Below are 71,794 nucleotides of genomic sequence, written 5' to 3'. Positions count from 1 at the left end.
CTCCAATGTTCTGCTATGCTATGCATAAATAACGATCTTCGTGCATATTGAAAAATTACTATATTACACAGAAGTACTGCAAATCCATCATAAATTTTTGATTTCATGAATATAAGCAGAGTTACTATTTACTTTCTCTTTGATAACAATCATATGATGTTATTATTCGAAAAGGAATTGATGAAACCAACAATTTACCAGAAACAACTGAAATTACAACTTTCATACATTAATATTGGATAATGTCTCCTATTCACACAAAAATTTGTACCAATCCATATCACTAACGATTGATACATAACAAACTATTAGGCAAGCAGATATACAGCAGAAAAATTGTCTCCAACGTTATCCGTCCATCTGTCTGATATCTACCACACGCATTGCATCTTTGACAACATGTCACTGATCAGAAATTCAGATATATGGAGATAAGCTTTCCGTGTTATATGAATTGAGGGTAGGTCTCGGGGAGCGAGATTTGGCAGTTTCAGTTTATGCGCATAGATTCTAGCACAGGGGTTTCCCATTTTTTTTTTTTAATTTCCTTTTTTAACTAGTTCCGTAGTCTAGTAGTTACCAGTATGTTTCGTGATTGACTTTCATGTGCTACTTCACTGTGTATCCTAGGGGCAAGACCCTATGTAGCTTTAAGAGATTAGTCTAGTCGAAAGGAGGATACCCTAAGTGAAAAAAAAAATCTTCTTTTTCTCGTTACTTTGCAACCTACTCCTGATATCATTTCCAAAAAATAAAACATTAGCCTAATTGCACTTAAATATATATGATTTTATCAAGAACTATAAGTATGCCATCACAGCAACACCAGAAAATCAGAAACATACTATCTAATTAGAAGCTAAACTAAACTAATGGCAGTAGCTGAAGTTTGATCTTTACTAGTGCTTCAAGAACATCTTGAATATTGCTTCTCTCTCCTGGAGACTCCCTCGTGCAATTTAGAGCCACTTTCATGATGGATGAAATGCAGTCCAGCTTCTCAAGAAAGTGATCGTCGGTTGCGCTTAGCAAATTGGCATCTATAATTTGAGCTAATGCATTTGCCATAGAATCAAGAACCCAACTCCTTAGGCTCAAATTCTCACCGAACATTTCATTGCTGGGGTTCATTCTTGTAAAAACTTCCATCATCATAATTCCAAGACTATAAACATCGCATTTGACTGATACTAATCCTTAGAATCCATACTCTACAACAAAGGCAAGTACGCTTCACCATATATTATATATTAAAAGTAAACGAGAATTTGAAATTTGAGAGATTCAAAAAATTCTGTGGGGAAAGGAAGAACAGAAATCATATGAATAAGAAACAAAGTTTCAGCATACCTGGTGCAAGATAACAAAGTGTGGCTAGTGTTTTGGTGTATGCAATGCCCTCCTCTGGAGCCAGCAGCTTTGTAAGACCAAAATCACTTACATGGGCAACCATATCTTCATCTAGCAGGACATTACTAGGTTTCAAATCACAATGCACCACTGGTGTTGAATACTCATAGTGGAGATACTGCAGTGCAGAAGCGACATCCACCAAGATGTCCAATCTCTGAATAATATCTAGAAAACAGTCATTGGAATAAAACCACTTCTCAAGACTTCCATTAGGCAAAAATTCCAGAACCAATGCTTTGAAGTCAGGGTTAGAGCAGCAGCTAATGACTTTAGTGAGGTTTCTGTGGCGAAGATTTCGCAATACTTCACATTCTGCATCAAAACTCTTCAATGCTCCTTCTAATTGTAAGTCAAACACTTTAACAGCCACAACCCTCCCATCATCGAGAGTGCCTTTATAAACAGATCCAAAGCCTCCTTTTCCCAGCAAATTTCTTTCATGATATCCATCAGTTGCTTGTAAAAGTTTGTGATGTGAAATTCTTTCTTGTGTTGCAACCACCGACAAATATGCTTCAATGGGACTTCCATCTTTCCTTTGATATCTTAGGTAAATGAATCCCAAGGACATGGCACCTAAAACTAGTATCACCCCTGCCAGAACAAGAATCATTAGATACTTCTTTTTGTTTCTCAAACTTTGAGGTGAAAATCTTACGCATGGTGGGACAAGGAACCCTTGAGCTCCACAAAGTGCTGCATTCGAAGTGAAGGATTCACTAGTGAAGTTTCTAAAAGGGCCATTTGATGGAATTTCACCACTTAAATTGTTAAAGGAAACATTAAAGTACGTGAGATACTTAAGGGTCTCAAGTGACTTTGGAATGGAGCCAGAGAGAGTTACGTGATAGATCCAACTTTGCCAAACTTAACATACTACCAATTGACTCTGGAATGGAACCTTGCAGTTGGTTGTGGGCTAAGGAAAGTTGATTCAGGTTCTGCATATCTCCAATTGTGGTAGGAATGCCACCAGAGAAGTGATTTTTTGACATGTCTATGGCAGTTGCAATTTTCAAGTTTGCAACGTCAAGAGGTAGAGGGCCAGTTAATGAATTGGAGGAGAGGTCGAGCACTAAAAGATCTTTAAGGTTCCACAAGCTTTTAGGTGCAAAGTTGAATTTATTGGAAGCTAGGTAAAGATATCTCAGAGAAGTAACATTTCCTATGCACTCTGGTATTGATCCCACAATTTGATTGAAGCTGAGAGATATAACACCCAAATTGTTGAAGGAGCAGAAGTATTCTAGGCTGACTTGGCTTAGTTTGTTGATGTGAAGCATTATTGCTTGAAGCTTTAGCAAACCCGTTACCGTAATGGGCAATGATCCAGTCAACTGATTATTGTATAGACTTAAGATAATCAAATTGCTCAAATTCCCAATTCTATCAGGAATGCGATCCCTGAGTCCACAACCGTAGGCATACATTGTTTGTAGTGAGGCAGAAAGGTTCCCAACAGAATCTGGAAGAATACCATTTAGTGGATTGTTACTCACACTTAATTTTCTCAAGTTCTTGGAGTTTGCTAAGGAAGAGACGAAGCTCAACTCTGGATAGGAAGAGTCACAGACTAAATTGTTGTTTGTTAAGTCCAGCACTTGAAGGAGCCTTAGATTACCAATGGAAATGGGAATCGGCCCTGTGAATTTATTGTCAGACAATATTATGAAATAAAGTCTAGAAGAATTTGAGATGGACTCGGGAATATCTCCAACAAAGTTATTATTGTTCAAATAAAGTTCTTCTAAATTGGGAAGCCCATAAAACACTGTTGAAGGAAGAATGCCTGAAAGTTTATTTCCTGCAAGCGACATCAATTTTAGCCTGGAGAGGTTGAAGATCTCCACTGGTATGGAACCACTCACGTTATTCCACCCCAAGTTGAGTTTTTCCAGATTGTGTAAGTTGCTGATCTCTCTTGGTATTTCGCCTGGCAGAAATGTATGAGCTTATATGTAAATGAACTATCATCCTCATAGTAGACCTAAGGTTCATCAAAATAAGTAATTGGTGTGACTATGAATTGTCTCATGTACCTGTTATGTTGTTATCAGATAAGTCTAAGAACTTGAGCATGGTCAAATTTGCAAGCTCTTTTGGAATTTCACCTACAAAATGCAAAACTTATGGAACATGAAGTCCACATCTTTTGACAAAACTTGGGAAAGGAACATAACAGTTACTAAAAGACAGAAAATAAAAATAAACAAGAGTGTGCAATGGGTATACTGCTAAAATTTAGTAATCAGAGCAATGTGTGAAAGCTATAATTACTATATAGAAAAAACATGTTAGCAATCTAACTCCTACAAACTCAGGAGTAATAAACACTACTCCTTTGACTCAAGAATCAAGATCTTACCTGTTAAACTGTTCATGGCGAAATATATCACCTCAAGCTTCTTCAGGTTCCCTATTTCTTTTGGTGTGTTTCCAGTGAATTTGTTGAAGGAAAAAGACAGAGCCTGAAGTTCTGAACATTGAGCTAAATTTGATGGTATTTGACCACTGAATTTATTCATTGATAGGCCAATGAATCTCAGTCTCGGAAGATGGAAACACATGTAATCCGGAAGACTTCCAGACAAGCTGTTAACTCCCAAGGAAATCATTTCCAGTGAGGAAATGTTGAAGATCTCTTCCGGGATTTTGCCTTCAAGAGAGTTGTTAACAAGGATTAAAGTTGCTAGCTTTGACATGTTGGAGATGGAAGGCGGGATAAGACCGGTGAAGCTGTTGTTTCTGAGAGAGAGAAATTCGAGTCCTTGAAATGATCCAAACCAGTTAGGAAGCAATCCATTGAGGTTGTTGACGGCCAAATTCAGTACTTTTAATCGATTCAATCGAGCAAGTTCTGGTTGCAGTTCTCCACGGAAATTGTTCCTACTCATGTTAAGAGAAACGAGAAATGACAGGTTTCCCAACTGGGGAGGTAAGGTTCCACTAAGACCCATGTTTGAAATGTTCAAAGCAGTCACTCTACGATGGCCAGAGCTGCAGGTAACCCCAATCCAGTCACAAACAGGCGAGGCAACAGACCAGTTTTTTGCCAAGATTTCTTGAGGGTCAAATGAAATTTGAGCTCTCAACGCAAGAAGAGATGATTGATCAGTGGCGATGTTGGTTGAGGTCAAGGCTAAGCAACCTGGAAGAAAACACAAGAAGAGAAGTAGAATTGTTCCCATGGTTGTGTGCAAGTTGCGAGCGGGGAAGGACGGTATAATTCAATGGCCAAAGTAAAAGGGATTTCTACCAATTTTTTTTTATTTCATTGAAGTTCCCTTGGAGCATATTACTCGATAGAGATGACGAGTGATGCAATTAGCTATGTTGTATAAATATTGATTGTCGCATGTTGAGTAATACAATGAAGTAAGGTAAGGATGAGTGTGAGCATTTGCTATCTGATACTTGTTCAAATAATTAACTCAGCAAGAAATGATATTTGACTTTATCATATCTCTTGGTTCTTTATTTGTGCACTGGGGCCATATTCTACAACAATTGAAACTTGTAAGTTCTGAGTTGAGCATTCTTGGACATTACCTGTTTTTTGTTTTTTTGTTTTTTGTTTTTAATCATAAGGGAAATATCAGTAGTCAGTAGTCACTTTCTCATTGTTGCCCTGCCCTGAACAGGCTCTACTTAGGCAAGCAGATACATTGTCGTCCGGATAATTACACTTTACTCCCTTATGATTTAGTATTTTTTACATAACTCCCATATAGTTTCAAAAGCTATACATAACCTTCTTATGATTTGGATTAAAGTGTTAAAATGACGAAAATGATCATTCGTAATGGAATCACCTATAATGTCAAAAATAACTTTATGTAAAGTTGAAAATTATTTATTAACCAAGAGGAGTTATGTGTATCTTTTGAAAACCATAAAAGGATTATATGGTAAAACATTAAATCATGAGGGGTTACATGGTAAAACATAAAATCATACAGGGTTAGTGGGTCATGTATTTATAAGGGTAATATTGATATTTTTAAAGGTTCCATTATGAATGATCATTTCCGTCACTATGACACTTTAATCCAAACCATGAAGGGGTTATGTATAGCTTTTGAAACGATAGAGAGGTTATATAAAAAAACTAAACCATAGGGGGTAAAGTGTAATTTGCCCTAAAAACAATAATGTTAGTAATTATATACTACTTACAGTGATTGACAAAATCAAGAAAAGAATCCATGAATACATGATTTTGCATTTATTGACAGCTACATGTGGTAATCATGCAACTTCTGGTCATTTTTCAGACGTGAAAAAATTATTGTCTTTTTTAGATAGTTCTCATTTTGAAGCTGTTCTTAAGAAACAGAAGAAGATGCATTTACGAGAGACAACATATTACAGGAGTATTAGTATCTTTTCTGCAGCTGCAAACTCACAAGCAAGACATTAATTAGCTTTACAAGTAATTGTGGAGGGATTTCTCCTTAGAAATTTTAGTTCTTGCATTATTTAGATTCTGTAATTCTCTGCTCCAAAAGAAAAGAAAAGAAAAAAATTATTCTGTTGTTCTTTGCCCAGCAGAAAAAATATGAGCATGACTTAAGCTTTTTTTTTTTTTCTCATATTTTAAACCATTTTAGTAAAAGCATGGGAAAGTATGCCTAAATAATCATTTCTTACTTAACAAGATTGAACTTTCATAGTTTATAATAGCTACTAATAAACAAATTAAAAGCGTATAATATATGGGAAGTATTTATTTAAACTGCTTCAGAGCACTGAACTTTCCCATCCTATTTATGTGTAAGGGTCACAAGCTCCAAAGCAACACAAAGTAGATGTCATTAAGTTTTTATGTGATTTTTTTTTCTACATACAATCCAAATTACAAGAGGGAACAGGAAGGCCTAAATTAGTCAATAGGAATCTTGCAAGAAAAAGAATTTTAACTTGTAAAAATGATAAAAAAATATAACTAATAAAGTCATTAATTCTCAAGTTTGGGAGAAGGTAAGGACCGAATATCAAATTTGGTGGGGTAAAAACTTATTAAAAAAGTTCTTAGAGTAAAAATTCATAATATATAAAACTTTGGAAAGTCTTAGGAGGGCACAAAAAAAAAAAAAATGGTGTGACAGTGCTTTGGCATATGAGTGTAACACTTCTCAACTAAGCAGAAAAAAATGATAATACTAATGCTTTTTTGTTTTACATGAGATCTTTACATTTGTTTTCTTCTTCTATTTATGTATTTATTTCTATATTTTTCCAAAGCTGGAGAACATCTTTAATTGGTGGTGATAAATTACGATGATTATTGCATTAAATCTATTTCCTTTCAATGAGTTATGATCCTTAACATTAGATATTAGAATGACTAACCAAATAACACTTTTCAAGATTTTGGTTGAATATCTAATGAGCTATTTTTTTTGCTCCTAAATTGCAACTTCGCCTTTGCGTATCAAAACTTTTTTTGCATACAATATCCCATTACACTAATGTCTGTCTGTTAATGAGTTGGCACGTATAGAGTGAATTGCAAGTATCATCAACTACTTGGTCGCAATTGGCCAGATAAAAAACATATCTCAGCTCTTATTGAACTGGAGATTCAATACCAATATCGCACTTTTTTTAAAAAAAAAAATTTTCTAAGTAAAACAATACCTCAATTAGGGAATTTTAAAAGCAAAAATTGTTTTTCAATAGTATTATAAATCTACTAATATTTTCTTAACAACATCCATATCGATCTTCTTTTCATATTTAATTCTCTTTTCCATTTTTTAGTGTGTTAGAAGTATTAAAGTTTGAGTAAATCTTATATACACTGACTTTATATACACTATCATCGTTGGATCTATGACATATCTACAAAATTTGAATTTTAAATTCAAATTTTACATATTTGTCATTCATCCAACGCTTGTAAGAAAGATTAATCCTTAAAGTTTGACAAGTCATCTATTTCACTTGCATACAGTGGATTAAACTTAAGTGTGAATGTCATGCGGACAAACTTTTGACTTCGAGCATCGGTGGTGTTGTAATTTCACACGTCATACAAACTTAATTGCATAAGATGTTAGAATTATGAAAAACTATATTTTTCACTATGATTTTCATCTAATTGAAGAAAATATTTTTGATGCGTTCGAAGTATTAAAGTTTCACAAGTCATCTGTTTCACTTGCACACAATGGATTAAACAAAATTGCGAACGTCATGTACACAAACTTTTGACTTCGAGTGTCGGTGGTGTTGTAATTTCACACGTCATACAAATTTAATTGCATAAGACGTTATTTTTCACTATGATTTTCGTCTAATTGAAGAAAATAAACAATTAAAATTTTCTATTACTTATCTTACAACAGTACTCACACTAATCTCAAAGTAATCACTTTGCTCAGAGGAAAAAAAAAAAAAAAGGAATACAACAGGAAATAGCTCTACCTTATCTTACAATTTTCTTTCAAAATTATCTTACCATAAAAATTTTGCCTCAAATCATTCCTGAGGCAAATAATGCCTTATTTAACTTCAAGTAAAGTATTAGTGGTATGGTAACTTCTAATGAAATTATTATGCGTCATTGATTTAATTTAAGAAACTTGAATGTGATAGATCACACCAAATTACTATCCGAATCAAAAAAGAAAAACAAAAAAAGGAAAGGACCACTACTATTAGTTAGTTGAAAAGTGATCAATAGCGTCACTGTAGCCGTCAAATACTTGCCGTCTAGCACATTCGCTCCCCAACTGCGAGTTTGCATTCACTCGTAAATCTTCTACAATTTCTGCTCTCCTTTCTCTTCTGCTCTTATTCTACCTACTCAATCATCTATTGTACGGACTCAAAAATCACTCCCCTCAAAATTTTTCTAGTACTAAGCCACTTGTGTCCCCATAAATTGTTATCTCATTTCATTCCTTTTTTTTTTCCCTGCAGCTATTCTTTCTGTAATGGCAATGAAGCGCAACCGAGTTGACACCACAGAAGAGTTGACAGCATCGTTTGCAACCAAGCAACAGCAACAGAAACAGCCAACAGAGGATCAAGCTAGGGTAATGAGATTTTTTATCTCTTCGGCCTATTTGGCAAATAAGTTTTGCCCAAATTTGTCTCATATCAATTTTTTAATAACTTTAACTACAGTAATTTCAAAAATTTTAACCTACACACTTTAAAAGACCCGAAACACACAAAAAAATTTCTCTTCCTCTTTTTTTTTTCCACCTCAACCCACCACCACCTACGATGCCAGTCAAGACCGGCCACCGTCGGTTCCGGCACCGGCAACCTCTTCCGGCACCGGCCATCTCTTTTTTTTTCTTTTCTTTTTCTTCTCTCTCTCCCCCTCTCCCCTCTTCCCACTCTCCTCCGCCGCCACCCTCCCCCTCCCTCTCTGCTAATTTGGTCTTGCAGGCGCGAGACAGGGGAGGGGAAAGGGAGAGGGAGAAGAGGGGGAGAGAAAAAGCAAAAAAGAAAAAAATTTCCATGTTTGCTACTAGTTCTTCTGGCGTCAGAGGGAGGGGTGGCAGGAGAGGACGAGGGGGAGGGGGAAGGGAGAAGAAGAAGACAGGAAAGAAAAGAAAAAAAGAAAGAAATAAAAAGAAAAAGAAAGAGGAAGGGAAAAAGAAAAGAAAAAAAGTTTTCCATTTAAAAATTTTTTTCTACAATTTCTACGGTAAATTACAGTAAAGTTTTAGACAAACACTTAAAAACCTCATTTGCCAAACATTGTAGAATCAATCATTTAGCTTTCTATTGTTTCTTTTCTTTTTTGTTAAATTATTATGTTTAGGTGAAAGCCAAGGAGAGTGATCCACCAAAACTTGGTCATTTTTTGGACAACTGCCACTATTGCAAGAAGCATATGCCAGTGGGTGTTAAAGTCCACATGTATAGGTAATCTTGACTACCATTACCAGTACTTTCTTGTTAATCATCTTAAACATCTAATAACTTTCATGTTAATTGGCATAACATTTGTTATTGAATTTCAGAATGCATGTTTTACTCATGACTGGTTATAGTAATAATGTGTCAAGTCTGCTGTTTGATGTTCAACATATAATTTCTTTTTTCTGCAGTAATATGTGATTTCACTTTTATAGAGCAGTTTCATTGGCTGATAACCTTAATTTCATATTTTCTTAATTGCATTAATAGATTTGTTATTCTTGTTTCAGAGTTGATTTCTAGTAAAATATGATTTCTTCTCTCTTAGTTGTATGTCTCTCTCTCTCTCTCTCCATCCAATTAAAATTATTTCAACCCTTCACTCCTGATCTATTATTTTCAGGGCTTTTGTTTGATTGATGTTTGCTACGATATTGACCAATGTTTTCTAATATATTCTCGGGATGTTTAAAAACTAATGAGTGAAGCATTTATAGGAAAAGGTTCAAAAACTTGAAATTGTTTCTTTCTTTTCCTATTGTCTTCTTCGGGAAGAGGTATGGGATAGGAGAGGCGGAAGTTTTTATTTTTGCCAACCTATAATACATTCACAATTTAGACTATTAATAATGTAATAATAAATTTGAGGTTGTTTATATAAGGATAATTTGTATTTTTGTTATCTTGAATATAATGTTGATAATGTGGTGTAGAGACTTCTGCGGGTTCTGCTCTGTTGGATGCCGTGAGATACAAATGGCACTTGATAACCTGGCAGAAAAACAAGCAAAGCTGGCGCAAAAACAATTACCAAGCTGCAGCGATTAAGTGGATCAGTGAAACTAAAAGTTGATATGAAAAGTCAGTACAGAACAAATGATGTTGAATCTACTTTGAGATCTTAAGGATATCAGTTTCCTTGCTGAGTGTAGAAGTGCAAAATTGTTAAGTTTTTCTAATGATCTTGGGCTAATGTACGATGTGTATCATTTAATATAACTTTCTATGACCAGATTGATGTGAGTGTTGGCAGTTTGTATATAATTGCTTTACTTTTGAATGTGCAAAGTAACTTGCCTTGAAAAGATTTAACTAGTATAATCAGTCTTTTGGCGGGGAAAATAGGGGGTTCTCAATGGGAATGCTCATTAATGATAGTTATTATCAGTGTTTGATACACTACTATGACAACCAATCTATGATAATGGAAGACTTAATAGTGTGTATTCCCCATTCCTGATCAAATTGGACACTTTTGCTTCACTATCACCAAAAAAAAAAAAAAAAAAAAAACCAAAATAATATCTTTTCTTTTTCTTTTCTCTCTTGTCTCTCCATTCTCCCACCTCTCTTCTCTCTCACCTCTCATCAGTTGTCTCTCTCTTGTTCCTCCATCTTTCTTGCAAAACTTTCAAACCCAATCTCATAGTCCAAAGCTCCTCTTGTCAAATTCTCCAGAAGACTAGTTTACTCCTTATATTAAAAATTCAATAGCCAGGAACATGTTGAGCAAAAAATTGCTTTGAAAACTGAAACTTTCAATTTCTCTTCGTTTTTCTTTAACTGTTTATGGACTTCCAAGCACACGACTGCAGTGGTAAGCCTATAGTTCTCAGAATTATCTAAGCTTGTCAATAATTTGTTTCTTTTGGGTTTAGGGTTATGTGTTTTTCTTTGCCTTTTGTTGTTTTGATATAATTCTATTGTCCTTTATTTTGGCTTGGATTTTTTTATTGGAGGTTGGGTTTTCTAATATGTGTTGAAATTTAAATTGGGATTTTGGGTGTGTTGGGTTCTTCATAGATTATTTGCAGATGGGATGCTGAGACATTGAGAAAGAAGAAAATGTGGTGAAAGGAAAAAGAAAAGAAAAGAAATATTAGTGGGAAAAAAGAAGAAAAACCAAAATAAATTCTCATTGAAGAGACAAATCAAACAAGTGAAAAGGAATACCAAAAACCCATTGTCATTGAGGAGGCTTTTGATAGTGATTATCATTATCATTCCCGAGTAAGAACCAAATAGGTGGTAAAAATATTAGAGCATCGACCCGTAATCTGGAACTCAAGTTTTTTGCTAAGTTTGTCTGCTACAAGTTTTTTAAAAATTTTAACTACAGTAACCTCAAAAAATTTCTTAAAGTTTTTAAATTATACACTCCAAAATATTCAAAAATCTATATATTTAAAAAAAATTTTAAAAAACTTCTACAATAAGCTACAGTAAATTTTTAAACAAACTCCCAAAAAACTCACCTTCCAAACAGGGCCATAAATTTGCTAGAAACTTTTTTTTTTCTACGAAGCCTATATTCAAATGCCATCCATGCTTTATTTTGGTAATTTGGAATTATTTATTTTATTTCAATAAGATATTTGGCAATATCCAGAGTTTTAGATAGGGTTTTCGAGTGTAGATTAGTGAAGTATGGTGTGATGTATAATCATAGAAGTGGTTGATATCCTAATAATGTGTTTCCAAGGTTATATATTCTTAATCTTTAATTAATAAGATTACGAACCATTTGCCATACAAGAAATTATCTAATATTCTAATACTATTTTTTATGATACATGAATGGGATACCATTCTACATAAAATCCATCTTTGATGGATTTAAATTTATAGCAGGATAAGTTATAAGTTATTAATTTTCTTTTTCTAAGTTAAAAGTTATTACACTATTTGTAAGTAGTTTAGTATAGAGTGCATTAATTAGTTGGTATATAACAAATATAGTATATTATTAACAGATAAATATCATTTCTTAACTAGGATATTCAATTTGGTGTGATTGGCGTGGGCAGGTGGGAGGAGAGAGAGCGAGGGTAAAAATGAAATACCAAAACAAATTTTTTGGTAAAAATTTTATATTTGTAAATAAAATTTTTGTAATTTTCAGGAGAAAAATGTAAAATGTATGAAAATAATGGCTCCTGAATTTCATATTCTAAAATTTGGGGAGTCAGGTACATAATAGGAAAATAATTTCTTAAAGTTAAATTAGTACTGAGATGATGATAAATTTCCACAATAAAGATAACCCAAATAACAAATAAATAGGCACTTCCATACTCTGGTTTGTGTTTTTTTCTTCTTTGTTTATTTTTTTTAGTTATGTAAATTCTGCATGAGGTAATCTTTTGCAATTAATTCGTCACTAGAATTAAATATATTGACTAAGCCAAAATAAAATGAAAATATTCATAACAATATATTACAACACAATATGCTTAAAAAGAATTTTCTAAAAGAGATATTTTATCATTTTTTTGTTAATAAACTAGTAAGCAATTGTATCCACACCACTAAATTGGAGAAATTTGACTACTTTATAAATTGGATCAAACTAAATGTATTTGGGAAAAATGAAATTGGCCAAAGATCAATTAAAACCAAATTCAGAAATTTATCTTAACAGACAATTCTAAAGGTTAATTAAGAGACCAAATTGGATCATCGATAATTCTAAGGGTACTGGAGTCATTTACCCTTCTTTTGAAGTAATAGATAAATTCCTTTCTGGTGCATTATTCTCTTTCATACTTTGGTTAATGCTGAGTGATTTTCAGGACTAGCAAACGGCACCCATAAATAAGGATATACCATGACATTTCCTAAAAGCTATTTATTTGCAAAACTGAAAATTACAATTACAAAAAGGAAAAAGAACTTTAAAATGTTCAGAGTTTCTGATGACTTTTAAGCTTATTTCTTTATTTTTTTGTCGCTCCAAGGAAATCCCTTAAATTTTCTCTATCTAGAAAGTGAAATAATTGATGTCAATTTTCAGTTTCTATTTTTGGCAGGACATTCATTTCAGCCATAAAATTAGCTGCATCAATTATCGAGTTATAGCCTCGTAAGCGATAATTTCATTCATTTCTTTGCATTATTTTTTGTGTTCTTCTTTAACGAATAATAATGCACCCTGCGAACTCCAAAACTCCAATTGGAAGTTGATAAGTAACACGAATGACGAAAATGTGGGAAAACAAGTAGCTAAAGTCTAATGATATAATTTTCACATTCCAAGCATTTTCCATTTCTAAAGTCAGACGTAGCATCTTTCACAATTGTTAAGGCGCTTTTCTCCCATGTTTTTGCTACTTCTTTCCTAATATTAATGGACATTTTCCAAAACTCTTGCTTGCTGTAAGAGTCATATGTACATGGATCTAGGTTATACCAGGACACACAAGTCCAATCCAATATAAGGGTACAAATTCAAGGATTTCTGCTCAAAGTACAGGGCACATTTGTGAATTACTTCTCCTTTCCTCAATTATAGCTTCAAATTTTTGAAGAGAATCATAAATTGCCTTCCATTTTCCAGAATGTTTTGTTCATTGAATCATAGTGTTCAGTTACAAAGATATGATGTTTTGACAAAACCTTAAAACTGATGCTGCTGTTTTCCTTTTTCTTGTGTTATTAGGCACGCGCGTTTAAGATTTACTACTGATTTTTTTGTTTGGCTTTATTGGACCTCATTAAACTAGTAATTTAGTCCACGCATAAAACTATGATAAGTAAGCATGTTTTAATAGGGTAAATTTTATATATACTAATGATGTATATATTATCACTGTTAGATTCATGACACATATATAAAAATTAGATTTCAAATTCAAATTTTATATAGTTGTCATTCATTCAAAACTGACAGTATATACACTATCAGTGTAGGAAGGATTAATCCGTTTTAATATATTTATGAGATAATGGAGTTGACATGGATGTTAGCTCACATCCTTCGAGGTAAGTTGCTTAATGTGCCCTCTATGTTTAAAAAATGCATTTTATTAGATTTGTTGCTTCAAAAGCTTTTTGAAAATCCATCATTAATAGGTGTACTTTGTGTTTCTTAGCTATATGAAGATAATGTTGGTCGTATATGAAAGTTTCTGAAATGCAATTGCAATTGTACACTTATGTAAGCTCTTGATTCCCAACTTATTATGATATGATCTCTATGCCTAGCGGGGGATTAGTTAGGAACGTTTGGCCTACTTTACTTGATGAACAGTCACAATTAGATATTCAGGTTGTGAATAAAAAGTTAAGAAAGACTAAAACTTATGAATGATATGAACGTTTGATAAATCTAAATATGGCTTCTTTTTTTTTTTTTTTTTATCAATCTAAATGAGACTTTGATGCATGATTTGATTTGTTGACCACATATTTTGAATTCTGACTATGGCTTGATACAAGTCTAATATTTCATGAAATGCATTATCTATACTAACATGTCCAAACTGATAGAGGACTAGATGAACTACTTATTGAACAAAATGTTGTTTATACCTCGTTGTCAGTAATTTAATAAGTCTGAAAATTTTCTTGAAAGACTCTGGTGTCAAGATAGGAAGAACATGCTGCATTTATGATGGCCAGCCCTTAAAGTTGGTACGATTTGATCCTAGTTGCAGCAAACCATATATGATTTTACTCCCAAAGCCATAAATATCACCAAAAAAATCAGTAGCGTACAACCTAAACTGAAGCTTAAATATTACACATATTGCACAAGCTGAATTTTGATCTTTTTCAGTGCCACAAGAGCATCTCGAATATTGCTTCTCTCAGCCGGAGACTTCTTCGTGCAATTTAGAGCCAATTTCATGATGGAAGAAATGCACTCCAGCCTCTCAAGATAGTGATGATCAGTTGTGCTTACCAAATTGGCATCTACAATACGAGCTAATGTATTAGCCATAGAATCCACAACCCAACTCCTGAGGCTCAAAGTCTCACCAAACATCTCATTGTTGGGGTTCATTCTTGTAAACACTTCCATCACCATGATTCCAAAACTATAAACATCGCATTTGGGGGATACTATTCCTTCGGATCCATACTCTACAAGAATGGCAAGTACTTTTCACCATATGTTATTTAAAGTAAATGAGCTTTTGAAATTCTGGAATTTCAAAAAATTGTGTTGTGGGGGGGGGGGGGGGGGGGGGGAAACCAGAACAGAAATCATACCTGGTGCAAGATAGCAAAATGTGGCTAGTGTTTTGGTGTATACAATGCTTTCCTCTGGAGCCAACAGCTTTGTAAGGCCGAAATCACTTACATGGGCAACCATATCTTCATCTAGCAGGACATTACTAGGCTTCAAATCACAGTGCACTACTGGTGTTGCACACTCGTAGTGGAGATACTGCAGTGCAGAAGCAACATCCACCAAGATGTCCAATCTCTTGATAATATCTAGAGATGAGTCACTGGAATACAACCACTTCTCAAGATTTCCATTAGGCATGAATTCAAGAACCAATGCTTTGAAGTCAGGATTAGAGCAGCTGCTAATGACTTTTGTGAGGTTTCGATGGCGAAGATTGCGCAATGCTTCACTTTCTGCTCCAAAACTCATCAATGCTCCTTCTGATTGTAAATCAAACACCTTAACAGCCACAACCCTCCCATCATCAAGGGTACCTTTGTAAACAGATCCAAAACTTCCTTTTCCCAAAAAGTTCCTTTCATCGTAATTATCGGTTGCCTGTGAAAGTTTGTAGAAGGAAATTCTTTCTTGTGTAAACATATCTGCTTCTATGGGACTTTTACCTTTCCTTCGATATCTTAGGTAAACAAATCCCAGGGACATGGCACCTAAAACTGTTATCACCCCTGCTGTACTAAAAATGATTACAAACTTCTTTTTGTTTCCCGATGTTTTAGCTGAAAAACTTACACATGGTGGGACGTGTAACCTTGGAGCTCCACAAAGTGCTTTATTTGAAATAAAGGATTCACTAGTGAAGTTTGCAAAAGGGCCATTCGGAGGAATTTCGCCACTTAAATTGTTAAAAGAGACATTGAAGCTTGTAAGATACTTAAGATTCTCAAGTGATTTTGGAATGGAACCAGAGAAAAAGTTATGTGATAGATCCACAGTTTCCAAACTTAAGATACTACCAATTGACTTCGGTATTGAACCTTCCAGTTGGTTGTGTGCCAAAGAAAGATGATCCAGGCTCTGCATATCTCCTATTGTGCTTGGTATGCCACCTGATAAGTTATTCAGTGATAAAATCAAGCCTGTTGCAGCCTTCAAGTTCTGCATTTCTAGAGGTAGAGAGCCAGTTAGTGAATTTGAGGAAAGATCGAGCAACAAGAGGTCTGTAAGGTTCCACAAAGTTCTAGGAATACTAGACTTCAATCTGTTGGAATTTAGGTAAAGATATCTCAGAGAAGTAACATTTTCTAAGCAACCTGGGACTGCTCCTGAAATTTGATTTTGGCCCAGAATTATTGCACCCAACTTTGTGAAAGTACAGAAGTAATCCAGGCTGACTTGGTTTAGTTTGTTCATGTAAAGAACTATCGCTTGAAGATTTTGCAGACGTTGTATTGTAATGGGCAACGGTCCAGTCAACTGATTACCGTACAGGCTTAAGATAAACAAACTGCTCAAATTTCCAATTCCATCAGGAACTTTTCCCTGGAGATTGCACCTGTATGCATAAAGTCTTTCAAGGGAGCTAGAAAGGTTCCCAACTGACTCCGGAAGAATGCCATTCAGTGGATTGTCATTCACAGCTAATGTTCTCAGATTCTTGGAATTTGCCAAGGAAGAGATGAAGCTAGTCTCTGGATGCGAAAAGTCAGTGACTAACTTATTGCTTCCTAGATCCAGCACTTGGAGGAGTCTTAGGTTACCGAGGGAAATGGGAATATGGCCTGTGAAGAAGTTGTCAGACACGGTTACAACAAGAAGTTTAGAAGAATTTGTAATTGACTCGGGTAGGTCTCCAACAATGTGGTTAGAGTTGAGATAAAGTTGTTCTAAATTTGGAAGCCCATAAAACACTGTTGATGGAAGATTTCCTGAAAGCTGATTTCCTGCGAGTGACATCAATGTTACCCTGGAGAGGTTGAAGATCTCTACTGGTATGGAACCAGTCAAGTTATTCCACCCTAAGCTGAGTGTTTCCAGATTGTATAAATTGCCGATCTCTCGCGGTATTACGCCTGCCAATAATGTAATAAGCATATGCATGAATGACCCTTGTTCTTCGAATTAGACGGCAAGATCGTCTTAGTCAGTAATCTATGTGTAATTAGCTATTGTTGTACCTGTTAGGTGGTTATCAGCTAAGTCCAAGAATTTGAGCATGGTTGAATTTCCAAGCTCTTTTGGAATTTCACCTGCAAAATGTAAAAATTATAAACTTGAAGATCCACGTTACATCTTTGATGGTAGTTGGAAAGGGATATATCTTTATTGAGAGACCAAAAAAAAAATAAAATGGTGTCAATGGTCTGGTCAGGAGTTCAAAATTTTAGTTTTATATTAGGGCAAATTACACTTTACCCCTATGGTTTAGTGTTGTTTTGCATAACCCCTATAGTTTCAAAAGCTATAGATAACCTCCTCTTGGTTTAAATTAAAGTATCATAGTAACGGAATTTGCATTCCATAACGGAATCAACTAAAATATCAAAAATACCCCTATATAAAGTTGAAAATTATTGATTAATCATAGAGGGGTTATACATATATTTTGAAAATATAAGGGGGTTATATGGTTATAAAGCACTAAACCATAAAGGCTTATATGATAAAACATAAAACCATATGGGGTTAGAGTATCATACATATTATGTTTATATATTTTAGTCACTTCACCCATTTTAGTTTTTAAACAAAAGATAATTTCGACATTTTCCTAGATTTCATTAGGAAAATTAAATTATTTTTGTTATTTTGATACTTTACTCCAAACTATGAGGGCTATAGAGAAATTATGTGAAAATAAGCTACACCACAAGGGTAAAGTGTATTTTGTCCTTCTTATTATGGTAATAGATGCAACCAGTGAAAGCTATAACGACTATGCATGAACAAGACATGGAATCAACCATCTAACTCTCCTAGCAACTGAGGTGCAATTAACCATCTAAATTTTGAAGAAGTAGAAGGATGACAAGTCATCTAACTCTACTTGCTCCATAGACCCATAAATTAATATCTTACCTACTAATTTGTTCATGGAGAAGTATATCACCTCAAGTTTCTTCAGCTTCCCAATTTCTTTTGGTATGGTTCCACTAAACTTGTTGAACGAAAAGGATACAGCCTGAAGTTCTGAACACTGGACTAAGCTTGATGGTATTGGACCACTCAATTCATTCTTTGATAGGCGAATGACTCTTAGTCTCGGAAGATTGCCACACATATAAATTGGAAGACTTCCAGATAAGCGATTACCTCCCAACGAAATCATTTCCAGTGAAGAAATGTTGAAGATCTCTTCCGGAATGTTACCTTCAAGAGAGTTGTTTGAAAGGTATAAACTTCTCAGATCTGACATGTTAGAAATGGAAGGCGGGATTAGGCCAGTGAAACTGTTGTTTCTGAGGGACAAGTATTGAAGTTTGGGAAATGAACTACTCCACTCAGGAATTTCTCCGGTAAGATCGTTCAAACCCAAATCAAGTACTTTTAATCGGTGCAACCAAGCAAGTTCATTCGGCAATTCTCCATGGAAATTGTTCATGCTCATGTTAAGAGAAATGAGAAATGACAGGTTTCCCAACTGTGACGGTAAGATGCCGGTAAGCCCCATGTTCGAAATGTCTAAGGCAGTGACTCTACGATGATGAAAGCCACAGGTAACTCCAATCCAGTCACAAACTGTTGGTGTATTTTAATAAAATCTTAAGTTTTTCCTTGACCAAATCATTACAAGGAGTTATAATAATTTATTTGGAAGTTATTTGAATTATAATTGTGGGAGTTTCATTACAAGGAGTTATAATAATTTATTTGGGAGTTATGGGAATTATAATTGTGGGAGTTACAATGCATTTTGAATGGAGTTATTATACAATTATTTGAATTAGAGTTACAAATGAATTATTTGTTTCAAATGAGGAATTAATTGAGTCTTTATAACCCATTCAAATGTGATTAATTTTTTAGGTTACAAATTCTACCAATTAACTACAATTTAATATGGAAAAACCGTTACACATTTTCAACCCCTTTTTCTTAAGGTTTTGTAGCCTATAAATAGTGAAATTCTTTGGAGAATTTGTGACACGCACTTCTCTTAACAAAAGATCATTCTAAATACTATTTTCCTCACACTCATTTCTTTCTCCCTCATTCTATTTTCTTTGGGCAAAGTAAGATATTGGGAAGCTTATGCTTCTTTTGGTTGTGCAGATCAAAGGGAAGCAACAACTATAGAGTTGGGCTGTTGTATCCTGGAGGCGGCGCGCTAGACCTTCTGCATCAGTTTAAAAAATACCGTAGGGGCGCGTATCGTCTTAAAGAGAGCGTTCTACGCGCCTCAACCCTACTGAACTTTTTAGTAGCTGTCAATTCCAAGGTGGTCGGATTGAAGATCAGAAGTTGTTCATCCAATAATTTTAAGATCTAGTTCGCACATCAACCCATACCAAAATAACTTTTGATGGTACAAATTATTTGCATTTATTAATGCAATATTGAGGTATGAGATTTTGTTAATTTCTTTGTTAAATTCTACTAGAGAAATTACTGTTACTTATATGATTAATTTGGTCTAGGACCAACAATTTTAAGACGATAAGCCTCTTCACATAAGATAAGGTTATCATTGCATGTTTTGCTTCTAAATAATCAAATCATAAAACTAACATAATCCCGACGATGAGAATCTTACATGGTGTATAACATAATCGGGACAAACTTTAATAAACAAGATATTTCATGTGAATGGTCATAATTATAGACTGAAACTAGAAAGGATAATATCCATTGGTTTTATGTGCTTTAGAGTTTGGTATCAATATTGTCTAAGCGCCTATAAATAATTCGCAATATATACCTTTGAATCCAAGTTGCCTATTATTAACAGATTATCATGTATTTGTTTGTTCAAGGGAAACATGATACTTGCATGATGTCTTTGAATATCAGTAGACCAAATACAATAATCTTTTGCCATTTTTTGAGTTTTTAATATATGTTGTATGAAGCAACTATTTTCGCATGAGCTTGTCATGTTACATAGTGAACTTTCAATGTCTCTTATATTAACGAATTTATTCCGATTGAAAATTTTGGCATTGACATATAAATGATTAATTTGGTGATAAAGATATATACTCCATGAAATGCATGTATAACATGGCCAGTTATTGTTTTAAGAATAGTGGTATCAAGATGTGTCAAAAAAAAAAAACCTGCAATTATGAGGGTTTAAGTTATATTTAAATAGTGGGGGTTTAAAATTCTCTAGTTTTGTCTTGAATTCATATGGTTTTAGTCTAGCTTGAGGTTTGCATTTTCACAAGCAATAAATGGTATTGATAATACATGAAGAAAAGATTACACTGTCACCAAGGAAAAATTATATACATGGATGATAGATTTAGTGGCTTGAAGTTGTGAAATATAAAGTTATTAGCCATATAATTCTCAACAATTCTATTCTCTTGACTTGTATTTTGTTAAAATTGTGAATATGAACTTTTGAGTTGAAAATGTGATATTGTACATTGAAAAATATGTATTCGAGTCAAAGGCCATCAATTTGCAGGCAACCAACAACTTTTGGATTTGTATTAAATTATTTCATGTTGTTTGCTATGTGGTTATCTTTGTATTTAATGCAAACTGGAATACTTAATTTTCATGCCAAGCACAACTATAGTGAGACTATGCTTGGATGGAAACGCGGACAGTGGATGTTGACTGAGCTGGTAGCTATGAATTTTGAAACCCTTGAGATTTTTCATTATAAGGCTTGCATTACTTGCAAATTGAATTTTGAAATTAAAGCATAATAGTGCATTGACTATTATATTTTTTGAATTTTATTAATCTCTAATTTGAGTTGTGTAGATTAAAAAGTGAGGCATGATTTGGATAGAGTTGAATTACTTATGAAGTTTTCTTGCAAAAGAAAATTCATTGAGGATTATGAGAGTGGCGGGTTCTAGATTACCAGCCACTGAGAAGATTACAGAAATGATGGAAATCAATGTGGCTTTGCTTGATGTGAGCAAATATATGCCCACTCTACTTGCTCCTATTTAAAAAAAAATTTATATTCAAAGATTTTGAACTGGTTGTGAAATTACTAAGTAATTTTAGATGTGTCTTGTTTATCTATGCACATGAAATCTAGTGATGAGGTTTTAAGAATAAGTAATTGACTAAAGAATGCAATGCATTTTGTAATTGCCTAATCGCATTCAAATTTAAAAGTTCATTACTTTAATGTGTACGATCTCATAGTTTTTGAAGTATGCCTAAAAGACTTGTATATAAGTATTTTCTTGGTTTCGGTTTTCAACGTGATTGCCAAAAAAAAAAAAAAAAAAATTGCTGTGCAAAAGTATAAGTCTTATGACATTATAGTTCAAACAATTGTAAACCAGTAGGCCATCAACTTGAATTCAACTGCAGTCGAGATACACTAAACACAATGCATGTATGACTTGGAGTCAAGTTCAATTTCCAAGTCTATAGACAGCCTCATTTTAAACAATGATGATCTCAAAATATATGAATGACTTTGCAACTATTTAGTTGTTGAATGTGTGTGATTTTGAAAAAAAAAAAGTCAAGTTTCTTGTTGATGTTAATGTGTGATTTGTACCCAATAAGATGGCTCTTATGCTTATGTACTACTTTGAGTGTATATCATTTTGAGTACCTAGAACACTATATCTGCACTGTCTTAACATATGAACTCCATAAGTAGTCTTGCATGAATAATTGTTAGAAATAGTGGGGGTATGTAATTACATGATAATATTGCATTCTTCAATTGAGTGCATGACTATGACACGTTGAAGAATAGTTCGTGTAATTTGAAATACTATGCAGATAAATATCTAAATAGTATCTGCAGAATTGAATGAATCATTTGTTAATGCTTTACCACTATGTGTTTATAAAAAAAAAATGTCAATGTATTCTTTATGCTAATATTCGGTACTTTATTGGTTATCAATATAAATTTCATCTTTTATTAGATTGTTTTGTGGCATATACTCCCAATGATTTTGCACAAGGTAATGTTGCCTAAAATTGTAATTGTTACCTCTGTTTTCAGTCTTAAATTAGTGAGTACCATTTTACAATTCCTTCTAGTTTGTTGAAAAAGTTTAAACTTGGGAGGATGTTAATTTTTGTGATAGTTAAAAGCTACTGAACAGTACTCCAGGCACTTGATATGGATTGGTTATGATAAATAGTGGGGGTGTCTAAATCCAATGGCTAATATAGAACGTGACTTTTAAATGCTATATGCATTTACTTTACCATCTTGGTACAGACTTTGAAATTTGATTGTGAGATTATCTTGAGAATTATATTATGAGTTTCTTATTCCTTGGTTTGAGTGTGCAGATTAGTGGTGACCAATAAATGATGCGTAATGCCAAGGTTTTAAAAACACGATGGTAATAGAAGTGGTGAAAAAAAAAATAAAGGTGATATCATTTTATTACTCAATTTATGAGTATAACTTTTGATTTATTTTGACTCTTATTTTGAGCTGTGCAGACTAGCACTCACTAAAAAGTATGATCTGATGTGAAGGTATTCGAAATATTTTCTTGGTATTTTTGCAAAAGCAAAATTAACCATGAAGATTTTGAGAATGGCTTCTAGTGCACTACTAGATTACTGCCCATTGAGAAATTGAATATGAGTAAATATATGCCTATATTATTTGGCAAATATAAATGGATGAGAAATTTTCTCACCAAAGATTGGTTCAATATAGTTGAACCACTAAGAGAGATTATTTTAAAATAAATTCGGGGATATCATATCTTTGCTATTTTATTGTGTAAAATCTCAAGCTTGAGTCAAAGATATGATACACATCAAGGGGAATGGGACTTGAGGCCAAAATTTTAAATTGGAACCATCTATGAGGATACAACTACCTAGGGACTGGAGATCCCAAGAACTAGGTCAGAGACAAACGAATCATAGAATGGTTTGGGTGAAAAGCATGCATATATTATAAAATTGTTAAATCCCTTCCCATGGTGTAGAGCATGCTCGTGATTCTATGACGAAGGAAAGGTTAAGATTTGATATAAATCTTTTAATGAGTTCTATAGTCCTTTATGGGTGGAATGCCTTAGTCATAGGGGTATTCTTGATAGACTCACCTATACGAGTGTGGAAGTAAAGACCGCTTCCTATGAGAATTTGGCTAATTCTCTAAAGCACTCGTGAATCTGGGATAAAGCACAAGGCCATAATGTGCTGGCTTAAGAAGCTTGTTAATTAATATCTTGAATATCATGTGTGTGACATAATCTTACATATCTTAAAGTAGTCTTAGTTTCAAGGCTATAGTCCACTTTGACTCTAATATGGGGATTATGGAAACACTAAGGGGGCGTTTGGTTCGCAGCTTGGAATCGGATTCGGATTTGGAATCGGATATTCTGGGTTTGGAATGAGACCTTTCATTCCAATACATCTGTTTGGTTCAAGTATCTGAAATGGGTATCATTACTATACTTGATGTTTGGTTCGTTGGTTCTTTCGGAATGGAATCTAATAAATTTCCAATTTTAACCTTACCTGTAAAATTGACAATAAACCTTGTCTTAGAGTTTCAAAAGAAAAATTACATAAATCTTATTAATAATCTTGTCTTATGCAGGTTCTTGTCAAAACAGACGGAGCTGAGTGAATAGACGAAAATAAGGGGGAAACCCGCAAGCGGGTTTCAGGCAGGCTATTTAACAAATTACTTAAAAAAAAAAAAATTTTACATGCAAGCTGCGTTGAGTTGCACATGCCCATCGGAGGGCCCTAGGATGCCCAGCAAACCTCCCCTCTCATCCTCACCCTTCAGGTGAGGGTTTGAGAGTATGTGTTTGATATAAATAGAACAGAAACGCAGCTTTTAGTCATTTTACATAAGGGGGAAACCCGCAAGCGGGTTTCAGGCTATTTAACAAATTTTCGCTTATATCAAAAGGGTATTTTCGTCTATTCACTCAGCTCCGTCTGTTTTGCCGATTTCCGTCCACTTTTCAGGTTAATTCAAACCACGGGGTATCGACTGGTATGATATGAAACCACAGGGGGCTTTTATGTATGATTGCTTAACCACAGGGGGTTTTTTTGTTGTTTACCCTATTTTTAATCCTACTGTGGTGTTCATTTTGTCAAAAGTTCGCATATGCTCATATTCTCCTTGACATGTTATAACAGGCAAATACGTAGCTTGTCGAACTTATCCATGACGAGAATAAAAATTCTTCACTTTTCATTGATCTTTGTGGCATACTGGTATAGTCTGTCTCAATCATGGACGGAACTTAGGCCTCTTGTTACAGCAAATCTAATGCACTGAGTGACAATCCTATGTATTTCTTTACATGTTATTACCTAGTTATCTTGCAAGAGCTAAAGGAGTCAAAAAAAAAAAGTCCACTTTCAGTGAGAGGGTAACTGTGAGCATTATAATGTAACATAACAATAATTATTTAGAAATAATCAAATGACATAAATAATATATTGTCATTTCATTTTATCAAAAGTAGAAGATATTACATAGAATCCAAACAAAAAATCAACATGTTTATGGCATAACCCAAAAAATCATGAACAGAGTCACTTCCAAGATAGACAAAAAGTTCCCATCGAGTTTATCACCATGTTTGCAATTGCCATACTTTTCCAAACATTCATAATAAGGAGCCACACTTCAGAAATTAGACGAAGGATAGAGCAGATTAATGACATATTGCCTTCTCATGTCAGCAGGAAGATTAAAGAACATATTTAGCTTTGCTATATCTGCTCCTATAATGTTGCCTGCTTTATAAACGTCTCCACTCGGTAATCCAAGATTGACCAACTCAGTAGGCAAATTATTGCTTCTATCTACAGCCAACTGTTCACGTTTATCTTCATTTGCCATGACAGCTGCCATAGTGGTGAAGTTAGTGGCAATACCTTCCATGAAGGATCCAAACTGTCCTGTTAATTGTCGAAATTGAACATCAATGGTTGGCTGTGTTGAAGTTGATTTCATCTTCTTTGATGGATTTCCTATTGTAGGTGATGCTTTCTTTTGCTTCTTTGATGAGTTTCTTGTACTTGTTGAAGCTGTTTGTGTTATTGAATTTGCTTCATCATCATCATCACCGTTATTATCATTCGTTAAGTCTATTTGAGCAGCAACCTCTTCCACTTCTTGTTCCATATTGTGGACAGCATCTGCAAAACTTTCAGCAACATCTCCAGTAGCTCTATCTCGCCCATATACTATGTCAAGATCATCCAAGTATGAAAACTTAACATCCCAAAGGCCTTTTGCTTCTCTATGCATCTAAAAAATAGTAATCAAATAAATAAGCAGAAGTTTTAAATCTTCATACCATTGAAAATATAAATAATAGACTATTACTAAAAATTTATGGTTAGAAGTTTTTTTACCTTACACCAATCTTCATACCATTGCCTTTCACATTGAATTTTTTTTTCAACATCATTCCATTGACAGCCACTTTCTTTACACATGTCAGTGATTGCATGATATCTAGATTTCAACCATTTTACCTTTGACTCCAAGTGTGGAGAAACTTGTTTTTCAAAAGTAGGCAGCTTGCGTAGTATTATCTTGTGTAACTCATTCATGTAGTTGTTTCTGAATCCACCATCCGTCTTCCATAAGGGATCACAAGCTAACTCTTGTAATGCTTCAATCAATACCTTTACTTCATTATCATTCCAGAAGCACTTGTTTCTTCCTCGTCCCCGAACACTTTCATCTTTCTCCATCCTATCATAAAATATCACTCTAAATAATTATAAGAATAAACCGTAATGTCAACAAATAAACTTTAGTTTAAAAGTAAATATCAATTCGATATATTTACATATTTATTACAACAAACTTTCAAGAAAGAAATTGTCAAATTATGAAGCAAAAGTTCATTCAAACTACAGATAAATAAAAATTTGAAATTGTAACAAATAATACACCAAAGATTGCATTCGGGGCTAAATTGGCTAAAGGGTGATACACTTTAAAAATCAACCATCAAATGTAGCTCGCCAGGTGGTGAACATTTCTTCAGCTAAATTGTTTCTAAAATTGGTCCAGTCATCACTTGGTGTAATAGTTGTTATATACTCCATTTCTCCATCGTCGACATCACTTTCATCCTCTTCACTGTCTGACACTTCACATGGCATTTGTTCTTGTGGATCATAGGACATGAACTTTCGAATCAAGTTATGCAATAAACAACAAGCCATTATAATTCGTACTTGTGTTCGAATTGTAAAAAATGAAGGTGATGCTAGAATTTTCCATCTTCCTTTTAGTAGTCCAAAACATCTCTCTATCACATTTCTCGCTTTGGAATGCTTCATATTATAAAATTCTTCAGGTGTCTCTGGTCGACGACCATGAAATTCATTAAGGTGATATCTTTGCCCTCGAAATGGGGCAAGAAATCCCTTTGCATTGCAATATCCAGCATCCACCAAGTAATAACAACCTTCAAGACGGCAGTTCATATAGAAATTAATAAAATTTTTCTTGAAGATAATCATATTAGGATACTGGATATTCCAATGATACATTTACCTTGTGGTACTCTAAGACCATTAGGTCTAGAGATAGCATTTCGAAGCACACGACCATCATGTGCAGAACCTTCCCAACCAGGCAAAACATATATAAATCTCATGTTTGGGGAACAAACTCCTAATACATTTGTTGCAATACTTGCTTTTCTTGTTCGATATCTTGGCTTCTGATCACTAGGTGGTGTCACTTTAATTAAAGTCCCATCTAAAGCTCCAAGACAGTTCTATTATAGAACCAAACATATCAAATTAGTAACAAAATATGTCGTAAATCAAAGAAAATTTCATTAAAATTCAAAATATTTATGTCAATTTACAATATACAGTACCTTAAAATATTTCCATCTGTCGTCTGTGCACTCATCAGTAATAGGCTCAGGATTCTCGAGTAGCAAGTCATGTAATTTTAATACTGCTAGAAGACAAAGATTAAATTGGCGACTCACTGTTTCTCCACTTCGGAAAAATGTAAGGCCAATCGTTCTATTTTTTTCATGGTGAGCCAAAGTGTACACAAACATGGCAACAATTTCTTCTAAACTCATGTTTCTTGTGGGTCTCAAACCCCCAAAATCTCTAACCATGTCACATAATATGCCGAATGTGCGTCTATCCATGCGAAGTATACTCACACAATGAATATCACTTTCTCTAGTGATTCTAAATAACCACTGCATTCTCTCATTTTTTTTTTCTTCTTTAGATTTTATTGTACGTCTCACATTGTACAAATACACCAAAGTCACATGGTACCACATCATGAAAACCACAATGAAAGTCATAAGCATTGCAGACATAATTCGAAAATTGCGCATTCGTTTCCGTCTTCTATTTGTATTAGGAAGACGTGCCATTTATCTACAATAGAAAGTTACAAGAATAAGTAAAATTCTATTTCAAAAAATATATAATTCTATGATCTAAATGATTGTATTGAAGAAAATTACATGTCCAATGAGGATTAATGTCCAAAGAGAATGATACATACATGGAGAGTAAATAAAAACTTATAGAAAAATGAATTCCAACTTCGTTTGACCAATTATCTTTTTTAGAATATTGTGCTATATGACCTCAATATTACCTAGAAAAAGCAGGAAAATTCTGTACTTATTAGATCTAGGTGGTCAAACATCATAACTAGTTACGAACTAGGCACACTTGAGAACAAGCACAATAAGGTTTTCATTCGTAGTTATAATTATGTAGTTATAATTCGGCTGTACTCATATTCATAGTTGTTTCCATTAATTAAGGTTTTCAAGAATTTCTCCCTACAAGTACCAATACAAGTGAGGCATAATGTACCCTTCAGGAATTTAGAAGAGCAAAGCAGAGAAACATAGGAAATTTAAGCCACAAGTGCCAGCCGAAAATTCTGCACTTGTTGCATTTTACTTATTGCCGGGCTGTTCGGAAACTATATTAAAATAATCCCTGAAGCTAAAACACAGATAATGGCAGATGACATTTTAGGAGTCAATTCTCAAGTTCAATGAACTTAACCATAGATGCATCACCCAATAACAACTTCCAATTAGTGGGGTCTGCCGAGCAAGTCCCTGCCCAATTCACCTCGGCCAAAGACTTATCTCCGGTCAGTTAATGGTTGGCTACGTATGTTGCTTTGAGTACGAAAATGTAATTTATAATATTCCACGGTCTGCACTTCTAATCTTGCACCAATATGAAGTAGGTGGGTTTCAAGTGATAACTCAACTCACAAAATCAATGGTTTGAGTAACGCCTAAATTCCAATTCGATTTGCGAGTGGGGAACCTTTGGTGATATGATGCAGATCCGTACTTCATCCTATTGATACAAATCTGATGCTTATTGGTTTTGGATTCTTTTGCATTTTTTGGGTTGCATTTGAGATCAGCATTCAAGAAGATGATGGAATAAACTATGATTTTCATTTTGACCCCACAAAGTCAATAGCGGAAGACAAAACAAAAAAGAGCCAGAACCCACAAAAAAGAAGCACTAAAGCTCAAGAATCATGAAGATCTGCTAACTGCTAATATCAGAAGAGAAAACAAAATAAGAAAAGTGTGCAGATTTGCCGGACCGTACAGAAAGCATAGTACGTACTGCTCCCAAGAGCAAAAAATCTAAAGAAACTAGAGATACAAACCTTTTAAGGAGCAATCTACAAGGGAAATGGAAGATTGAGAATCAGCAGAAGAAGATCCACTATTGCACAAATTATTCTTGTTTATGGACTTGGAGAATAGAGAACTTGGAACAAGAAAACAAACAGAAGAAAACTTGCGTACCTCTCTAGTAGCACAGATGTGGTTTTCATTCGTTTTTTTTCTTCTTCCCACGGCAAAAGCTCCAGCTTGTCGTGTTTTTAAGGGGTAATTAGGGCAGAGAATTGGGGGGAGAAAGGCGACGGAAATAATGAAAAAGAGAGGAAGAAGAGGGACCGGGAATAAGATTTGGGTTTTGGACAAAACCCACGAACTTAGTCAGGAATGGAGAAATGACATATTTTTAGATATCATTCCAATATTTCAATTCCAATACCAGTAAACCAAACATGAGTTATGGGGTTTATTCCATAACCCCATTCCGATACCCTCTTACCAAACGCCCCCTAAATGAAGGTTTCAAGGCAATGCCACTTTCATTATGCATGATGTTCTCACTTTGTCCAAATCTTTATTCTTCTCAAATTTTATTAAAATAAGTGGGGGAATGTTGGTGTATTTTAATAAAATCTTAAGTTTTTCCTTGACCAAATCATTACAAGGAGTTATAATAATTTATTTGGAAGTTATTTGAATTATAATTGTGGGAGTTTCATTACAAGGAGTTATAATAATTTATTTGGGAGTTATGGGAATTATAATTGTGGGAGTTACAATGCATTTTGAATGGAGTTATTATACAATTATTTGAATTAGAGTTACAAATGAATTATTTGTTTCAAATGAGGAATTAATTGAGTCTTTATAACCCATTCAAATGTGATTAATTTTTTAGGTTACAAATTCTACCAATTAACTACAATTTAATATGGAAAAACCGTTACACATTTTCAACCCCTTTTTCTTAAGGTTTTGTAGCCTATAAATAGTGAAATTCTTTGGAGAATTTGTGACACGCACTTCTCTTAACAAAAGATCATTCTAAATACTATTTTCCTCACACTCATTTCTTTCTCCCTTATTCTATTTTCTTTGGGCAAAGTAAGATATTGGGAAGCTTATGCTTCTTTTGGTTGTGCAGATCAAAGGGAAGCAACAACTATAGAGTTGGGCTATTGTATCCTGGAGGCGGCGCCCTAGACCTTCTGCATCGGTTTAAAAAATACCGTAGGGGCGCGTATCGTCTTAAAGAGAGCGTTCTACGCGCCTCAACCCTACTGAACTTTTTAGTAGCTGTCAATTCCAAGGTGGTCGGATTGAAGATCAGAAGTTGTTCATCCAATAATTTTAAGATCTAGTTCGCACATCAACCCATGCCAAAATAACTTTTGATGGTACAAATTATTTGCATTTATTAATGCAATATTGAGGTATGAGATTTTGTTAATTTCTTTGTTAAATTCTACTAGAGAAATTACTGTTACTTATATGATTAATTTGGTCTAGGACCAACACAAACAGAAGATGAAACAGACCAGTTTTTGGCCAAGATTTGTAGAGGGTCAACTGAAATGTGAGCTCTCAAGGCAAGAAGAGACGATTGATCAGTTGTGATGTTGTTTGATGCCATGGCTAAGCTATCTGATAGAAAGCATGACAAGAGAAGTCCAAGAAGGAAATTGCAGTGAATTCTCCCCATGACTCTGTGCAATCTAAGAGCAGGGACAGTGAAGGATACTGTCATAGTAGTAACTAGTAATAATGCCATGGCTTCAGCCCATTATTTTATTGAGATTCATTGAACTGTATTATTTGATTGAGATGACAGTTGGCAAATCATGTAATTAAATGCGTTGTAACGTAGAATTCAAATAATTCAGCAAGAGGGAGTCTGATATTTTTAGGTTTGCGTTATTAGCAATTTTACTCAAAAGGTCAATAATACGACTAATCAAAAATTAACTATTCCATCAACTCTTGTGAGTCGCACTAAATATTTCTCCATCAACTCTGATATATTTTCCCATTTGAGTTTTTCTAATAAGCGTTGACTCAATGAACATTCTTTAACACACATTAATTACACCCACGCTATCATGCGAATATACATACTAATAATTATTGTTTTCCTTAAAATTTATTTACTTTTCCTAATTAAGTGTACATTTTAAAAAATTTAGCACCTGAACTATATTTTAATGAGTGTTAATTAGACAAATCCCTCTTCATTTTCCCCTCTTTTTGCACACTCCTACTTTCCTGCTAAGGGGTTCTTATCTTGATTTTTTCATCCCCGTAGGTTTTGACAACATTTTCTCCCAAGATTTCTCATAGTATCACTCAACTCACCTGAGATTTATAAAATCTCGTTTACCTCCCTTGGATCAATATTTCTTGTAACATTTTAACCCCTTTGGATGAAATACAAGAAAGATAAAATTTTTGTTCTGTTATCCTGCTTATGAAATTTATAACAACAATGAAAATTAAAATAAGGTTAAATTTTTATAAGGCGTAAATTTCTTGACGGAAACTATGTATTTTAGTTGTATTGAAACAAAAATAAAATTTACACCTTAAAAAATTAGCACATATGAAGAGAATATTTTAGTTTTCAATACAACTTAAACTACACCAAGAATTAAAACATATTTTCCCAAAATATATCTTGACTTCCTTAATTGTAACTTAACTATGCACGAAATTTTTTAAGGTATTAATTACTCACCAAAATCTTCCTAAGTGGTTGACCTTGATTAAATTTAATTTATCAGCGTCCTTTGCTATTCCACCACAATCCCAATATAAAGAAATATGGACCATTATTAGTTAGCAATTTACTTTTTTAATCTACATTTTTTGGTTTTAAAATTTTATTTTGTTTTGGCTTTGTGGTTAAATAGTTATTAAGAGCAAGGGCAATGTTGTCAATTTGTGACATTTGATAAGAATATTTAGTCTTGTTAAGTTGACAAAAGAGTTAAGTGAGATTTTAAAAACTTCAATAGAGTTGAGTGATATTATGACAAATCTCAGGAGAGGTTTCTGAAATTATCCCTTTATATATATTAGATGGCGGCTTATCTGTTGGAATAGTCATTTCCAAGCTTCAAAGATTTGTTTTCATTTTTGTGCTTTTGCTGTAAATATTGTCTTACAGTTCCCAGGACCACCTGAAAGTAACACATTTGAAAAAACAAAAATGCACGAGTCAATGTGCTGTGTCCACGATTCATTGTTAATGTGCTGTTTATCAAACTAGCTAAGTGCCGAGAGCAGTAGAATCTAACTAATGTAGAATTGAAGTTATTAGGAAAACTCCCTCAACAATAACGTGGAGTAATACTTTAGTAGCCGATGAGAAGGATATTACAACTATTATATGCTAAACCATCATTTAAACTTGGGCCCTATTTGGCAAAGTGAGTTTTTGCCAAGTTTGTCTCCTACCAATTTTTTTAACAACTTTAACTACAATAATCTTAAAAAACTTTTCAAAATTTTTAAATTACACACTTCAAAATACCCAAATACACAAAAAATTCCCTTCCTCCTTTCTTCTTCTAACTCAAACCACCACCACCTCTGTGGCTGGCCAAGACTATTTGACGTCGACAACCTCTTCTAGTGCCGGCCACCACTTTTTTTTTTTTTTCTCTTCTCCTGCTCCCTCCCTTCCCCTTCTTTCTCCTCATCTTCTCCCCTCTCCCCCGCCACCTCTCTCCCCCCTTTCCCTCTCCCACCACCTTTCCCCTTCCCTTTTGCCTGATCTGGTCACGAGACTAGATTGCAGCCAGGGAGAGGGGGAGGGCGGCGGGGGAGGCGGAGAGAAAAAGCAAAAAAAAAAATTTGCATATGCTACTACTTGTTCGGTGGGTGGGACAGAGAGGTGGCAGGGGAGGGAGAGGGGGAAGGGGAAGCAGAGGAGAGGAGGAGAAGGAGAGGGAAAAACAGAAGAGGGGGAGAAAAAAAGCAAAATTTGCTTGTTTCGGCGGCTGGGAGGGAAAGGGGGAGGGGGAAGAGAAAAGAAGAAGAGAGGAAAGAAAAGAAAAAAGAAAGAGAAAGAGAAAGATAAAAAGAAAGAAAGAAAAAGAAAAGAACTTTTACAGTAAAATACAGTAAAATTTTATACAAATACCCAAAAAACTCATTTACCAAACGGGACCTTAATTTGAAGGTATCAAAAAGCGATCCTGTTGATTTGGGATGCCTAAACAAAAGTCTTTCCTCATTTGCACCTGGTTAGGTACTGCGGGTGCACATGGATCGGATATCCTATCCGCGAGATGTTGATCCGATCCGCAAATTACGGATGAGGAATTTTCTTATCCGAATTCATAGCTGCACCTTTAGATATCCAGAATTTTTGGATCAGATATGTGGATCAATTCGTATGCGAAATCTTTTCTTTATATTCTTTTAACAATATCAAAAAAATTCATACAAAGCATCAAAGTGATTGACAAATGAAATTTTCTATTTAAGAAATTAATGATTTCACAAGAAATAGAATCTAAGTCAAAATTATAGGCTGTGAGCTGCAAATCAATTGTGTGTGCAAGAAAGCATAAAAACAAAGAATTTTGTGCAACATCCGAAGCCATCTCACATATTTTAATTAATAAATACTACAATCCAACTAATGTTTTAAAAGGCAAAGATGTAGGATGGGGCGTTTAGTCTCCGAGTTATGCCCCACGAATTTTTATCTTTTAAATATATAAAAATGTGATAGATGTCATAAAAAAAATTCTTTGGATTAGAACCACTCTAGTTACTGCTATCTTAAGAAACAAAAGAGTGTTCTTTCTGAAGTCACTTGTCATAGAAGCTCTAAACCAGACAGCAATTATTAAACGAAGACGCCCTGTACCAACTGCTCTGCCCATACACCATCGGGATCATACATGTGACTAATTAAAGCATGTCGCTGGTATCAACTACCTTAACAGAACTGTTCTATTTAGTCTCCATATTTGAAAGTTCTTCCTATAAGTCTTCATCTTTCATTGTCAACCCAACTTAGTCAAAGACGTTTTTAAGTAGATCGAAGGTACCTGAAAAGATAATCGTAGTTTGCGCAAGGAAAATAGGGAAGTTATTCCGGATTATTTTTTGGTCAGACGTCAATAATACACACATAGATCTATTCCTACTCCTACATTATGGAGAAGGGGACAAATCCAACTAGATTATAGATAGCGTCATTCGGGAGTTCACATCCACTTTTTTAATCCATTAATTTTAGTTTGGATTTTTTTTAGCGGGTGTCTAATGACACACGTTAACTCATTTAAATTTCATCCAACCTAATTTATATATACACATACTAACAATTATTATTTTTTCTTGTATTTATATAATTTTTTTAAGGAAAAAATCATCCAAAACATCCTTTACATTTTGTAAAATGAATTTTTTTGTCCTTCACTTTTAAAATAGTAACTTTACATCCCTCACAAAATTAACTCGATAAACTTTGGTCCCAATCTAAGTTTTCGACCACTTTTTATTATGAATCCATTACGTGACCCATACATGTTATTTTTTTAGAGACAAAAGATTAGATCTCATTTGTAATTAAATAAATGATCCGATTTATATTTATTTTTGCCCCTCAAAAAGTAGAATATGACTCGAATCATATTCATTTTTCTTAAAAAAGTAGGATTTAACCTAATTCATATTCATTTTTTCTATTAAAAGAGTGAGATTTGACTTTTTTGTACATAAAAATTATTGCACGTGAATCATATGGTGAATTCATGCTAAAAAGTCATCGAAAACTTAGGTTGAAACCAAATTTTGCGAGTGTAATCCGAAAATCAATGTAATCTGAAATTATAGGCTGCAAATCAATGTAATCTGCCGTCATAAGGTCAGGGGTGCATGTATACAAGAATAGTTGAAGTCAGTATCTTATCCAAGAAGTGCAAATTCCTCAATCAAGTTTTCTATTTGACAATTTGAATCATCCTACGGCCGAAAGAAACAACTAAATGCTCTGTAAGACAGAAAACAGTATGAAAAATAACTTTCCTTGATATGCAAAAAGCTTACCACCAAGAAATTCCATTTACTGTCACATATTCTATGTCATGTGAAATAGACACACTTAAGCATGATGGATCATTCGGACAATGATTATTAGCCTGTTTTAAGAACAAATAACTACTCAATCAGACAAATTTCAGAGTTGTAGTTTTCCAATTCAAATAGCTTTGGATACACTTGTTTCTGTCGCAAAAATTCTTTGGTTCATGTACTGCATCCTACTATTGTTCATGGAACTAGCACTTATTCGCTGTCAGAACTGTACGTTGGCCATTCTTGGGTATTGTCGCCAAGTTCTTTCCACTATGTTGTGCTATGCATAAATATTTTCTTGCATATGGAAAAATCCACACTCCATAAAAGTACTGCATATCTAGCATAAATTTATGATTACATGAATATATAAACCAAGTTGCTATTTTCTTTGTATTAGATAACAATCATATGTGATATTATTTGAAAAGCAATTGATGAAACAAACAAATTTACAGGAAACAATTGAAATTAGAGCTTTCTATGCATTAATCTTCTTAGATAATGTCTCTTATTTACACAAGAATTTGTACCAGTCCATGTCATCAACAATTGATACCTAATAAATTATTAGGCCTAGAATTCACCTCTATTAAGACTAAGCAAGCACACGTACAATAGAAAATTGTCTCCAACTTTATCCATATATCTATCAAGTATCTACCACACGTACTGCATCTTTGACAACATGTCGCTGATCAGAAACTCAGACATATGGCGATAAGCTTTCTGTGTCATATGAATTCCATCCCAATGTATGTACTTTTCAGGCTCCCGACAAACTGGAACTCCAGGTGTTCCGCACATCCTCTGACCATCATAGTTGTAAATCCCTCCAATCCCACAACATGATTTTAATAAAGATCCTCGGTCGAATCCAAGAAACGGAGCACGAGCAAGAACTGATTCCAGAGCCCCGTAGTAATTAGCGTAGACAACAACCACGTTTGGATTATCCCTTTTCAACTTTTGCCCCAAAGAATGAAGAGCCCTTCGAAGATAGTAGTCGTGGTACCTTGAAAACTCATTTACCTCTCTCAGGCGTCCCATCTGATCGTATGCTTCTGGATCAGGATTCGCAAAACTAGTCAAATAAATTGGGATGCAACCAATAGGAAAATTTCCTGGAACCACAACACGAGCAGCCTCGAGTCTAACAACTTCTTTTACCCCTTTGATTATCGCACTTACGACGTGAGGAACATAAGTCCTGACCTCTTGTATTGATTTTCCATTGAAGAAAGCATGGTTATAATCATTACTCCCGATTTCTCCCATCATTATTAAGGATCTTTGAAGTCTAGGTGCACAATCTGATGGGGAACGGCAGATGGATTTGAGATGATCTTTAAACCATTGCATCTGAGCACTGAGAGGAGTATTGGAGATAGGAACTAGAATATTTCGAGCCTGGAAAAACGAGGTGTCGAGAGCTGTGCTCCCCGCTACAGCGAAGTCTACTCCTTGATTGAATACTCCAGTTCTTTTCAAGTAGGGATCCATGAGAGGAAGATTAAGAGCTCTGGAGATGAAGTCGATCATGAGAAAGCCGTTTGAGCATCGACCAGTGGGTCTATGGAAGGAAGTCATTCCATATGGCAAGCGAGATGAGGGAGATACTGAAGCTAAGCCACCCTTGAGGATGATGTTTCCCGTATCTGAGATTGAATCGCCGAACTGGTAGATATGTTAGAAGGGACAAACGGTTTCTTGAGCCATGAAAGTTGTATGACTGACTATGAGGAAGCAGACTAGAATGAAGAGGCAAGGCTTCAAAGTAGAATACATAGTTGCTTGTCTAGCTATTGAAGATATCGAAAAGTTTTGAGCAAACAAAGTATGAAGAAATCAGCGAGGATAATAAACTTATATAGAATGAGTTGAGAGGAGTTACATAGAGGAATAGGATTTCTCCCGACCCTAAAGTGAAGAGGAGTTGTAGTTTTGAGGATACTACACATATAAGGAATCAATATAAGCAACAAAATCCTAGTGGGGATAGGACTGTGGGAACGAGATTTGGCAGTTTCAGTTTGTGTGCACAAATTTTACGAAAGGGATTTCTTTTTTTTTTCCACTTTCCTTTTTTTTTAAATCTTTCTTATCTCTCCTTACTTTTCAACCTATATCTGATATTGTTTCCAACCAATTAAAGATTAGCCTAATTGCAGTTAGAAATGTATGATTTTATTAAGAACTATAAGTATGACATCACAGCTACACCAAAAAATCTGAAGCATACTATCTCATTATAAGCTAAACTATACTAGTGGCAATAGCAGAAGTTTGATCTTTTATAGTGCTACAAGAACATCTCGATTATTGCATCAATTCTCTAATCCTGCTCGTCATAATAATAAAACTCATACATTAGTTTTCTACAATAATTTTTATACCTTGTTTGGAGAAGTTGGGAGTGATGAATATGTTGGGGAAAAAATGAATGTATAAATGTGGTAAAGGAAGAAGAAAATTTTGATTTAGTAAGAGAAGAAAAAGAGTAAATTTTTCTTGAAGATTTTATTTTCTCTGGCTCTTTGCATGGTGATGGAAAAATTGATTTAATTGATGTGGATTTTAATGGAATTGAAATATTTCTTGAAGAAAGAAACTCAAACAATGCTACAACTTGGATTCTTGAGCTGGATAATATTTTTGATAGTTGTGATAGTGGATTTTTGCAATCAGTTGATGCTATAATTTTAACAGGCCAAAAAAAAAAGTGACCTTTTGGGTTATTTGAAATAAATGGAAGATTTTGGTGGTGAAAATTTTGGCAATAATGAAAATTATGATTTTGCATTTTCGGGCACTTAGTGATTCTCATAAGAGTAATTGTGTTGACTTATAATAGTGGATGAGTTAATATAAATAAGTTCAATGATCGAGAAGAGTTAGGAACCAAATTCTATGCAAAGTATCAAGCGAAGGCTAATTTTAAGTTTGGAGTTAGATATGATCTATACTACAACAAAATTTTCAATGGCAACCATTGCTTGAGAAGGTGTTAGACTTCGATAGAAAGTTTGGTTCAAGAGAATCACTATTGACAAAATAAACCAAGTTATGAAGATTCCTAATTAATTTTTAGTTGTTTTATCATATTCAAGTTTTTAGTAGTTTTCTTGCTTAGCAACTAATATTTTATTAGGTAATTACTTGTGTGATTGTCTCTTATTTAACAAGTCTTGTAGATTATGAATAAGAGTTATAGATAGAGGACTATTTTACATAAAAGAGAATCTGTAGAACTTATTAGATGTCATTGTGGTAAGAATTTCTTCTTGGTTCGAGGTATTAACAATAATTTGAGTTGTTCATTCTTTTCTTCTCTTTTACATATTTTGTGTGATGATTTAGTTCCAATCAATTCTATAACCTTACATGTTATATTAATTGAACTAATTAATTTGAGTTCTACTTCTACATGACAGTTTGTCTGGTGTGAACTATGCAAAAACCTTTTCTCTGTTTACCCACTGATCGAACCAGGATTTCGATTTCGAGAGGCAACGAATAAAATAGCCAATTCTCACCACCTATAGTTTAGTTTGTTTTTGAAATAAAATTATTATTACATTAATAATTTTGAATTTATCTTTTTGTGTTTTTCATGGAATATATAAATCATTTGTACTTGTTGGTGAAATTTTTTTTTTGCTTAAAAAACTAGAAAAAGAGTAGGTAAAAAATTTTAGTGTTGTTTTTGTCCCCACTAAGAATTTTTTCTGACTCCGCCCCTGCCAATTAGGCCAATGTCTGTTAATGAGTTGGCATGTACAAAGTGAGTTGCAAGTATCATCAACTACCTAGCACTAATTGGCTAGACAAAAAATATATCTCAGCTCTTACTGAGCTAGAATTCAATATTACACCTTTTTTTTTTTAAGTAAAACCATACCTCAAGTTCAGAACTTTGAAATCACCAATTGTGTTTCAATAGTATTATAAATCTAGTAATCATTCTCAACAATATCGATATCGATCTTCCTTTTGTATTTAATTCTTTGTATTAGATAACAATCATATGTGACATTATTTGAAAATCAATTGATAAACAAACAAATTTACAGGAAGCAATTGAAATTAGAGCATTCTAAGCATTAATCTTCTTGGATAATGTCTCTAATTTGCACAAGAATTTGTACCAGTCCATGTCATCAACAATTGATACCTAACAAATTATTAGGCCTAGAATTCACCTCTATTAAGACTAAACAAGCACACGTGCAATAGAAAATTGTCTCCAACTTTACCCATATATCTATCTAGTATCTACCACACGCACTGCATATTTGACAAACTGGAACTCCAGGTGTTCCGCACATCCTCCGACCATCGTAGTTGTAAATCCCTCCAATCCCACAACATGATTTTAAGAAAGATCCTCGGTCGAATCCAAGAAACGGAGCACGAGCAAGAACTGATTCCAGAGCCCCGTAGTAATCAGCATAGACAACAACCACGTTTGGATTATCCCTTTTCAACTTTTGCCTCAAAGAATGAAGAGCCCTTTGAAGATAGTAGTTGTGGTACCTTGCAAACTCATTTACCTCTCTCACGCATCCCATCTGATCGTATGATTCTGGATCAGGATTCGCAAAACTAGTCAAATAAATTGGGATGCAACCAATAGGGAAATTCCTGGAACCACAACACGAGCAGCCCCGAGTCTAACAACTTCTCTTACCCCATTAATTATCGCACTTACAACGTGAGGAACATAAGTCCTGACCTCTTGTATTGATTTTCTATTGAAGAAAGCATGGTTATAATCATTACCCCCGATTTCTCCCATCATTATTAAGGATCTTTGAAGTCTAGGTACACAATCTGATGGGGAACGGCAGACGGATTTGAGATGATCTTTAAACCATTGCATCTGAGCACTGAGAGGAGTATTGGAGATAGGAACTGGAATATTTCGAGCCTGGAAAAACGAGGTGTCGAGAGCTGTGCTCCCCGCTACAGCGAAGTCTACTCCTTGATTGAATACTCCAGTTCTTTTCAAGTAGGGATCCAGGAGAGGAAGATTAAGAGCTCTGGAGATGAAGTCGATCATGAGAAGGCCGTTTGAGCATCGACCAGTGGGTCTATGGAAGGAAGTCATTCCATATGGCAAGCGAGATGAGGGAGATACTGAAGCTAAGCCACCCATGAGGATGATGTTTCCCGTATCTGAGATTGAATCGCCGAACTGGTAGATATGTTGGAAGGGACAAACGGTTTCTTGAGCCATGAAAGCTGTAGGACTGACTATGAGGATGCAGACTAGAATGAAGAGGCAAGGCTTCAAAGTAGAACACATAGTTGCTTGTCTAGCCATTGAAGATATCGAAAAGTTTTGAGCAAACAAAGTATAAAGAAATCAGCGAGGATAATAAACTTATATAGAATGGGTTGAGATGAGTTAAATAGAGGAATAGGATTTCTCCCGATCCTAAAGTGAAGAGGAGTTGTAGTTTTGAAGATACTACACATGTAAGGAATTAATATATGCAACAAAATCCTAGTTGGGAAAGGACTGTGGGAACGATATTTGGCAGTTTCAGTTTATGTGCACAAATTCTTCGAAAGGGATTTCTTTTTTTTTTTTAGCGTACTTTTCTCTCCTTACTTTTTAACCTATATCTGATGTTGTTTCCAAACAACAAAATATTCAATAGCAACTATTGTTTGAGAAGGTGTTAAACCTTATAGGAAGTTTGGATCAAGAGAATAGCTATTGACAAAATAAACCAAATTATGAAGATTCCTAATTAATTTTTAGTTGTTTTATCAGATTCAAGTTTTTAGTAGTTTTCTTATTTAGCAACTAATATTTTATTAGGTAATTACTTGTGTGATTGTCTCTTATTTAACAAGTCTAGTAGATTATGAATAAGAGTTTTAGATTGAGGACTATTTTTCACAAAAGAAAATCTGTAGAACTTATTAGACGTCATTGTGGTAAGAATTTCTTCTTGGTTCGAGGTATTAACAATAATTTGATTTTTTTAATTATTTTCTTCTCTTCTACATATTTTGTGTGATTATTTAGTTCCAATCAATTCTATAACCTTACATGTTATATTAATTGAACTAGTTAATTTGAGTTCTACTTCTACATGACAGTTTGTCTGGTGTGAACTATGCAAAAACCTTTTCTCGATTTACCCACTGATCGAACCAGGATTTCGATTTCGAGAGACAATGAATAAAATAGCCAATTCTCACCACCTATAGTTTAGTTTATTTTTGAAATAAAATTATTATTACATTAATAATTTTGAATTTATCTTTTTATGTTTTTCATGGAATATATAAATCATTTGTACTTGTTGGTGAATTTTTTTTTTGCTTAAAAAACTAGAAAAAGAGTAGCTAAAAAATTTTAGTGTTGTTTTTGCCTCCACTATGAATTTTTTCTGGTTCCGCCCCTGCCCATTATGCAAATGTCTGTCAATGAGTTGGCATGTACAAAGTGAGTTGCAATTATCATCAACTATCTAGCACTAATTGGCTAGACAAAAAATATATCTCAACTCTTATTGAGTTAGAAATTCAATATTAAACCTTTTTTTTTAAGTAAAACCATACCTCAAGTACGGAACTTTGAAATCACCAATTATGTTTCAATAGTATTATAAATCTACTAATCATTTTTAACAATATCTATATCGATCTTCCTTTTGTATTTAATTCTTCGTATTACATAACAATCATATGTGATATTATTTGAAAATCAATTGATAAACAAACAAATTTACAGGAAGCAATTGAAATTAGAGCATTCTAATCATTAATCTTCTTGAATAATGTCTCTTATTTGCACAAGAATTTGTACCAGTCCATGTCATCAACAATTGATACCTAACAAATTATTAGGCCTAAAATTCACCTCTATTAAGACTAAACAAGCACACGTGCAATAGAAAATTGTCTCCAACTTTATCCATATATCTATCTAGTCTCTACCACACGTACTACATCTTTGACAACATGTCACTGATCAGAAACTCAGACATATGGCGATAAGTTTTCTTTTTTTGTGTCATATGAATTCCATCCCAATATATGTACTTATCAGGCTCCCGACAAACTGGAACTCCAGGTGTTCCGCACATCCTCCGACCATCGTAGTTGTAAATCCCTCCAATCCCACAACATGATTTTAATAAAGATCCTCAGTCGAATCCAAGAAACGGAGCACGAGCAAGAACTGATTCCAGAGCCCCGTAGTAATCAGCATAGACAACAACCACGTTTGGATTATCCCTTTTCAACTTTTGCCTCAAAGAATGAAGAGCCCTTTGAAGATAGTAGTTGTGGTACCTTGGAAACTCATTTACCTCTCTCACGCATCCCATCTGATCGTATGATTCTGGATCAGGATTCGCAAAACTAGTCAAATAAATTGGGATGCAACCAATAGAGAAATTTCCTGGAACCACAACACGAGCAGCCCCGAGTCTAACAACTTCTCTTACCCCATTAATTATCGCACTTACAACGTGAGGAACATAAGTCCTGACCTCTTGTATTGATTTTCTATTGAAGAAAGCATGGTTATAATCATTACCCCCGATTTCTCCCATCATTATTAAGGATCTTTGAAGTCTAGGTGCACAATCTGATGGGGAACGGCAGACGAATTTGAGATGATCTTTAAACCATTGCATCTGAGCACTGAGAGGAGTATTGGAGATAGGAACTGGAATATTTCGAGCCTGGAAAAACGAGGTGTCGAGAGCTGTGCTCCCCGCTACAGCGAAGTCTACTCCTTGATTGAATACTCCAGTTCTTTTCAAGTAGGGATCCAGGAGAGGAAGATTAAGAGCTCTGGAGATGAAGTCGATCATGAGAAGGCCGTTTGAGCATCGACCAGTAGGTCTATGGAAGGAAGTCATTCCATATGGCAAGCGAGATGAGGGAGATACTGAAGCTAAGCCACCCATGAGGATGATGTTTCCCGTATCTGAGATTGAATCGCCGAACTGGTAGATATGTTGGAAGGGACAAACGGTTTCTTGAGCCATGAAAGCTGTAGGACTGACTATGAGGAAGCAGACTAGAATAAAGAGGCAAGGCCGGCAGCCGGCAGCATCTCTTATCCAAATTCAGCCAGCGACACTGTACAAGGGCGAGGCTGCAGTCGTCTTCTCTAGAGCGAATGCGGACAAGCTTGCGGCATCGTTTCGCTGGGCATTGGTTGGGAAATTCTCACATGGGCGACCTGCTTTGGAGGAGATTCAAAAATTTTTTGCTGCATTAAATCTGAGAGACCATGTCTCTATCGGTTTGATGGATTACAGGCATGTGTTGCTTAAGTGTTCAGCAGAGGCAGACTTCAACAGGATTTGGACGAAGGGGGTTTGGCACCTGGGAAAATTTCCGATGCGTGTTTTTCGTTGGACCAGGGAGTTCCATGTGCATAAGGAATCGTCGCTGGCTCCGGTGTGGGTGTCTCTACCGGCTCTACCAATCCATTATTTTGACAAACATTCCCTGTTCTCTATATTGTCTCCTGTTGGCAGACCATTATTTCTGGACTCGGCAACGGCCGCTGGCACACGTCCTAGTGTGGCCAGGGTGTGCGTCGAAGTTGATGTGGCAAGGCCAGTCGTTTCGCGAGTGTGGGTCGCGGTGGAAGGGGAGACCGGTTTCTGGCAACGGGTTGTGACGGAAGACTTGCCGTCGTATCTTGTTGGCGGTTGGGTCATTCAGATGGGGAGTGCAAGAAGGCTTCACCTGAGATTTTGTTTCGGAACCAAGTGTATCAGTACAAAAGGTCGCAACGTGAATCACGCGTCGAGGGGCGCATTGGTCAGATGGTTGTTCCTGTGCGCAACCCAGCTGCTACGGGGGACAAGAACAAGGAGCCATTGGAGGATGCCTCAGATACCGGGGACAAGGCACAGGAGGTTGCAGGGGAGGGTTCTAAGCCGTTAACGGGTTTGGAGGAATCAGTTGATCCTGAAGCTGTGGGTAAGCTCCTTGTTGGGTCGGATGTGCGCTCAATGACAGTAGGCCCAAGTAATGCTGCTGGGGATGTGCTTGAGGCTGATCCCAGTCGGCTCATTGGGGCTACATTTGCGGCTGTGCGCGAAGGCGTCACGACAGAGCCTGACCTCAGTCATTCCGCTGGTGTTGCGCGACCCTTGGGTGGGGAGACCGGAACTTTGGGGCCTGCTGAACCTGGGAATCAGATTGCAGATGAAGTAGTAGAGCAAAGGGTAGGCGATGGACAGCAGAATATTCACAGTACTGCGTTGGAGAGTTTGTTTGTTGACTTGCTGGGGAGGAGGATGGTGATCGACGAGTCCACGGGGAGTCTGACGCTGAGATATCAAGTATTGCATGTAACTTATCTCCAAGGAGGCTTGACCAACGTGCAAGAACAGGGCTACAGCCGTCGGTGGCTGCTTTGAACATTGATCAACCTGTGGTGGAGGAGCCCGAATTCAAACAAGCGAGAGGGAAAAACGTGCGTGCTCGCGTTCCATCTGATCGACAGTTACGGTCGGCGACATCTTCCCACAACTCTTTCCAGATTTTTTCTCATGATTAATGGTATCTTTTGGAATATTAGAGGGGTGACTAAAGCTCCTAATTTAAGAAGATTGATAAAATTAGTTAAGGTGCATCATGCTAAGTTTGTCGTGATTTGTGAGCCAAAGTTATCTGTGTCAAAAATAGACTCCATTCGGTTACGTTTATCGTTTGATGTGGTGTGTGCCAATCTATCAGGTGATATTTGGGTGTTCTATAGTAGTCCTTTTGTGTGTTCAATTGTTGGTAATTCGGACCAGCATATCTCTCTTTCTGTTCACTATCCGTTGTTGCCTGGGTCACTCATCATGTCGTTTGTCCATGCAAAGTGCTCAATAGAGGAACGTAGGGAATTATGGTGCAATTTATTGGCTGATAGGCCGAGCTCTTTGCCGTGGTGTATTGGGGGTGACTTGAACGTTATTATGGCGCCTCATGAAAAAGGAGGTGGCCGTCCGTTTGCGGTGGATGAGGGAGTGGAACTGTTGTCCTTCATGGAGGCGGCTGGGGTTTTTGATATTGGTTTTTCGGGATCTAATTTCACATGGTGTAATAACCGAAGAGATAGAGCTAGAGTTGCGAAGCGGTTGGACAGGTTCTTAGTCAATGGGGCATGCTCAGAACTCTCCGCAGCTATATCTGTAACCCACCTGGCACGTCATCCCTCGGACCATGCACCATTGAAGATTTCGTTTGTTACACGGTTAGACAACAAGCCACGGCCTTTCCGTTTCTTGAACGTCTGGACCACTAAATCAGAGCTCTTAGAGGTGATTCGGCAAGCCTGGGGCCAAGAGGTTAGCGGGCCTCCCTTACGAGTTCTGTGCTCCAAACTACTGGTGACAAGAAAGGCTATTCAAGTCTGGAATAAGCAAAGCTTCAGGGATATTTTCGATGCTGTTCGCAAGGCGGAGGTCGCGGTACAGCAGGCAGAGGAGGCTACGGATCAAGTTGATTCGGAGGAGGGGCAACTTGCGCTTAGGAAGGCTCAGGCGGAGCTGCGCTCTGCTCTATCTACTGAAGAGCAATTCAGGAGTCAAAAGGCTCGGGTAAGATGGCTTCACCACGGTGATCGCAACTCAAGGTATTTTCATGCTGTAGTGAGGCAGCGACGGGTTCAAGGAATGTTCCATCGTATTAAGACGTCCGCCGGTACTTGGGTGGATACGGATGCTGATATAGCACGGGAGGCAATAACTTATTTTTCTACCCTCTTCTCCGGCCCCTCGATGGCTGGTTCTGATATGCTACACCTCATTCCCCCCACACTGTCCGGGGAGGATAATAGGATGCTGGAGGCGGTTCCCTCCATAGAGGAGGTCCATCGGGTGGTGGTGTCAATGGATGGGGATAGTGCAGCTGGCCCGGATGGGTTCACTGGTAAGTTTTTCACCTTTGCATGGGAGGTGATCGGCCAGGATGTCTATAACGCGGTAGTCAGTTTTTTCTGTGGGGCAGAGTTGCCTCGGTTCGTCACCTCTACCTCAATTGTGCTGATTCCTAAGACTTCAAATCCTCGGGACTTCTCTCAGTTCAGGCCAATCAGCTTGTGCAACTTTTTTAACAAGCTTCTATCCAAAATTTTGGCTGATAGAGTGGCAGGTGTCTTGCCACGGATTATATCCCCCCAGCAGACAGGTTTTGTGAAAGGTCGGAATATAACAGAGAATTATTTGCTGGCTCAGGAAATCGTGTCGGGTATTGGCAAGAAATCTAGAGGCGGTAACGTTCTCTTGAAATTAGACATGTCAAAGGCTTATGATCGAGTGTCATGGGGCCATATTATAGGCGTGCTGCGGAAGTTTGGCTTCGGGGAGCAATTTATCGATCTGGTATTGCGGCTCTTGTCTAACGTCTGGTTCTCTGTCATTATCAACGGGTCCTCGCATGGCTTCTTTAAATCTACGAGAGGGCTCCGACAGGGGGATCCTCTGTCGCTGACATTATTTATTATAGGGGCCGAGGTTATGTCGAGAGGCTTGAATAGTCTCACGGCAAAACTAGGATTCATGGGGTTCACAGTCCCATCAGGGTGCCCCCCAATTTCTCATTTGGCATTCGCAGATGACGTGCTTATATTTGCGAATAGGTCCTCCTCCTCTCTGAAGGACATTATGCATGTGCTGGAGAGGTACCAACGATGCTCTGGCCAATTGATAAATGCTCAAAAGAGTTGCTACTTGGTTCATCCAGCGCTATTACCAGCTCGAAGAAGAGTGATTGAACGGGTCACTGCATTTACTTGGCAGTCATTCCCTATACGCTATTTAGGGTTTCCGCTCTACTTTGGGAGATGCAAATCAGCTTATTTTGGGGATGTGTGCCAGACCATTTTAGGGAGAATCTTGTCATGGAAGTGAAAATTGCTCTCGTCTGCAGGGAGGATAACTTTAATTAAGCATGTGCTATCCTCGATGCCCGTGCATCTGCTGTCGGCTGCGGTGATCCCGGGGGCAGTTTTTACGACTATAGAGAAGGCCTGCACGGCCTTCCTTTGGAGGTCCTCATCTGAAGACTCGAAGTTTCATTGGATACGGTGGTCGCAACTGTGTTTCCCGGTTGAGGAAGGGGGCGTGGGCTTTCGGAGGCTTAGGGACGTCTATACAGCTTTCTCCTGCAAGCTTTGGTGGGTGTTCAGAGCAGGCTCGTCGCTGTGGGCGGCTTTCATGCACGCAAAGTATTGCAGAGGGATCCATCCCTGTCAAGCAGAAGCAAGGGTAACAGATTCGGCAATCTGGAGACGGATGTTGAACGTGAGTCGCCAAGTGGAACTCTCTATGGTCTGGATAGTCCATGACGGGTCGTGCCATTTCTGGTATGACAATTGGTTGGGTAGTGGTGCACTTTTCTTAAGAGTTCCGATTGTTCCAAGCTTGTCATTTCGTACTCTCATTATCAATGGGCACTGGGATATGAGCCTTTTATCTCACACCTTTCCAAGAGAGATTGTCTCCTCAATATTACGCCACCCGGTTCCTGATGGGGTATGTGCAGATGAAGTTGTTTGGTCCCCCTCGCCCTCTGGATCCTTCACTTTGGCATCAGCTTTTCGGGATGTTCGGCAGGCTCGTAACTCGTCAATGGTGTTGGCTAAGGTTTGGCACCCTCGAATCCCTGTGAAAGTGTCTTTTTTTATGTTGCGTTTGTTATTGGGAAGACTACCGTTCCCTGATACGCTGCGTTCTTTTGGCTTCCACTTGCCTTCAAAGTGTTTGTGTTGCCAAGAGGCGTCTGAGGAATCAATTGAACATGTATTTTCCAGTGGTCAAATAGCGTTGCAGGTTTGGAATTATTTTGGGGGCCTATGTGGATTGAGCTGCCAAGTGTTTCCTTTGCATAGTTGGGTGGTGGTTGCGGGTCCAAGATTCTGCGATACGACGGTTCATCTGTCTTGTGCTTCCGAGTATTATCTGTTGGCACATTTGGAAGGCGAGGAATAAAGCAATATTTGAGGGAATCCAGATGAGATCAGATGCCATCTGTCAGGCCGTCTTCTTAGAAATTAAATCCATTGTGGAGATCCAATTCACACAATCAGCTGGAGTGCGAACTTTTTGTCAGCTATATGATTGGTCGGGTTTGTCTGTGGATGTGTACGGCTTCAAACTTGTTCATTGGGAGGCAAAGGAGGTCGGGAGGTTTGTACTCAATACGGATGGCTGCTCTAAGGGTAACCCAGGAGTGGGTGGAGGTGGTGGGGTCCTTCGGGATTCAACTGGGTTACCCCTGTTTGCTTTCTCTGCCTTTTTTGGGGACACTACATGTTTGCATGCGGAGGCTGGAACCCTTCTAATGGGTCTTCAAATGTGTGCTCAAAGGGGCTTTGATAATATATGTGTGCAATCGGATTCATTGGTCTTGGTTGGAATTCTTCACCGGCGCATTCAGTGTCCATGGCATATCCGACGAGAAGTGAAGCAGATCAGGCACTTAGTTGAGGATCCTGTTCGATTTTCGCATTGCTACAGGGAAGCTAACAAAGTCGCTGATGTGTTGGCCAATGTGGGGATAACTCATCCTGAGCAGCAGGTCAAGGTCTATGACTGCTTTCGTATGCTTCCGCGGCGGGCTAAAGGGGAAGTCCGGCTGGATAGGATAGGAATGCCTTCGGTTAGGAAAGTTAGGCGTATGTAAAAGGGACTTTTAGATTATGTCGTTGCAATAAAATAAAAAAGTAAGATTAAAAAAAGTATGAAGAAATCAGCGAGGATAAGGAACTTATATAGAATGAGTTCAGAGGAGTTACATAGAGGAATAGGATTTCTCCCGACCCCTAAAATGAAGAGAAGTTGTAGTTTTGAGAATACTGCACATGTAAGGAATGAATATAAGCAACAAAATTCTAGTGGGGATAGGACTGTGGAAACGAGATTTGGCAGTTTCAGTTTATGTGCACAAATTCTACGAAAGGGATTTCTTATTTTTTTGTTTAGCGTTCTTTTCTCTCCTTACTTTTTAACCTATATCTGATGTTGTTTCCAACCAACAAAATCTTCAATAGCAACTATTGCTTGAGAAGGTGTTAAACCTTAATAAGAAGTTTGGATCAAGAGAATCACTATTGACAAAATAAACCAAGTTATGAAGATTCCTAATTAATTTTTAGTTATTTTATCAAATTCAAGTTTTTAGTAGTTTTCTTGTTTAGCAACTAATATTTTACTAGGTAATTACTTGTGTGATTGTCTCTTATTTAACCAGTCTAGTAGATTATGAATAAGAGTTATAGATAGAGGACTATTTTTCACAAAAGAGAATCTGTAGAACTTATTAGACGTCATTGTGGTAAGAATTTCTTCTTGGTTCGAGGTATTAACAATAATTTGAGTTGTTTATTATTTTCTTCTCTTCTACATATTTTGTGTGATTATTTAGTTCCAATCAATTCTATAACCTTACATGTTATATTAATTGAACTAGTTAATTTGAGTTCTACTTCTACATGACAGTTTGTCTGGTGTGAACTATGCAAAAACCTTTTCTCGGTTACCCACTGATCGAACCAGGATTTCGATTTCGAAAGGCAACGAATAAAATAGCCAATTCTCACCACCTATTGATAAGAGTATATTTTACGTATTTTTAGTGTGCTTTATTAATTAGTTTTGGTGTGTTTTATTTAGTTTTATAAATAATTAACTAAGATTCTAGTGAAAATATGCATTTTGTGGTTAAAGTGTGAAAATTGCATTTCTATTGATTTTTATGGTAAAAACTTCATATTTTGTAGGTTTAATGATTCAATCATCAAATGAAGTGCATTGAGAAAATATTTGGATGATTGAAGATGGATTAAAATGGTGAAAATAAAATATGAAGTGTAAAAGGAAAAATGCAATTTGAATCAAGAAAAAGTCAGCTTTGATAATTCAGACACATTTTCATATTTTGACTATATCTGGAGCTACACAGATCGGATCAAGGTTATCTTGATACCATTTTGAAGCTAAGAGATATATCTACATTTGGTGTGAAGACATCAAAGTCCAATTCGGCTGTTTTCCTGGTCAAAATGTCAAAATACAGAAGTAAAAGTCTGCTGCTGAGAGCTGAAAACGCGGAATTGACCAGTCAGTGGTATTTTTATCATATCTCGGTCTAGAAAGCTCCAAATTGGATGATTCTTGAGGCATTGGACAGCTATTTCAATGGACTACAACTTCTATGTTTTGTACAAGAGCTAATTCAGCCGTCATCATAGAGAAAATAGCAGTTGAAGTAGCCAGATTCTGGTCAAAAATAGCTGCTGGTACAACCTGTTTTCTCCTTCAACAATTTACAGCTATGGATGAACGTATGACAACCAATTAGCAGCTGTAAAAGGGATGTTTCAAGCCTCATTTCTTGATTGCATTCATCTATATATAGCCATGGACTTACAGGATTCAAAATAACTTGGGAGAAGGCTAGAGAAACTCACCAGAAATGTAGTTTTCACTAGAGTTTCCTTGGTTCATTAGTATAGTATAGGTAGAATAGTTTATCCATCTTGTATTTGTAGTTAGATTTGGATGAAGATTGGAGGGGCAAAGATGAAGAGGTTGATCTCATGTGACAAGGGTGATATCTCTTCTACTACTTTCTCTCTTGTATTGGATTTCATGTTTAATTATAATACAAGTTGGCTTTGTGTTTTTATTATGTTTAGTTAAAGTTTATGCCTAGAGTTATGGTTGAACTTGCTATATTTTGTTTGTGAGGTTTACTTGGCTATTTGATGATATTATTTTGAGTACATTATTTATCACTTTTGGTTATCTAATCATGATTAACTGGCCATTAATTATGATAATCATAAGGTGTTAAGTTTGCAATGAAAATTGGAATTTAATACTAGTTCAAAGAAGTGATAAGCCTAGGGAGTACACTCACGAAAGTAGAGGTGCACCTATGTGGTTTAAGTGACTTGTTTCATGTAATTTCATAGAAGAAATGAACTTGTAGTTAATTTCATAACCACGAGAGTAGGTATGGCTTAATTACAAGTATAGTTGATTCACTACGAAAGTTGGTTTCACATACATTAGGAAATTACGCCATAACTAGTCAAGATAATAGCATTCACTTAACCGGTAATCTCATTTGCAAGAGTAGTAAGGAATTCCATATCTCTAGGAGTTTTCTAGTGTTATTTTCATACATTTTATATTTGTGGTAGTCTAAATAATAAAGAAGTTTGAAAACATCGGTAATTGCAATTTTCCCTGTGGGATCGACCCTTAATACCCTATACTCGCTCACGATTCGTATACTTGCGATAAATCGCGTGTGGGGTATTTAGGAATTTATAAATGTAAAACTTGATTGGGATGAGCTTAATATTATATGTATACCCCGCGCACGTCAAGTTTTTGGCGCCGTTGCCGGGGAAGATTTGGCAATATCGGTGTGAAGAGCAACTTTATTAATTTAGACAATTTTCTTATTTTTGTTGTTTTTGTTGTATCTTATGTGTTTTATGTCATTTTTTTTTTTAGTCAACTTTTTATTTTATTTTATTTTTTTTTCTATTTTAGTTTGTGTCTTGGAATCTATCCTTCTTAACTAATCTTACTTTTGAGATTGTTTAAAAATAATTTTAGATAATGAGGAGGGTAGGTGAATTGGGAGGACAAAGCTTGAGAAATGAAAGATTGTCAATGGATGGTTACTTAGTGCAAAGCTTCTTCAACAGAGATAACCAAGAAATTACTGAAGGTATGTCTTTTGAAGATGGTTTAAGGTGCTTAAAGGTAAAATTTGATGTTATGATGGACACAATTATGCATGAAATTGAGCAAGGGAGTTATGTTAATGATTTTAATTCTTATCATGTGATTTGTGACTTGTGTGAAGGTTATCATGCTACTAATACATGTATGCAAGCACAAAATGTGGGTTATTATGATGAATTAGAGCATTACAATCCTTGTTTTGATCGATATAGTGCTAATTTGAGCAATTCTTCTGCTTATGGTTGGAATAATCAATGTATTTATAGTAATTCTTCATATTTTTATGATTACCAACCTGAATGTATCCAATATGAATCAAAACCATCTTGGAAGTTGGCAATTGAAATGGTAGCTAATGATTCTAAGCCATCTTGGGAGTTAGCTTTAGAAAAATTAGCTAATGCAACTTCCAACCGTTTTGATTACCAACCTGAATGTGTCCAATATGAATCAAAATCATCTTGGGAGTTGGCAATTGAAATGGTAGCTAATGATTCTAAGCCATCTTGGGAGTTAGCTTTAGAAAAATTAGCTAATGCAACTTCCAACCGTTTTGATAGGATTGAGAAAAGAATAGATGAATTAACTTCTCACTTTGGCAGAATAAATGAGCAATTGAATGCATTGTGTGAGGTTATTTCTTCTAATAAATTGCAAAATGATCCTAGCATGAATGGTAGGAATGTTGTATGTGAAAATGGATTGCATGTTGATGAAAATGATGAATTTCAATTGTGTTTTAATGAGCAAATATCCATTTCACATGATAATATCTTTGGAACTAACTTTGAGCCTCAAGAGGTGAGTTTTAATGACTCATTTTTCACCCCTCTTGAGGAGTGCAGTGAAAGTATATGTTTTAAAGGTATTGCTGCCCAAGATACTCTCATGGCATTCCCGTTGGTAAGTTCTCAAGTGGTGCATATTCAAGGTAATATTTATGAAACACTTGGGATAGGTAAGTCAATTCCATTTCTCCTATCATTAGATCATGTGACTGTTGCTATAAAGTCACCATTTAATGATCCACCACGACCAAAAATGGTGGATTATTCGTTAACTAAGCCTCCTTGAAAAATGAGGTGAAATAGTCAAGCTATTGACTTTAAAGAAGCGCTTATTGGGAGGCAACCCAATGTTTGTTTAAGTTTATGTTATTTTGGGGTGATTTTATGTTTAAAGTATGTGTTTGAGTTATTTTGTTATTTTTCATTTGTAGGTATTGGAAATGGAAGCAAAAGTGACCAAATGAGGTGAAAAAGGCGAAATTTGATCAAGGAACTCAACCCCTCAATTTGAGTAATTGTTGTTTTTGATTTGTTAGAAGGGGTTAAAATGCATATTTTGATCATTTTACATGTGCATGCATTGAGAATTTTAGCAAACAAATGATCTATGATGCATTTTGAGTGATTGGGGTACAAATGGTAATTTTTCAAAATTGGCTTTCTGCAAAAATTTCGCAGAAGAAAACGCACTTGGGCTGAAAACGCGCCTTAGAATCGCGTTTTCCATAATCGCGTTTTCAATTCTGCGCCTATACTGAAGAAAACGCGCCTCAAAACGCGACAGGAAGTCACGTTTTCTACCAAGTCGCGTTTTCCAGCCTGATCAAAAATTGAAAACGCGACTTCAAATACGCGACTCCAAGTCGCGTTTTTAAGCATAGTCGCGTTTTCGATCCTGCAAGATATGTGAAGAAACGCGACTTCACAAAACGCGGCTTGGTGGCGCGTTTTGATGAGTCGCGTTTTCGGAAAAAAAAAATGCAGATTCCTTGATTCTCTTTTTTCTTCTTTTCCTCATATATTTTCTTGTACCTTGAATTGCTTATTGTATATTTTATATAGGTACATCACCAAAACAAAGGTTTGAAATTACGGATCGCCGTTTTGTTTTATTAAGCCTTTGTTATCACTTTTGTTTCTTATTTTCTATGTTTCGATTATTATTACTAATGGTTATTCAATGGAACTTATGAAGCGTTGGAGTTACACGGACAATGGACCTTGAAGCTTCATATTCAATCACTACATAGGGGAGTATTACTTTCTTTATCTTGATTTTCCTTTTTACACATTGAGGACAATGTGTATGTTAAGTGTGGGGGGAGAATTGAGATTATATATATTGTATGTGATTGACTTATTAGTTGCAAATATTGGACTTGTGTTAAAATTCAAAATTTTTCTAACATCTTGTCCAAAATTGCAAATTTGCCCCAAAAATTTTAAATTTTAAATTTCATCCAAAGGGGTAACAAAGTTCCATACCATTAGTAGTTCAAATTCCTTCTACATTTGAGATAAATATATGTGGTTTAAGCACTTCTTTTCTCATTTAACTTGGAAATGACTATTATGTGATTATAATTTTTGCATTTGTAGGAAAGTATATCTTTTAAAGTGGAGAAAATTATGCCTATATTTTTTTTGCATATTTGATGAAATTTCTTCTCTTTATTGGATTTTATAAGTTAAGTGATAAATATGGTCAATAATTGCAATACTCTTCTCATGATTATGCTTTCGAGGGAATGTTATTATCTTTACTTAAAAAAAAATAAATAAATGAAAAAATGAAAAAAAAAGAAGAAAAAAAAAGATCTATTCTACTCCAATGATTCTTGTACTTAGTAACCGGGAGTCTTCATCTACAAATGTCGACTTTTGCGTAAAACGGTACTCGAATTAAGAGTATGCAAAGCAACTTGAGTATGTGAAATGTTGAGTAACCGGTAATCTTCATCTAAAAATGTCGATTCTCGCGTCAAAAGACACTTTCACAACTTAAGTAATATTTAGCTACGTTATATGAATAAATATCTGTTTAAGTAGAATAAAAAGATGATCATGAGTTTAGAAAGCATTTTATTGACCATATGAGTTACTTACTTGTAAGATTGGGTAAGGATGAAAAAATTGATTTGAATTTGTTATAATGACGGTATAATTGGCTCTCCTTTACTTGATATTATGAGTACTTGAACTTAATTGAATAATTGCATAATGGTTATTTACTTTGTTTTGAGGAAATGAAGTTGAAATGCTACATATGTTTATTTTCAAATTTTGGATCATTGTTGGTTTGTATTTCTTATTGCTTGAGGACAAGCAATGGTTCAAGTGTGGGGGTATTTGATAAGAGTATATTTTACGTATTTTTAGTGTGCTTTATTAATTAGTTTTGGTGTGTTTTATTTAGTTTTATAAATAATTAACTAAGATTCTAGTGAAAATATGCATTTTGTGGTTAAAGTATGAAAATTGCATTTCTATTGATTTTTATGGTAAAAACTTCATATTTTGTAGGTTTAATGATTCAATCATCAAATGAAGTGCATTGAGAAAATATTTGGATGATTGAAGATGGATTAAAATTGTGAAAATAAAATATGAAGTGTAAAAGGAAAAATGCAATTTGAATCAAGAAAAAGTCAGCTTTGACAATTCAGACACATTTTCGTATTTTGACTATATCTGGAGCTACACAGATCGGATCAAGGTGATCTTGGTACCATTTTGAAGCTAAGAGATATATCTACATTTGGTGTGAAGACATCCAAGTCCAATTCGGCTGTTTTCCTGGTCAAAATGTCAAAATACAGAAGTAAAAATCTGCTGCTGAGAGCTGAAAACGCGGAATTGACCAGTCAGTGGTATTTTTATCATATCTCGGTCTAGAAAGCTCCAAATTGGATGATTATTGAGGCATTGGACAGATATTTCAATGGACTACAACTTCTATGTTTTGTACAAGAGCTAATTCAGCCGTCATCATAGAGAAAATAGCAGTTGAAGTAGCCAGATTCTGGTCAGAAATAGCTGCTGCTGGTACAACCTGTTTTCTCCTTCAACAATTTACAGCTATGGATGAACGTATGACAACCAATTAGCAGCTGTAAAAGGGATGTTTCAAGCCTCATTTCCTGATTGCATTCATCTATATATAGCCATGGACTTACAGGATTCAAAATAACTTGGGAGAATGCTAGAGAAACTCACCAGAAATATAGTTTTCACTAGAGTTTCCTTGGTTTATTAGTATAGTATAGGTAGAGTAGTTTATCCATCTTGTATTTGTAGTTAGATTTGGATGAAGATTGGAGGGGCAAAGATGAAGAGGTTGATCTCATGTGACAAGGGTGATATCTCTTCTACTACTTTCTCTCTTGTATTGGATTTCATGTTTAATTATAATACAAGTTGGCTTTGTATTTTTATTATGTTTAGTTAAAGTTTATGCCTAGAGTTATGGTTGAACTTGCTATATTTTGTTTGTGAGGTTTACTTGGCTATTTGATGATATTATTTTGAGTACATTATTTATCACTTTTGGTTATCTAATCATGATTAACTGGCCATTAATTATGATAATCATAAGGTGTTAAGTTTGCAATGAAAATTGGAATTTAATACTAGTTCAAAGAAGTGATAAGCCTAGGGAGTACACTCACGAAAGTAGAGGTGCACCTATGTGGCTTAAGTGACTTGTTTCATGTAATTTCATAGAAGAAATGAACTTGTAGTTAATTTCATAACCACGAGAGTAGGTATGGCTTAATTACAAGTATAGTTGATTCACTACGAAAGTTGGTTTCACATACATTAGGAAATTACGCCATAACTAGTCAAGATAATAGCATTCACTTAACCGGTAATCTCATTTGCAAGAGTAGTAAGGAATTCCATATCTCTAAAAGTTTTCTAGTGTTATTTTCATACATTTTATATTTGTGGTAGTATAAATAATAAAGAAGTTTGAAAACATCGGTAATTGCAATTTTTCCTGTGGGATCGACCCTTAATACCCTATACTCGCTCACGATTCGTATACTTGCGATAAATCGCGTGTGGGGTATTTAGGAATTTATAAATGTAAAACTTGATTGGGATGAGCTTAATATTATATGTATACCCCGCGCACGTCACCTATAGTTTAGTTTGTTTTTGAAATAAAATTATTATTACATTAATAATTTTGAATTTATCTTTTTATGTTTTTCATGGAATATATAAATCATTTGTACTTGTTGGTGAATTTTTTTTTTGCTGAAAAAACTAGAAAAAGAGTAGGTAAAAAATTTTAGTGTTGTTTTTGCCCCCACTAAGAATTTTTTCTGACTCCGCCCCTACCATTTAGGTGAATGTCTGTTAATGAGTTGGCATGTACAAAGTGAGTTGCAAGTATCATCAACTACGTAGCACTAATTGGCTAGACAAAAAATATATCTCAGCTCTTACTGAGCTAGAAATTCAATATTACACCTTTTTTTTTAAGTAAAACCATACCTCAAGTTCGGAACTTTGAAATCACCAATTGTGTTTCAATAGTATTATAAATGTACTAATCATTCTTAACAATATCTATATCGATCTTCCTTTCGTATTTAATTCTTTGTATTAGATAACAATCATATGTGACATTATTTAAAATCAATTGATAAACAAACAATTTACAGGAAGCAATTGAAATTAGAGCATTCTAAGCATAAATTTTCTTGGATAATGTCTCTTATTTGCACAAGAATTTGTACCAGTCCATGTCATCAATAATTGATACCTAACAAATTATTAGGCCTAGAATTCACCTCTATTAAGACTAAACAAGCACACGTGCAATAGAAAATTGTCTCCAACATTATCCATATATTTATCTAGTATCTACCACACGTACTACATCTTTGACAATATGTCACTGATCAGAAACTCAGACATATGGCGATAAATTTTCTGTGTCATATGAATTCCATCTCAATATATGTACTTTTTAGGCTCCCGAGAAACTGGAACTCCAGGTGTTCCGCACATCCTCCGACCATCATAGTTGTAAATCCCTCCAATCCCACAACATGATTTTAATAAAGATCCTCAGTCGAATCCAAGAAACGGAGCACGAGCAAGAACTTATTCCAGAGCCCCGTAGTAATCAGCGTAGACAACAACCACGTTTGGATTATCCCTTTTCAACTTTTGCCTCAAAGAATGAAGAGCCCTTTGAAGATAGTAGTTATGGTACCTTGCAAATTCATTTACCTCTCTCAGGCATCCCATCTGATCGTATGATTTTGGATCAGGATTCGTAAAACTAGTCAAATAAATTGAGATGCAACCAATAGAAAAATTTCCTTGAACCACAACACGAGCAACCCCGAGTCTAACAACTTCTCTTACCCCATTGATTATCGCACTTACGACGTGAGGAACATAAGTCCTGACCTCTTGTATTGATTTTCCATTGAAGAAAGCATGGTTATAATCATTACCCCCGATTTCTCCCATCATTATTAAGGATCTTTGAAGTCTAGGTGCACAATCTGATAGGGAACGACAGACAGATTTGAGATGATCTTTAAACCATTGCATCTGAGCACTGAGAGGAGTATTGGAGATCGGAACTGGAATATTTTGGGTCTGGAAAAATGAGGTGTCGAGAGCTGTGCTCCCTGCTACAGCAAAGTCTACTCCCTGATTGAATACTCCAGTTCTTTTCAAGTAGGGATCCAGGAGAGGAAGATTAAGAGCTCTAGAGATGAAGTCGATCGTGAGAAGCCCGTTTGAGTATCGACCAGTGGGTCTATGGAAGGAAGTCATTCCATATGGCAAGCGAGACGAAGGAGATACTGAAGCTAAGCCACCCTTGAGGATGATGTTTCCCGTATCCGAGATTGAATCGCCGAACTGGTAGATATGTTGGAAGGGACAAATTGTTTCTTGAACCGTGAAAGCTGTAGGACTGACTATGAGGAAGCAGACTAGAATAAAGAGGCAAGGCTTCAAAGCAGAATACATAGTTGACTGTCTAGCCATTGAAGATATCGAAAAGTTTTGAGAAAACAAAGTATGAAGAAATCAGCGGGGATAATAAACTTATATATAACTAGTTTTGTACCCGTTCGTTGAACGGGAATAGTCGAAAAATAATAAATTTTAGTCAATTTATAAAAATGTCGATATAAAATACATATTTAATGTATAATCTATTATAACTTGTCTTAAGTATATTATTATGTGCGCATTGTAATGTAAAGTATTCTTATAATATAAATTTGAACATCTAATTCAGTGAATAATAATTCAAAAATAGAAAAAATAACATTCAACAATACCATTAAATTCAAAAACTTGAAAATAAATAAAAAGTGCAGTAAATAGTTTTAAATAATATTCTACTATTCATAAATTTATTCTTGTTTTTTTCTTTTTGAACATTCTCCTCGATTTGTCCGTGCAAATCAGCATTTATTGATTTTCTATTATCACTGCATGATAGCAAAGTAGGATAACTAAGTATAAAAAAAATAAATGATTTATCGCATTCAAGTTTGTGTATAACAATACGTAAAGATTATAATTAAGTAAACGGCCAGAGTCTTTTAATTAACTAATGAATTTGCAGATATATCTAATAGAGATATTTATGTCTCTTGTATTTATATCGCATTACTTTTCAGTGCCTTTTGTTTTTTGTTGTTTTTCCTGAAGGCAAATTAACGAACATCGTAGTATATGATCACAAAAATCAATTAACAAACATATTAGAAAAAATCCTACAAAAATAACGATGAAAGTACTTGTTTAAATCCTATGTCTTCATACAAAACAAATAGAAAATAAAACAAAAAAAAAATAAAATTCAATATATGTTACTAAGCTCTTACAATTGAAGATCAACATGTCTTTTTAAAATATATATATATATTTATTGAAAGAAGATGTACCTGATAATCAAGAGGAGTGGAAACCCAAAATCGATAATTTAATATGCCAACCGCTTGCATTGAAAATACCTAACCATGAATTTGATGCTTGAAATCAATATATTAGAGGCTATATGTAGTGTAGACATAGGAAATAAGAATTGATAAGAATACAAAGAGATATTGATAAGAACATTAAAAGTATGTTTATCTTAATTTAAGTTGCTTAAAGTACGTAACTTTGGGTAGGAAATAAGAATGCTATAATATTAAGAATTCTTATAGGAAATAAAACCATAATCGTCCAAATAACTTTGGGTAGGAAATAAGACCTTATTTGACCCGTACTATGCACGTATATAAATCTGTGCGTAATAAATTTACAAATGCGTTATCAATATAGATTTTACCGACCTTAAAAGACCACCTCCATTATATCGAGTCTTTTAAGTGCATGGACTCCTATGATGTGGGTCCATACACGAAATACTCCCCACCATCTGGGCAGAGATGTATTGTGATTAAGGAATTATTAGCATAAATATATTAAAAAAAAAGACGGGCGGAGGATACTACGGACGGAGGCCTTTCTCTTGGATTGGAGGACACTGCGGACGGAGGGTCGGGTAGGGGCCTTCGGGATGCAAAACTTCAACAAATATCTAATGTTTTATCTCATCTTTCTTTAGCTTTGATAATGGGATTTTATTTCTTTAGTTGATGACACTCCATTTTCTTTATGGGCTTTTCCAGAATTTTTCAATCAGATGAAGTGCCATTTCTCTTTGTACATCAATTATGCATGGGGCCTGTGAGTCTTGTAAAAACTTTCTCGGGTTAACTTTCTTTAATTTTCATGTCTAGATTGTTTGTATGTTGTTCTATATATGGGTAGATTATCTTAAAATAAAAAGGATCTATGATGAAGAATAGGACACTACAAAAAAAAAGAATAGGACACTACAAAAAAAAATAGGACACTACAAAAAGAATAGGACACTACAAAAAGAATAGGACACTACAAAAAAATATATTATCATTTATTCCTATATATCTAATAGAGGAGATTCATGTCTCTTTTATTTATATCGCATTACTTTCCAGTTCCTTTTTTGGGTAGGAAATAAGAATCATATAATATTAAGAATTTTTATAGGAAATAAGAATTGATATATATATATCCAAACAAAAAAGGAGCAAGCCACGTAGGAAACTACTTGCCGTCTCGTTAAGCCACGTAGGAAAGAGAAAATATAAAGGGATAAGTATGAGAATACGACTTTATTATATATATATATGATGAGTTGAGAGGAGTTACATAGAGGAATAGGATTTCTCCCGACTCCTAAAGTGAAGAGGATTTGTAGTTTTGAGGATACTGCACATGTAAAGAATGAATATAAGCAACAAAATCCTAGTGGGGATAGGACTGTGGGAACGAGATTTGGCAGTTTTAGTTTATGTGCACAATTCTACGAAAGGGATTTCTTTTTTTTTTTTTTAGCTTTCTTTTCTCACCTTACTTTTTAACCTATATCTGATGTTGTTTCCAACCAACAAAATTTTCAATAGCAACTATTGCTTGAGAAGGTGTTAGACCTTAATAGGAAGTTTGGATCAAGAGAATCACTATTGACAAAATAAATCAAGTTATGAAGATTCCTAATTAATTTTTAGTTGCTTTATCAGATTCAAGTTTTTAGTAGTTTTCTTGTTTAGCAACTAATATTTTATTCGGTAATTACTTGTGTGATTGTCTCTTATTTAACAAGTCTAGTAGATTATGAATAAGAGTTATAGATAGAGGACTATTTTCCATAAAAGAGAATTTGTAGAACTTATTAGACGTCATTGTGGTAAGAATTTCTTCTTGATTCGAGGTATTAACAATAATTTGAGTTGTTTATTCTTTTCTTCTCTTCTACATATTTTGTGTGATTATTTAGTTCCATTCAATTCTATAACCTTACATGTTATATTAATTGAACTAGTTAATTTGAGTTCTACTTCTACACGACAGTTTGTCTGGTGTGAACTATGCAAAAACCTTTTCTCGGTTTACCCACTGATCGAAACAAGATTTCGATTTCGAGAGACAATGAATAAAATAGCTAATTCTCACCACCTATAGTTTAATTTGTTTTTGAAATAAAATTATTATTACATTAATAATTTTAAATTTGTATTTTTATGTTTTTCATGGAATATATACATCATTTGTACTTGTTGGCGAATTTTTTTTTTGCTTAAAAAACTAGAAAAAGAGTAGATAAAAAATTTTATTGTTGTTTTTGCCCCCACTAAGAATTTTTTTTGGCTCCGCCCCTGCCCATTATGCGAATGTCTGTTAATGAGTTGGCATGTACAAAGTGAGTTGCAAGTATCATCAACTACGTAGCACTAATTGGCTAGACAAAAAATATATCTTAGCTCTTACTGAGCTAGAAATTCAATATTACACCTTTTTTTTTTTTTAAGTAAAACCATACCTCAAGTACGGAACTTTGAAATCACCAATTGTGTTTCAATAGTATTATAAATCTACTAATCATTCTTAACAATATCGATATCGATCTTCCTTTGTATTTAATTCTTTGTATTAGATAACAATCATATGTGACATTATTTGAAAATCAATTGATAAACAAACAAATTTACAGGAAGCAATTGAAATTAGAGCATTCTAAGCATTAATCTTCTTGGATAATGTCTCTTATTTACACAAGAAATTGTACCAGTCCATGTCATCAACAATTGATACCTAACAAATTATTAGGCCTAGAATTCATCTCTATTAAGACTAAACAAGCACACGTGCAATAGAAAATTGTCTCCAACTTTACCCATATATCTATCTAGTATCTACCACACGCACTGCATATTTGACAACATGTCATTGATCAGAAACTCAGACATATGGCGATAAGCTTTCTTTTTTTGTGTCATATGAATTCCATCCCAATATATGTACTTAACAGGCTCCCGACAAACTGGAACTCCAGGTGTTCCGCACATCCTCCGACCATCGTAGTTGTAAATCCCTCCAATCCCACAACATGATTTTAATAAAGATCCTCGGTCGAATCCAAGAAACGGAGCACGAGCAAGAACTGATTCCAGAGCCCCGTAGTAATCAGCGTAGACAACAACCACGTTTGGATTATCCCTTTTCAACTTTTGCCTCAAAGAATGAAGAGCCCTTCGAAGATAGTAGTTGTGGTACCTTGCAAACTCATTTACCTCTCTCAGGCGTCCCATCTGATCGTATGCTTCTGGATCAGGATTCGCAAAACTAGTCAAATAAATTGGGATGCAACCAATAGGAAAATTTCCTGGAACCACAACATGAGCAGCCCCGAGTCTAACAACTTCTCTTACCCCTTTGATTATCGCACTTACGACGTGAGGAACATAATTCCTGACCTCTTGTATTGATTTTTCATTGAAGAAAACATGGTTATAATCATTACCCCCGATTTCTCCCAACATTATTAAGGATCTTTGAAGTCTAGGTGCACAATCTGATGGGGAATGGCAGACAGATTTGAGATGATCTTTAAACCATTGCATCTGAGCACTGAGAGGAGTATTGGAGATTGGAACTGGAATATTTCGGGCCTGGAAAAACGAGGTGTCGAGAGCTGTGCCCCCAGCTACAGCAAAGTCTACTCCCTGATTGAATACTCCAGTTCTTTTCAAGTAGTGATCCAGGAGGGGAAGATTAAGAGCTCTGGAGATGAAGTCGATCGTGAGAAGGCCGTTTGAGTATCGACCAGTGGGTCTATGGAAGGAAGTCATTCCATATGGCAAGCGAGATGAAGGAGATACTGAAGCTAAGCCACCCTTGAGGATGATGTTTCCCGTATCTGAGATTGAATCGCCGAACTGGTAGATATGTTGGAAGGGACAAATTGTTTCTTGAGCCGTGAAAGCTGTAGGACTGACTATGAGGAAGCAGACTAGAATAAAGAGGCAAGGCTTCAAAGCAGAACACATAGTTGACTGTCTAGCCATTGAAGATATCGAAAAGTTTTGAGAGAAAACAAAGTATGAAGAAATCAACGAGGATAATAAACTTATATAAAATGAGTTGAGAGGAGTTACATAGAGGAATAGGATTTCTCCCGACTCCTAAAGTGAAGAGGATTTGTAGTTTTGAGGATACTGCACATGTAAGGAATGAATATAAGCAACAAAATCCTAGTGGGGTGATAGGTTGCAATTTTATCATTTATTTTATTATTAATTTTCCCTATTACCTGATCTGATGTGAATTAATTATTAGATTCTACTCACTTTTCGTAATTTATATTTATTTCAGGGAGTAGAACAAAAATATCACAATCAGGGCCAATTTGACAATTATCAAAAAAAGAATTCAAGTAGCAGGCATCTAGGGACATTTTTGGAATATCAAATCACAACCCTTCTTGGGAATTGGCCCGAAGACAGCATTAAAAGGGGCAGGCCGAAGTCTTCTTTTGTCTCTCTCGGCTGGGCGGCGGGCGCCGCACAGTAGCCATTAGAATAGGAGCAATTGATATATTGCAGGGAAGGAGCACTACCTTTTTGGTCTTCTTTAGTTTTTCGTCTTGTAGCATAGCTTAGGACTTTGACTTTTCCTCCTTTAGTTATTGGCAACCCTTTTTCCTTCTTGTGTGTCAGACGAAAGGGAAGCTATGAATTACCTTGTGTAGCATTACTATCTATTCGATATTTGGACAAGGTGAATTTTCCAGATTTCAAAGGATAATGGCTGCGTTTCTCGCTTCCCTTTTGTATGGGTTTAGTTCACCAAATATGAACTAATTCCCTCGCTCTAGTCAAGAACAACGGAGGATTTGGTTCTATTAAATTTGTGAGATCGAATTAGTTTTTATTTATTTCCGTTATTCACTGGTATTTGTCTATCTTCTGCTTTATGTTCATATGGTTGTTTTATTATTCGATTATCCAGGGCCCGGATTCTAGATTAATTCAATAACCTGAAGCCAATTAGGGTAGTTAAATCCGTAATTGTTTAATTATTCTAAATTGGTGGCAACTGACATGATTGGATTTGTGTCAGGGAGACAGACAGGCTAACTTAAAGAGACCCTCGTAGCGTGTTGATTGGTTAGAATTAGGCTCTTCTAATTATTCATGCAATTAGGGAATTAAACTTCTATGGTCGTACCTAGGGTTGTTTCCTGATTAGAGAAATAGTCAACGGTCGTACCTTGGCTATCGACAAATTGAGGAAGAGTTGGTTGTTTATCGCATGTATGACAACTATAACTAATTTATCAGATAGTAACTGGAATAATCCTTGCATCTGTGATCGAATTAAGTGAACCATCTCCGAAGTTGGCTCTTGGCTAGAGTTCGTCCATTATTATTTTTATTGCGATAATTAGTTATTTGAGTGTAGTTGTTTTATTTTATTTTAATTTATTCCAAGTAATTTAGTTACTCTCATAATCCAAAACCCCACATACTTTGAACTCTAGAAGAAACGAATTACCCCCAGTCCCTGTGGATTCGACCCTGCTTATCACTATCTACAGAAATTATATTTTGTTTGAGCAGGTAATTATTATTGCACAGGTTCGACAACCTGTCAATTTTTGGCGCCGTTGCCGGGGACTGGTGTCAGATTAATTTGTTTCTTTTTGAGCTCATCTTGTTTTTAATTTTTTTTTATTTATTTTTCTCTTATATTTTTTTTTTATATATAGTTTATGGCTTCTAACACTCCATATTTTGGTGATAGACTGGATTTTGTTTCCGGGGAAGGCGATGAGACTAGTTTTTTTGCTAAGTTTGCATATAAAGAGGCAGTAAACTCTATTAGAGAAAGAATGGCTGCTGCAACCTGTAAAATTTGTTTTGCCAGGGATCATTCAACCAGTATGTGCCCCGAATATCAAGATAATCTGAGTGTCCCACTCAATAATTATGGAGATTTTTCACCCTGGTCTCAAACGTGGTATAACTCTAATCCAAACGGGTATGATCAAGGATGGTGGGATAACTCCAGTTATGATTATACAACAGGGCCAATGAATTTTCAGCAGCCAATGAATTTTCAGCAATATGAGTCTCAAGAACCATCATCCGTGTCAGGTATGTCTCTTGAAGAGATGATAGAATTACTAGCTGCTAATGTATCTCGAATTCAGCAGGAGACACAAATGATGAGTGAAGAGATGAAAGAAGCAAGGCGTGAATGGGCATTTAAAACGAGCAAATTGATTTCTCCAGTTTATGAAGAATTGCCCTCACCGACTATTATCGACCATGAGGAAGATGAGAGTGCAATTATTCTGACAAATGACATGGTACTGCAAGAGTCTCGAGAAGAAGAATCTAAAGATGTAGTTGAAAAGAAAGTTAAAGAGCAAGAATTGAGACCCCAACATCAAATGGTTCAAGTGAATGAATCCAGTGAACTATCTCCAAATGCGGTGACATCTCCTCCATTCCTTGATCAATATTTTCCTGACTCTTATTCTTTAATTCCTGTTAGTGAGATTGATTTTATTATACCAGACGATTTTGAATTTCATGCCAGGAATAAATTAAGAGTCATGATGGCAAAATATCTCAAACCAGCAAATGCAAGTGAGGGAGGAGTGAATGGAGAATGCAAATTATCATCGACTCGTTTGGCGCCATTCACTAGTCCATGGAAGCCCGTAACTCGTGTGCTCAAGGATTACTCCATCTATGAGGGTTATCAGGATTACGTTGAAGATGAAGCATTGAAACGAGCCACAAGATTTTATCCTCCATGAGCAAAGCATAGCATGTCTAGCCAAAGACATTAAAGAAAGGCGCTACTTGGGAGGCAACCCAAGACTATTTTTTTCAGTTTTCATGCATTTTTGAAGTTTTAGTTAAGTGTTAGTATCAATTAATAGTTTGATGTTTGGTGGCAGGAAATTAGCAGTTAGACGTGCCCACGCCAGGTGGTCACGCCTGAAGGAAAGAAATTTTCGTGCAGGTTCTGCGGACTCTATAGCAGTTAAACGTGCCCACGCCAGATGGTCACGCCTAAAGGAAAAAAATTTTCGTGCAGGTTCTGCGGACTCTATAGCAGTTAGACGTGCCCACGCCTAGGACAGGAGTTCTTCGTTTAAAAAAAAAAAAAAAAAAAAAAAAATTTAAAAAAATTTGTGTTTCACCGTAGCTTAGATTTTCAAAGTATAAAAAAAAAAAAACAATTTCCCTTTCTTTTTCTTTTTCTTTCTTTCTTTCTTCTTCTTTCTTTTTTCTTTCTTCCTTCTCCCCTGCTCTCTCTCTGTTGTCCGAATCCCTTTTGCCCGCCGCTGCCACGCGAGCCAACCAGCACGCCGCGCCTCCCTCCAGCTCACTCCCATCTCTGCAGCAGCCCCAGCTCCACCTGGCGCAACCCTCTATCTCTCCCATCTCTAGCCGTACGCCGCGGGCCAGAAGCCCGTAGCCTCCTCGCCGTCGCCTCTCGACCAGCCCACGCCGCCGACCAGCCCACGCCGCTGCTGCCTCCCGAAGCCACGGAAGCGCTCCGCCCGCGGGCTCTGCCCAAGCCGACGCCATCGCTGCTGAAGTCGCGCGCTGCGGCTGCTCTGTGCGTCTCTCTCACAGCTCCACCCCGCCACGGCTGCCGCACATCGCGGCCCATCACCACCTACGCGCACCCCAATTGCGCGACTCTGCCCCTGCTCTGTCCGCCGCTGACCAGTTCCAGCGCAGCCACCACCAGCTCTTTCTCTCCAGCCGCGCTGCTCCTAGCTCACAACCACCGCCCGCCGCGGCTATTTTCTTCTACCTCTGCCCAGTCCACAAGTGCTCCACTTTCAGCGCCAGCTCGGTCTCTACAGTCGCCGCGCGCCACCCGCTGCTGTCCCCTTTCATTTGGTTGTCATCTACGGTGGAGGTAATTGAACCTCGTCCCCCAATCTCTTAATAACTAATTGGTGCAGCCTGGGTTGCTCAATAATTGTTGTTGTTGACGTGTGGAGTTTATTTTCTCAATTGGTGAATTCCACCAGTGGTACTGGTTGGATTGCTTTTGCTTGAAATTGCTATTTCTTTTAAGGTTGAGTGAAATTGTGCAATTTATTGGCCAACTGGAGCCGTTGGTTGGGATTTTGGGTGAGCTGACATACTATACTTGCTTGTTAAATTGGGAGGTTTCTATGCCATGTACATTGCTTACTCAAGTTGGGTGCATCTAATTGAATTGTTGGGAAATATTCTGACCATTGCTTTTAATTGCTAAGTCTGTTGCAGTTTTTACTGAGATTTTGGTTAAATTATTTCTGATATTGCCTATTGAATTGGGAGCCTGTGCCGCTTAATTTGAACTGTTAGGAGCTGGTTTGTTTGTTAGAATTTTCTGTGACAGTTGACTAACATGTTCATCTTAGTGACTTCAACTGTTTCGTCGGGTGGAAGTGAATTCTGTGTGGTGAACTGTTGGGTCGTTGAGATAATTTCACTTGCTTTTGTTTACTCTTTTTGGGTGGATGCCTGATTGCCAGTTAAGGGTATATATTGAGTCGTTATTGCCGAATTACTGCACTACTGTTGCCTGACTTGTTGACTGCTGGGGGCAATTGTTGAGCTTTTGGGGGGAATTGTTGAAGTCCTTGGGTGGGCTGGAATTTTAACAGTTGGCTATGATATTTTGGGAAGAATCTCGGCCAGTGTTGTGCTTGTTGAAATTTTGGTTGATTTAATTCGGCAACTACATTCCTTGTTAGCATTAGTAGTTTTTAATCGAGTTTTTGAGGTCATTTTGGATGTTGGTTTATATTGCTGATTTGGAGGAGCAGTATCTGTGATGTTGGTCTGATCATTTGTGCAATTTGTTGACTCATGTACGAACTTATTTGTTTCCTGCGTTTGTTTATTGACTTCGGTGGACTGGGTTCCCACCTACGGTTCCTCTACTTGCTCTATTCATTGGAATTCTAGTCGCCTGTTGCTCTTCTTTAGAGGTTTAGAAGCTTTCTTGTGATTAGATTAACACTTGGGGTTATTGCTTTACTACTGATCTGCTTTGCTATAGCAATCTCATTGATTTTGAATTGCGATTTGCACCAATGGTAAGGGTGCGAGTACTTGTTAACTCTATTTGGTTAGAGATCTGATTGACCGCCAAGGGCTTGTGACTGCGCTGCTATTACTAAAGTCCTGACTGATATTGCTGGATTTAGCACATTATTGGAGACTTTGTTGAGATTTTGGGTGGACAGAGTTTGGCATTTGCTGGTTGACTTGATGTCTCACCACATCGGTGCCCCTCCGCTGTTCCCGCCGACCCCTTAGCCACTCGAGAGGGAAGTTTCGTTGTCCTTTTCACTTTAATTGCTTTATTCCCTCCATTGAGGACAATGTAGGATCTAGGTGTGGGGGGGACAGCTATACTAGTTCTTTATTTTTAGTTTGTTATTTGTCCACCTCTCGTTCATTTTTTCTTCTTTTTAGTGATTGGCTCGTAAGTGCATGCCAAGGTTTGATGTTGGATTATTGCCTCTATTTCTACTTTTGCCAAGTTTTAATAATAAAAGGGTACCAAGTTAATGTGGTTGAATCCAAAAACATCTCTTTGGTGAATATCAATGATTGTTTTACTCTTATAATTTTTGGTTAACTTTCCTAGGCATAGGGAATGATTATTGGCATTTTCATGTGAATTGGTCCGGTTATTAACTTTAGTTCTCCATGTTTGAAAATGAGGTTAGCTGATGCAAGTTTTCTTTTGGTTCTTGTGTTATATTGAGTTTTTGTGATTTTTAGCTATGAATAAACTTGACTGTACTCCGCTATTAGTTACTACTGAGTAACCGGGGATCTGCACCTAAAAGTGTTGATTCTCGCGTCAAAAGGTAGTAATTCCTATGAGTACGTGGTCACGTGGCGATAGAAGTTGAGTAACCGGGCTCCTTCATATGGCCAATGTTGGAGTTCGCGTCAAAAAGCTCAAATGGCTAGCGACTAAGTCTTTTGTTACTATTGAAAAAAAAAAGAATCAAAAAAAAAAAAGAGAGAAAAGTAAAAAAAAAAAAATGTGAAAAAAGTGAATGTTGTGTTAGTGTACAATAAAAGTCAGCTTGCCGAATTATGGATTTAATGTTGAGATTTTGGCTAATAGTTGGACCATTTGCTGATAAATGCTATGCGTCATTCCTTTTTCTTAGATTAGTTAACCTGAAATTAGAGGAATTTGTGGTTTAGAAGCTAACCGAAGTGATATTTCCTGGATTTGATCATTGATGCTTGATTATTATTTTTCTTGGTATCTTGGCAATTTGGTAGATAGAGCAATGGCCATGATCACATTTTGGTATCTGTTTACTATTTTTATGCTTGAGGACAAGCATGGTTTAGGTGTGGGGGAAATTGATAGGTTGCAATTTTATCATTTATTTTATTATTAATTTTCCCTATTACCTGATCTGATGTGAATTAATTATTAGATTCTACTCACTTTTCGTAATTTATATTTATTTCAGGGAGTAGAACAAAAATATCACAATCAGGGCCAATTTGACAATTATCAAAAAAAGAATTCAAGTAGCAGGCATCTAGGGACATTTTTGGAATATCAAATCACAACCCTTCTTGGGAATTGGCCCGAAGACAGCATTAAAAGGGGCAGGCCGAAGTCTTCTTTTGTCTCTCTCGGTTGGGCGGCGGGCGCCGCACAGTAGCCATTAGAATAGGAGCAATTGATATATTGCAGGGAAGGAGCACTACCTTTTTGGTCTTCTTTAGTTTTTCGTCTTGTAGCATAGCTTAGGACTTTGACTTTTCCTCCTTTAGTTATTGGCAACCCTTTTTCCTTCTTGTGTGTCAGACGAAAGGGAAGCTATGAATTACCTTGTGTAGCATTACTATCTATTCGATATTTGGACAAGGTGAATTTTCCAGATTTCAAAGGATAATGGCTGCGTTTCTCGCTTCCCTTTTGTATGGGTTTAGTTCACCAAATATGAACTAATTCCCTCGCTCTAGTCAAGAACAACGGAGGATTTGGTTCTATTAAATTTGTGAGATCGAATTAGTTTTTATTTATTTCCGTTATTCACTGGTATTTGTCTATCTTCTGCTTTATGTTCATATGGTTGTTTTATTATTCGATTATCCAGGGCCCGGATTCTAGATTAATTCAATAACCTGAAGCCAATTAGGGTAGTTAAATCCGTAATTGTTTAATTATTCTAAATTGGTGGCAACTGACATGATTGGATTTGTGTCAGGGAGACAGACAGGCTAACTTAAAGAGACCCTCGTAGCGTGTTGATTGGTTAGAATTAGGCTCTTCTAATTATTCATGCAATTAGGGAATTAAACTTCTATGGTCGTACCTAGGGTTGTTTCCTGATTAGAGAAATAGTCAACGGTCGTACCTTGGCTATCGACAAATTGAGGAAGAGTTGGTTGTTTATCGCATGTATGACAACTATAACTAATTTATCAGATAGTAACTGGAATAATCCTTGTATCTGTGATCGAATTAAGTGAACCATCTCCGAAGTTGGCTCTTGGCTAGAGTTCGTCCATTATTATTTTTATTGCGATAATTAGTTATTTGAGTGTAGTTGTTTTATTTTATTTTAATTTATTCCAAGTAATTTAGTTACTCTCATAATCCAAAACCCCACATACTTTGAACTCTAGAAGAAACGAATTACCCCCAGTCCCTGTGGATTCGACCCTGCTTATCACTATCTACAGAAATTATATTTTGTTTGAGCAGGTAATTATTATTGCACAGGTTCGACAACCTGTCATGGGGATAGGACTGTGGGAACGAGATTTGGCAGTTTCAGTTTATGTGCACAAATTCTACGAAAGGGATTTCTTTTTTTTTTTTAGCTTTCTTTTCTCTCCTTACTTTTTAACCTATATCTGATGTTTTTTCCAACCAACAAAATTTTCAATAGCAACTATTGCTTGAGAAGGTGTTAGACCTTAATAGGAAGTTTGGATCAAGAGAATCACTATTGACAAAATAAACCAAGTTATGAAGATTCCTAATTAATTTTTAGTTGTTTTATCAGATTCAAGTTTTTAGTAGTTTTCTTGTTTAGCAACTAATATTTTATTAGGTAATTACTTGTGTGATTGTCTCTTATTTAACAAGTCTAGTAGATTATGATTAAGAGTTATAGATAGAGGACTATTTTTCATAAAAGAGAATCTGTAGAACTTATTAGACGTCATTGTGGTAAGAATTTCTTCTTGGTTCGTGGTATTAACAATAATTTGAGTTGTTTATTCTTTTCTTCTCTTCTACATATTTTGTGTG

The 71,794-nt window shown here is 35.8% G+C and overlaps 5 protein-coding genes and 3 pseudogenes across 5 annotated transcripts; all 8 read right to left on the bottom strand.

Annotated features, from left to right (window-relative positions):
• Window positions 1-864: 864 nt before the first annotated feature.
• Window positions 865-4,601, bottom strand: LOC113783254 (putative receptor-like protein kinase At3g47110). The gene is made up of 5 exons (XM_027329338.1): window positions 3,779-4,601; window positions 3,453-3,524; window positions 2,258-3,346; window positions 1,351-2,007; window positions 865-1,196 (listed from the first exon to the last, which is right to left on the bottom strand). The coding sequence occupies exons 1-5, from the start codon at window positions 4,599-4,601 to the stop codon at window positions 865-867; spliced, it is 2,973 nt and encodes a 990-aa protein (XP_027185139.1).
• Window positions 4,602-14,812: 10,211 nt separating this feature from the next.
• On the bottom strand, window positions 14,813-18,878 carry LOC113783252 (receptor kinase-like protein Xa21). The gene is made up of 4 exons (XM_027329337.1): window positions 18,287-18,878; window positions 17,386-17,457; window positions 15,289-17,280; window positions 14,813-15,159 (listed from the first exon to the last, which is right to left on the bottom strand). The coding sequence occupies exons 1-4, from the start codon at window positions 18,876-18,878 to the stop codon at window positions 14,813-14,815; spliced, it is 3,003 nt and encodes a 1,000-aa protein (XP_027185138.1).
• Window positions 18,879-26,326: 7,448 nt separating this feature from the next.
• Window positions 26,327-27,471, bottom strand: LOC113783250 (protein ALP1-like). Its single transcript, XM_027329335.1, has 3 exons — window positions 27,217-27,471; window positions 26,886-27,111; window positions 26,327-26,796 (listed from the first exon to the last, which is right to left on the bottom strand). The coding sequence occupies exons 1-3, from the start codon at window positions 27,469-27,471 to the stop codon at window positions 26,327-26,329; spliced, it is 951 nt and encodes a 316-aa protein (XP_027185136.1).
• Window positions 27,472-35,730: 8,259 nt separating this feature from the next.
• On the bottom strand, window positions 35,731-36,660 carry LOC113783249 (GDSL esterase/lipase At5g03980-like). The gene has a single exon (XM_027329334.1). It carries the CDS (start codon window positions 36,658-36,660, stop codon window positions 35,731-35,733), a length of 930 nt encoding a protein of 309 aa, XP_027185135.1.
• Window positions 36,661-39,338: 2,678 nt separating this feature from the next.
• On the bottom strand, window positions 39,339-40,396 carry LOC113783246 (annotated as a pseudogene).
• Window positions 40,397-42,035: 1,639 nt separating this feature from the next.
• On the bottom strand, window positions 42,036-43,088 carry LOC113783245 (annotated as a pseudogene).
• A 14,402-nt stretch (window positions 43,089-57,490) lies between these two features.
• LOC113783244 lies at window positions 57,491-58,624 on the bottom strand (annotated as a pseudogene).
• A 3,752-nt stretch (window positions 58,625-62,376) lies between these two features.
• On the bottom strand, window positions 62,377-63,528 carry LOC113783243 (GDSL esterase/lipase At5g03980-like). Its single transcript, XM_027329330.1, has 2 exons — window positions 63,288-63,528; window positions 62,377-63,182 (listed from the first exon to the last, which is right to left on the bottom strand). The coding sequence occupies exons 1-2, from the start codon at window positions 63,526-63,528 to the stop codon at window positions 62,377-62,379; spliced, it is 1,047 nt and encodes a 348-aa protein (XP_027185131.1).
• Window positions 63,529-71,794: the final 8,266 nt, after the last annotated feature.

The sequence above is a fragment of the Coffea eugenioides genome, chromosome 9 (genome assembly GCF_003713205.1).
Source record: "Coffea eugenioides isolate CCC68of chromosome 9, Ceug_1.0, whole genome shotgun sequence".
Lineage (NCBI taxonomy): Eukaryota > Viridiplantae > Streptophyta > Magnoliopsida > Gentianales > Rubiaceae > Coffea > Coffea eugenioides.
The sequence above is the reverse complement of the archived record's forward strand: the minus strand, read 5'-3'. Positions and strand labels throughout refer to the sequence as shown.

What these genes read in the sequence shown, in the direction of transcription:
- LOC113783252 (XM_027329337.1), bottom strand. Translation starts at nt 18,878, where the DNA reads ATGGGGCTTACCGGCATCTTACCGTCACAGTTGGGAAACCTGTCATTT. An exon ending in CTCCATGAACAAATTAGTAG is followed by an intron (nt 17,458 to 18,286) that starts GTAAGATATTAA and finishes TACATTTTGCAG; the next exon opens with GTGAAATTCCAAAAGAGCTT. An exon ending in ATTTTGCTATCTTGCACCAG is followed by an intron (nt 15,160 to 15,288) that starts GTATGATTTCTG and finishes CCATTCTTGTAG; the next exon opens with AGTATGGATCCGAAGGAATA.
- LOC113783254 (XM_027329338.1), bottom strand. Translation starts at nt 4,601, where the DNA reads ATGGGAACAATTCTACTTCTCTTCTTGTGTTTTCTTCCAGGTTGCTTA. An exon ending in CGCCATGAACAGTTTAACAG is followed by an intron (nt 3,525 to 3,778) that starts GTAAGATCTTGA and finishes TGCATTTTGTAG; the next exon opens with GTGAAATTCCAAAAGAGCTT. An exon ending in GGCAAAGTTGGATCTATCAC is followed by an intron (nt 2,008 to 2,257) that starts GTAACTCTCTCT and finishes TTGTTCTGGCAG; the next exon opens with GGGTGATACTAGTTTTAGGT.
- LOC113783249 (XM_027329334.1), bottom strand. Translation starts at nt 36,660, where the DNA reads ATGACTTCCTTCCATAGACCCACTGGTCGATGCTCAAACGGCTTTCTC.
- LOC113783250 (XM_027329335.1), bottom strand. Translation starts at nt 27,471, where the DNA reads ATGGTTAGAGATTTTGGGGGTTTGAGACCCACAAGAAACATGAGTTTA. An exon ending in ACAGATGGAAATATTTTAAG is followed by an intron (nt 27,112 to 27,216) that starts GTACTGTATATT and finishes GTTCTATAATAG; the next exon opens with AACTGTCTTGGAGCTTTAGA. An exon ending in TGGTCTTAGAGTACCACAAG is followed by an intron (nt 26,797 to 26,885) that starts GTAAATGTATCA and finishes GCCGTCTTGAAG; the next exon opens with GTTGTTATTACTTGGTGGAT.
- LOC113783243 (XM_027329330.1), bottom strand. Translation starts at nt 63,528, where the DNA reads ATGGCTAGACAGTCAACTATGTGTTCTGCTTTGAAGCCTTGCCTCTTT. An exon ending in TTCCTTCCATAGACCCACTG is followed by an intron (nt 63,183 to 63,287) that starts GTCGATACTCAA and finishes TCAATCAGGGAG; the next exon opens with TAGACTTTGCTGTAGCTGGG.